Source organism: Magnolia sinica, chromosome 17 (genome assembly GCF_029962835.1).
Source record: "Magnolia sinica isolate HGM2019 chromosome 17, MsV1, whole genome shotgun sequence".
Lineage (NCBI taxonomy): Eukaryota > Viridiplantae > Streptophyta > Magnoliopsida > Magnoliales > Magnoliaceae > Magnolia > Magnolia sinica.
Genome location: NC_080589.1, coordinates 63,428,338 through 63,500,426, shown reverse-complemented (window position 1 = coordinate 63,500,426; position 72,089 = coordinate 63,428,338). Strand labels below are relative to the sequence as shown.

Genomic DNA, 72,089 nt, shown 5'->3' with positions numbered 1-72,089 from the left:
ATCTTGATCTGACCATCCATACCTTAATGAATTATAATTCTTAATGATCACATTGATTAGTCAATGCAACCCACTAGATGATTAGATCGATCATCGAATTCGGATGTCGACATCCTCTAATATCTAGATTTTGATAGTCGGTTCAGATCGAGTTAGATCTCAATCATTTAATGGTTCCACATAACAAATCAACATATGATTCATTATTTCCATTTCTTTAGATTGATGTGGCCCATCCAATGGTCTTATCGGTATGGAATTTAGGATTTTAATTAATTTTATTCTTTAAAATCTGATGAACGGTGATGATTTAATTAAATGTTTCAGATTATGTCATATAATTCTTTGTGTCAAGTTGTAACTTGCACAGAGAATTACTCTTCCAATATTAATTCAATTTTCTTAGATTAAGGAAGAACATTGGTAAATATATGATCAATACAATCCATTAAGGTGTCAAATATGTCTAATTAGAAAACCCGTAAACTGTACAGATCATATCGATTATTGTCCATCATGAAAAATCTCACATTCTGTACATCAGCCCAAAAGTCATGCGCATCAGTGTACCTTTCCACATGGATGAATTAAATATACATAATGGATATTTGACTGACCCAATCTGTCTAATGTGTAGATCAATGCCGAATTAAACTATTGCAGAAAGAAAATAAAGGAAGAATCATATATATTAACCTAAATAGATGAATTCCAAAAAACTTCTCTCCCACTTTTTGTTCTCGTTTATTTTTTTTTTACGAATTTCTTTTTTAATTTTTTATTCTTTAAGTTTTGGTAGGACTCTCGCTTTCACACGCTCCCTTTTTAATAAATAGAGTTCATTAGGAGACTACGAGATATGAGGTAAAGTTTGGTTAAAGAGAAATAAGAGGAGGGATGAGATGAGATCGGTGGATATCTCTCTCACTCAAAATTAAATTTAAAGTTTTTTTAAAAAAAAATACGGGTATTACAAACAGCATCCTCCCCCATTCTAATGTTTTGGCATTTAATGTCCCAATGCTTCCCTAAAGCCTCCGACAATATGGTTTACTGAGTCTGATTAGGCTCGAAACGGACGTGGAGCCCCCCTACACCTATACATCCTACCCAGAGAAATTTTAGACTCCTTTGGGCTCATTTGGCGCGTCCTTTCTCGATTCCGGCATTTCAACATTTAGTGTTCAAATGCTTCCTGAAGTCTCCTGTAGTAGGGTTTACTAAGTCTGATTCGGCTCTAAATGGACGTGGAGCCCCCTGCACCTGTACAACCTATCTGGAGAAATTTCGGACTCACTTAGATCATTTAACCCATCCTTTTACTGTTTCGCCATTTCGGCCTTTATAAGAGGTGAGCTATCAGTCCTAGAGGGGGGGTGAATAAGACTGTCAATTTAAAAAATTAAAGAACTGAAAGATTAAATAAATCAGAACTAATAAGAAATCTCAATTGTAATAGCATTGAGAAATTGATTCACAGTGTTCATAGGACAACCTTACACCAAAAACCAAGGTTTTAGGTAGGATAACCTGATTTCATAAACTTAGTAATGATTAAGATCACAAATTAAAACAAGAGGAAAAAGAAATAAAACTATCTATTGCAAGCACTCACCACATGTACATAAAAGCATTACAACCATTCACCATATATACATCACATACATCATTCACCATAAAACACTAGGAGTTATAGTGGTTCGGTGTGTACACCAACTATTCTCAAACAGCCACACCTACTCCACTCCCAATAATCACAACCCACGTGATATTGGTGTTCACTAATAATCAAGGTTTTCTCAGGTTCACCTTAAAACCTATTATAGACACCCCACCCAGGCTAATATCTTAAAAAGGCAAGGACAATCTAAACCATGATCACATCCAAACCCTAACCCACGTCCTAAAATCAAACCCTGACCCCAAACCCTAATCCCAAAACCAAACTCTATCCCAAAAAACCCTAATCCTAACTTGAGCCATCACCCAAACCTGAAACATACCTATTTGAGCGTAAAAGATCGAGAAGTGGACTACTGGGCGAAGCGGAATATCGGACAAAGCCCGGCCCGAGCCCGGTCAGGGTGGTAGTTTGACTACCGCCGACGGTAGTTTGACTACCACCGGTGGTACTTGGATTACCTCCGCTTGCGGGGTGCATGTGTCCTCCGAGCAATAGCTGTCTCTGCACCCGAAAGTCAACTTTTCTCTGAAATTACCCCTCCAGCCAACCCTATTTACCATTTTACTAACCCCAAGAGCCAATGGTAGTATGCCACATGGCGTTTCTTTCTCCTCAACCACTCCTAAGCGGACATGTCAGCTTTCACCCTTCACTTCCCAAAAAGGCTATAAATAACCCTCTCCTCTTCTCATTTAAAAAAAAAAAAAAAACACAAGATACCAACAACCAAGAGAGAGAGAGAGAGAGAGAGAGAGAGTGAAGGAGGGAAGGAGCTCCCAAGCCTTCAAGTTCTGATTTTTTAGTTACCCCCTAGCCCTTCCTCTTGACCTTTTCAACCCGTAATACTAGCCCAAATTGGTCATAGTTTGGTCCACGTCTTAGCCTATTCAAGTTCAAGCCAAAGATCCATTCATCTTATATACAAGTATTTATCATGATATTTATTCCCTTCTCAACCCTCTTGCTCCTCTAGATTTATAGTGAATGTATGCTCTGTGGCTTGCCGTACGTCGGACCCTATCACATCAGAAATTCCTAGTAGTCTAGTCCATTTTTCTTATCTCTTTACATAAGCATCATCACATCCGCCTTATAGACACATCGTTGAACGTATGCTCTGTGGCTTACCGAAATCTCGGATCTTGCCACATCAGAAATTCACATGTGTGCCTAGTCCTATCTCGACCACATCATCCATCTCTTGAGATTGTTTTACCACACAAAGTAGAGACCGTACGTTCGTACGGGCGGAGAGGGTGCATAACACCTTCCCTCTTTGTAACCGAGGTCCCTTACTCAGAATCCCAGATCGCAGACCGGGAGTTAATATAAGATAAGAGAGTCTTCGGATTTCTCCAACCTTACGTATTCAGTGGGTTCTAGCCGACCGTAGGATTATGAGATTAATTGGCTAGTGGCGACTCCAACATTTACAAATCAACCTAATCACCCCCCACAAATCAAACCAAAATACGCAATCAGCATGGGCGTCGATTCCCAGCGTTCACAGAATGACGACTCCGCTGGGGACTTACTAGAGCTCACTAGCCGAGACCCGACTCAAAAGTATGTGGTACTTTAATCTCAAGGGACATCATCACTGCATTCATACAAAAAAAAAAAATCAACCTTTGGTTTACACTTGCTTAGGCATCAATCCAAACCATGACCACTCGATTCGGGCAGCCATGACTTCTCAAGCTACCCATGAAGAAGAGCTGACAGCTCAGCTAGCTCCTGAAACATCAGCACCAGCATCAGGACTAGCACCAGCGCCAACACCTCCGACAGCTCCAATAAACCTACCAGTTAATGTAACCATGAGTGAGATGGCTCAAACTTTCTGAGCATTTGAAGAGATATTGCTTTATCTAGTGTCAAATGCCGCACCAAACACGCAGGCGACCCAGCCTAGTGTGCAAAACAGCTCAACCCCTCAAACTCCTTTTGCCTTCTTTCTCATTCCTTCAACAAATTCTATTTTCCCTCTCCCAGAGGAGTCAGTACAAGATCAACAACAACCAGCAAATAGGAGCAACCCTCCTACACATCATTACTCAACACATCACAACAATCAGCTTACAGTACAGGTTCCCCCTAACGGGAATCACATACAAGAATTGGCGAATGCCTATGAAGGGGGTCAGTTTCGAGTTCAACTCACTCCCCCTAATAGGAGTAACATTCCGGAATTGGTAGATACCCCAGGTGGGAGGCATTTTCGAACATCACACCCTCCTTCGAAAGGGAGCAGCGTTCAATTTCAGCTACCTCCCGCCACCGGGAATCCATCTTCTTTCCAGCAACCTCTCATTCTTGGAAATCAAAGGGTTTAAGAGATTGACCCTTACAAGGAAGAATCAGCCCAAACCTTACAACAAGGGGCAAGATATCCATGACACGGCAAGTCAGAAATCAATGAGCTGCGGGAACAGTTGCAAATGGTGCGAAATCAGCTATAAAGGCAGCAAGGAGTGGATCACTCATCCACCAAATTCAGGGATCTATGTCCCTTTCCAGATGCTCGGTGCCCCCAAACTTTGAGGTACCCAAATTTAAAAGATATGATGGTAGTGTGTGCCCCATAGCACATCTGAAAACATTTTGTAAGGAGCTCAATGCGATAGTAGGGAACGATTGAGCTTTGATACAGCTCTTTCAGAAATCTCTTAAGGGCGATGCTTTGGATTGGTACACATCGCCGGATAGCCATCAGATCAGGACCTGAATGACAATTTATAACTTCTATAGTAGATGCATAAACCCATTCTTCTACTCACAATAATATGTTAGTACAAAACTAGTTTCACGGTATAGAATTGCAATTCCTAAGAGGTAAATTCTTTGGCTTAAAAACCTTCAATTTTCAAGATAAACACCTCAAGAAACATCTTTATTATTTCAACCTGCTTTATTACATTTGGATTTGATCGCTAGTCCTAGAAATCTAGGTTCCAGATAAACTAATTCTGCATATGGAACTACGTACATATTATAACCAAAAAAAAAAAAAAAAACCACATACAATAAACACACATGCATGGCAACAATGTTCTTTCCACTACACGCCAACAACCTTGATGATTTTCACGCACACAATCATGGCTTGAGATCCATCAGTTGACGTAACGTAAGTGCATGTAATGGGTCTACAAAGAAGGCCCACCAACAGATAGCTCTTGAGCCACGTTGTGCATGGACGGCCGAGAGTCTGGATCCGGCTGAATGCATGCAACTGCAATGGACACAATAAATACGACTTCCTGTGCAACCTCAGCCATTGGATTTGAGAGACGTTGGTCCAGCATATCCTTTAGCAGTGTATCTTGGTTACTTGATGATGACAAAGAGGAAATGAACTCTCCTGGATGCTTTCCCATTATCACTTCAAGCGCCACAACACCAAAGCTATATACGTCGCATTTTTCAGTCACCCTCATTGTATATGCGAGCTCTGCAAGAAAGAAGATAGTAGAGTCATTTTCTTTTTTCTTTTTTAGTGATCAATATCTAAAACTCTTAATCAGATATCCAAAAATAATAATCTAAACTCTTAATCATATATCAAAACTCACATGGGTTTCTGTAGCTAGGTTCGTCCATATATTGTAGGGTTTTTTTGTGCTTATTAACTATGCATATGCCGACTGAGATGTGTGTGGTGCATCTGGGACATGCATAATATGGGCCAACCTTTCGGATGATCTAGCTAAAAAGTCGAGATAGTCTACTCATCAGCCACATTGATAAGGGGACCAGCTTAATCATTTTGTCTGGTCAGCTACACGGCTGAGCCTACCTTTATGTATGCCTCAAATGTCCCAAACGCATGAGAAGCTGACTATGTTACTCAGACTGTATTGATGCATATATTGGTATCCTTGGAGATGCAAGGATTGAGTGATATGGGAAATTGTTTCCTAATATTAAAATGGATTTAGCGTAAACTTGTATCAATATCCTGGACTAATAATCCAAATTTATCAACTCTCTCTCTCTCTCTCTCTCTCTCTCTCTCTCTCTCTCTCTCTCTCTCTCTCTCTCTCTCTCTCTCTCAAAAAGTATGAGAAGCAAAGGAAACAAAAAAAAAAAATGCTCCACGCAAGAGTTTCATGATATTCTGCTCATGTTTTAAGATTGTAGTACTGGTTCTAGATCCAAACCATTGAAATAATGTGTCCCAAATTAATCTTCCAACTTCTTTTGTGTATCACAGAGTTGTGAAACCCTTGTACCACAGAGAAAACCCAACCAAACTCTTGGATCTCTCGGCAAAGCACTGCAAGACTCCACATTTTTTTATGCTTCATTTTAGCATTTATTAGTATGGGCTAGAAGCAATGAGCTTTATGATCATTCTTAAATAGAAAAAATTTATCCATTTACACTTGGTATGCATCTAAAGTAGTCCAAACCATATGAAAGCATGACCCATATTGTAGATGGAGGATTATATCCATCCAATTGGCGGCAGACAGTTAAAAATAAATGCTCAACAACACATTTAATAGATGATAACACACGGTTAAGTTTTTTGGCCAAGTGTGAATTATGGGTTAGTCATATCATACAGCCAATGTAACAACGATGGACAACAAGCACGGAAATGGAAAGATCATTCTTATGATTATCTTCAATTGCATGGTTGTATTTTCTCTAAATATTCAATGATGCTTCGTAATTTTTAACCAAACAAAGTTGGAGATTGGAACAATACAATCCCTCGCATGTTTCTTTGCAAGACCTCTTACAGCCATTGGATTAAGGAATTGTAGAGGGAAAAGAGAACATTTTCAAATACAAATTTTCTCATATTTCAATCATTCTGGATTGTCACATTCGACAACACTATGGTAACTAATGCATGAACTTTATAATATGTAATTTCTAACAAAAAATATGAAAGCATAAGATAAATAAAGTATCAGTTGCTAATAAAACTATTAAAGTGTGGGGAATGTATTAGCAACTAACCTGGAGCAATATATCCATAAGTGCCTGCGAGTGTAGTCCAATTAGACGAATCAGGTATCAGCATTCGTGCAGTGCCAAAATCAGATATACAAGCCTCGAGTTCCAAATTCAACAGAACATTGCTGCTTGATAGGTCTCGATGGACAATTGGTGGGGTGCAATCATGGTGCATGTAAGATAAAGCATGAGCCACACCTTTAATAACCTTCACCCTTAGAGCCCAGCCAAACTGCATAGCTCTGTCGTCGTTGCTTAGGATGTTTGCCAAGGTTCCCCTTTCCATGTACTCGTAGACAAGAAACGAGCATCGAGCATGGGAACAAAATCCATAAAGCTTCACAATGTTGCGATGACGGATTCTAGTTAATGCTTGTATCTCATTTCTAAAACTTCTTTGATGAGATTGATCCGAACCTTCAAATGAGTGAAGTTTCTTCACAGCTACTACCTGGCCCATTGGTAGATTTGCTTTGTAAACTTTCCCATACCCTCCAGTTCCGATACAAAATTTGTCATCAAAATCCTCTGTTGCCTCCACGATGTCTTCAAAAACGGCAATCCCATCATAATTCCATATTGAAAATGGATTTCCACTGCTCCTTTCAAGAACCTGTTTCTTTATATACCTTCTTCTTTGGTAATAAATGGAAGAAATGCTGATGATTCCGAATAAAAGAAACAAGGCCACCAAGACGGGAAGAATAATGAGGATCGAAACTCTGTAGCCTTTTCTTGCATTGTTATGACTTATTGAAGAGGCATTGCAAGGTTGCAAACCTTGCACTTGTCCACATAAGCCTTTATTTTTTACAAATGCCTTTGCAGGAGCCTTCTGAAAGGCTTTGTTGTTAGGAAGAGGACCTTCCAAAGAATTATATGAAAAATCAATGGATTGCAAGCTAAACATCTCTTCAAAAGAAGACGGAATGGAGCCTGAAAACATGTTGTGGGAGAGGTTTAACTTTTCCAGCCTGATCAATTTCACAAGTTGTTGTGATATCTCTCCATTGAGGGAGTTCTGACTTAGATCTAATAAAACCTGTAGGTATTCCAGGTTACCGATCTGAAATGGAATGCTTCCATTCAAAACATTTCCACTCAATTTCAGATACCGAAGTTTGAAGCAATCTCCTAATTGAGGTGGTATTGGACCACTTAGGTGATTCATCGACAGGTCAAGAACCTCTAAATTGGATAGATTTCCAATCTCTTGGGGTACCTGACCAAAAAGTTGGTTATCATTTAAAGTCAAGTTGAACAAAGAAGTCAGCCTCCCAAATTCCTTTGGAATCTCTCCTACTAGATGGTTCGAAGAAAGACCAAGTACTCCTAGCTGCATCAATTGCCCAATCTCAGGAGGAATTCTACCAGTGATCATGTTCCCGGAGAATTGTAGCTCTGTCAAGTTTCGGCATTCTCCCCAGTTCGGCGAGAGTTCACCAAACAACATGTTGTCGCTGAAATCCATGAATTTGAGAGATGGGTATACACCAAAGGCTTCTGATACATTTGCAGTGAGTCGGTTTCCATTAAGTCGCATTCTTGTTAAGCTGGTGCAGTTTCTGAAGCTTTTTGGGATTTGACCAATGAAGTGATTATCAACTGCATTGAAGACTTCAAGTGATCCACCTTCACATAAATGAGGTAAATAGCCAGAAAAGTTGTTGCCATCCAAGTAGAATTTAGAAAGATTTGTCATGTTTGTCATTTCTTGAGGCAGGGAACCGGATAATTGACAGAAAATAAGGTTCAAGTCAGTAAGCTTGGTCAACTTTCCTAAAGTGGAAGGGATGGAACCAGAAATTTGATTTTCAGCGATTTGGAGGACCGTCAGCTTTGTCAGGTTTCCTAAAGTGGAAGGGATGGAACCAGTTAGAAGGTTAGTGGACATATCAAGATACGTGAGGTTAACCAGATTCCCTATTTCTGGAGGAATTGAACCAGAAAGTTGGTTTTCGTAGAGAAATAATTTTGTAATGTTGTTCAAATTACCTAACGCAAGAGGGATGGACCCAGTGAGATTGTTACAGTACAATGCTAGCTCAACCAGATTCTTTAGATTACCTAATTCTGCGGGAATTGAACCTGAAAGTTGGTTTTCAAAGAGGTAGAGGATCTTCAGGTTTGTCAGGTTTCTTAAAGTGGAAGGGATCGAACCATCTAGATGGTTAATGGACAAGAGTAGCTCATTCAAATTCACAAGATTCCCTATATCCAGAGGTATTGATCCACTTAATTTATTTTCAGACAGATCAAGGAACGTAAGTTTGTAAAGAGTGCCAATATGGGCTGGGATGGTTCCACTGAGATTGTTACGACAGAGATTAAGATGGAGGAGGTTTTGAAATGATGGGAAGCTCAAGTTATCGAGCTTACCTTGCAAGCCTGCACTTCCTAAACTTATCACTGTTACGCTTCCAAAAACATTGCATGAGATACCAATCCATTTGCATGGAGAGATTGTGTTGGTGGTAGAATTAGCAGCAGGAAGCGACCATGAATCGAGAGCTTGTGCTGACAAGAGGCTGGCTTTCCATTCCATGAGAGCCTCTGCTTCTGAGCGTGTAGGTGTTGTCGCTGACATTGTAAATGATGTTGTATGGGAAGCAAGAAAGGCTAGCAAAATGAGCAGAAAAGCAAGGGAGAGAGATTTTTGTATGGCCATGACTGTTGTTGCTTATGGTCTGTTACGAACCTACGGTGGATGGGTATTTATAGCTGAAGGTTGATAATACTCAGGTCAAGAAACCGGCTGCACCATAAATTACTCTCCACCTAGTTGGATATCTTCCAACATGGCACGTTTGTGCGCGGCATCCAACCTGTCTAATAGATTGATGCCACAATGACGGATAGCTTGTGCAAAAATCAGCCTGCTCCACTCATTAAGTTAACCACATTTGCGTTTTTATTTCTCAACGGTTATAAATCCTTATATGGTGTGGCCTACCTAATCAGTGAATAGGGATCAATTCAGAGAAAGTGATCCTTGTGATGCAACCCACCAATTAGACAGGTTGGATCTTACACACCCATGAAAGGTTGAAAGTTATCCGCTTGGTGGATGTAACTTTCGGTCCGATCGGTTGGACTTGAGTCGTCCTATTAATTAAGTTATAAATTATATAAAGTAAAATAAAATCCGAATCCTCTACCTGCCGGACAGAAATTTTTTATTTTCGTGCATTGTGATAGAAGGTAGACATTATTGTCTGTTATTCGGTGTCCGTTTATAAGCAGGTGAAAGGATGGCTAAGATTGCTCAATAATCGTTGACTTTCAAGTCATGAAAAGTATTGACTTCTTGTATGATTTAAACTGCTCTAATACGTGGACCCTAACTTTGACGTTCATGCCTTAATGTTTGTGTTATATGCACTCCGTCCATCTGTTTAGCCAGCTCAGTTTTTAGGAGACCCAAAGCTCACGCGGGCCGCATCATAAGAAATAGTGTAGATAGAAAAGCCAACCGTTGAAGTCGGCCACAATATAAGAAATAGTGGAGATGGAAATAGTGGGCCACATCAGTGCACCTTGATGTTTATATGCTATCTAACATGTTGGTAAGGTGATTTTCAACGATGGTATTCAATCCCTTATGTTCTTCGCTGCTCTGAATTTTGGACGCCAACGGATATGAAATATTGCCTTCTCCCCTTGCCTAGGAGATGCTCCATTAGGTGGTATCTATATGGGGCCTACCGTGTTTTTTTATTTGGGGCCTACCATTTTGTACACGTGACATCTTCAGTTTTTCCAGTTCATGTTAGGACTGTTTCTATGTTGTGGTTCACTTGAGTTTTGTATCTGCTTTATGGTTGGGCTGTTATCCTAAAGTGATCTGGCAAAATTGATGTACTGAAATTTTATTTTTTATGAAAAATGCAGTGGGCCCCACAGTGCTTCTCTTTAGGGGGATTCCCTGTATGCAGGAGGAAAGGAAAGTTGTATCGAATAAGAATTGTACATTAATCCACTCTTATGTTATGCTCTATGAGGCCCACTGTAATGTTTGTAATGTATCCACTTCTCGCACTAGCTCATTTTAGAACGTGATTTCAATACCGGGTAGATTAAAATCTCAAATTGGCCAAGGCACAAGAAACAGTAGTGATTGAACAACCCATCATTGAAACCTTCTTAAGGCCACAAAAGTTTTCGATCAGGTTGAGATTAGTATTTCCCTTCATCTATATGGGAATCATCCAATGAATAGGTTGAATGGCATATAAACATCAGGTGAGCCTTAGGAAAGTTTCAAGTAAGGTATTTTTATCTCCACTATTTAATGTGGGCTGGTACAATGAACAGAGTGGATATAACACAGGCATCACAATGACCCGTCAGAGCTTTTTTTTCCTTTTCTTTTCTTTTACTTCTTTTTTTCTTTTTTCTTTTTTCTTTTTTTCTTTTTAGGGCTGTCAACAGGCTAGGCTTGTGCCTACCAAAATTAAAAATTTGAATAGCCCTAGCTTGAAACAGTTCAAAATATTGGCCAAGGCCAACCCTAGGCCCAGCCCTTTTTAAAAATAAATAAATAAATAAATTCATCATCATATTGATAGGAGAAACTTTACACAAGAGCTTCGAGCGGATCTAACAACCAAAAAGGGGCGAGGTCCGCCTATCGTAAGGATGAAAAAGAAAAGAATAAACAATGGAAACTAGTGTTCCCTCAAGTTTCCCAAGCCCATCCTATATAGGAATATGAGGCCTTTGGTAACCCGAGGCTTAAGGTGACAAGGGATTCCTGTAACTCCTGGTTACAAACAAGGAAGCCCCAAGGGATGATTTTTTGCCCTATTCTCCATGTAAAGTCAGGCATCCACTTTTTTAAAAAAAAAAAAAACATATATTCTAAGTTTAGGGGGCGTTTGAATCGTAAGTTACTAAAGATGAGCTATTTATACCTTAAGTATCTTATCTTGATTTCCACTAATTATACTGAAGTGATTAAATAACTACAAATAAAAAAGCTACTTATAATTTATAATAAACCAAATTTACTTATCTCAAATAAGTTACCTATCTACGGTTGTAAGTAGAAGAAGTAACTTATCTGGCAGTATCCAAACACACCGAGTCAAGTCTTCTTTTTATTTGTTTTAGCATGTCAGGGAAAAGCTTAAAGTGGTGTTTTCCTTTTCTTGTTTTTTCTTTTCCTTTTTTAATGGCACTGCGCGGGCTTATATGAAGTAAGTATACTTTTATTTGCTTTAGCCGGTCAAGCAAAAATTTAAAAGTATTTTTTCAAGCACAGCCGAACTTAACATGGAGTGCTAAAATAGGGCTGGCAATGGGCCTGCAACTTTGGTCAGCCTAAGGTCAGCTGGCCAGGCCTGAAAATAAGGCTTGATAAAGTCCTGTTTCAAACCGTTTCTAGGATGCACTTAAATATATATTAACATATTCATAGAAGGTTTCAATTACTAAATCTCATTAAAAAATTACTAAAGGCCGGAGAGTAGAGTACTTAAATAAATGGGTCAAAGTAGTGGAACTCGGGCCTATCAATATATTTCCGGATGGGACCATGTGTCAGAAAGTTGGAAGAAAACACCAAAACCAGAACAGCACGCGGAAGGATGCCAGATGGCGTTAGAATTGGTTACTGAGATCGTAGACTGCGAGCGAAGGGGCTGGCCTGCTGGTGGGGCCACCGTGATGTGATTATGAAATATACATTGACCAGAAAGGGGTGCGAATTAATCCAATAAATACTCGAAAAGACATTCCAACTCAAATACGGGCTGTATTTTATTACATATCTACTCAAATATGGAAGTTGCCTGGCAATACCTATAAAATATCACACAGCTTAAAAGAAAGGGACACACAATAATCTCGACTCTAACTCCACCTACTTTGAGTTCATCAGCCTGACTTAGGCATCGGAGGGTCCCCGGCCAAAACCGAAGCCCCAGAGTTTTCTTATTCTCCATTAAAGTATAGGTACCCAACGGCTCATAGGTGGTGGGACAGGATCGACTAAGTTTAAGCGATAACAATTTGCCACTATCTGTGAGAACGACAACAAAGCCATTATAAAGCCATTAAAAATTCCCCCCTACATCAACCAGTTTATTCTCCTTTCTACTTTCCCCCCCTACATCAACCAGTTTATTCTCCTTTCTACTTCTCGCTTTGACGGCTAAAGGAAAAAATAATAATAATAATAATCTTTGGCCTCTATCGCAAAGCCGATACCAGAAAAATAGCCTGGAAACCCTTAGGCTCCACAGTCAGGCCCTCAACCTGACCCCCATTCCCCGGCAAAGATCCTAAAACCGGGAAAGTCGGCTCGCTTCTTTGGAAAACCAAATCGAGGCTATGATCGGCAACATTGATCACATTATGCAAATATTAGAAAGGCAACACCCCCTTCCGGACAATCAAGGCATGAAACTAGAAGCGGCAACAGAGCAATCTCAGCCTCTGCTCGTACCTCCCAACTCATATATAGCAAAAGATCGGCTAACTCAAAGCAGGTGTGTCCCCACGCAGACCATGGGAACAACCGAGCTTGCTGAGTCCGATCTACGACACACTCTGGAAAAGAAAAGAGGAAGAAAAGCTCATGAAGTCACAACAGAGAACAAAGTTGCATGGGAGGCAGAACTAAAGGTAATCTGATATCAGCTCGAGGACATTCAATAGGTGTGTCGGGCCAAGGCCCCTACCTTTGTCGATGCTGTACTCGAAGAAGTCGAGCTCCCGTTCACGGACGACATCATGAAATCCCACCTACCATATAGGTTTGGGATGCCCCAGATAACTCCCTACAAAGGGTTAGGGGATCCAGTCAAGCACCTAGAATCCTTCCAAGTGTGGATGGATCTTTATGGTACTTCAAGACCTATGATACGCAGAGCATTCCCCTTAACTTTGTTAGGAGCTGTATAAAAATGGTACAAATACCTAAAGCCCAAGTCCATCAGCTCGTTCACCCAGTTCAATAAAGCCTTTATTACTCAATTCATCGCTGAAAAAGACAAGAGAAAGCTTACAACTCATATTCTCACAATAACATAGAGAAGATGAGCTTCTAAGAGACTACATCATCCACTTCAATGCTGAAGCAGTTCAAGTCGACGGTTATTCTGACTAAATAGCTTTTATCGCCATGGTGGCCAACCTTAAACAGGGAAAGCTCCTCTTCTCAATTGATAAGAACCCCCCAACTACTCTCGCCGACATGCTCAACCGAGCTAAAAAAATATTCCAACGCGATGTAGTTCTTCAGTTCGTGGAGGGCTAACCGTGGCGGAAACAGCTCGGTAAGAGACAAAAAGCGAAAGGAAGAAGGGGAGCCTTCCGCTGCTAACGCTAAGAGAAAGAAGGAAGACAACCAGAGTTCACTCCCCAAGTGCGGGGTTGTGATGTAGTAATAAACTCGGTAAGACCGATGTCGAATCCATAGGGACTGAAACCTGTACGTGATCTGTATATAACCCTATCTAGATCTAGTCCAAGTTGTAATCTTTTTGTATTGTGATTTGAGGAATAATAGTGAAATATTAATCTAAACTTAAAGAATTCAGAGAAAGTGAACTAGGGATTCAGAGGATCCACTTGTAGAGATCAGAGAGATCTTATGCCTGCTTCATGGATATTATACTGAACTTACTTGATATAGTTTTCAAGAGATGAAAGGTATAAGAATTAAGTATGATTCCATCACAAATCCATGCCTAAGAGACAAGGTAAACAATTGAACTCAGACCAATCCATAACCAACTAAAAGATGTATGAGTGTTAGGAAGGATTCCATCATCCAACCATGTCTATGAGACGATGGTGAACAACAGGGTTTCCGAACATCAAAATAAAAGGAAAGGAATTATTCAAGCCATCACAGATCTACTGTAATTTAAATCACAACAAACCATTAATGACTAAAAGAATTTCTTAAATCAAAACAAAGTCAATCAGTTCAGTTCAAATCAAACCTGTAGAAGCTCCCATCACGCCACAAGCTTCACCTCTTAGCCCTAGCTAAGGGATTTAGCCTAACATAATCATAGAAAAAAGAAGAAAAATAAAGAAAAAATACATAAAAATTCCAAACACTTCTCTCTCCGCCTCTCTCTCTCTATCTGACGTCCCCTATTCAAGCATACCCCCTTCTCCACGTTTGGAACTCTTTTTATAGCTTTTGGAGTGGTGGAAATCGGATTTGGGAAGCTATCGCACGCGCAGCGAAAGCCTTTTCGCAGCCAAGTTCGGGGCTTCATAACTCTCGCGTTCCTTCCATTATTTCTGTAAAATCAACGTCTCTTGGAAGTATTTTAGCTGGCCTACATGATGGACGGTTCAGATCTGCCATATGATCAAAGATGGTGGGCCATAACTGCCTGAAAAATCCGCTTTCGCGGACGTGCGTAGCCTTTCGCACATCCGGCGCTGACGTGATCGGTGGGCCCCACAGAGGTATTTTTGGGGAAATCCACCCCGTCCATTAGATTTAGGATGAAATTTCAGTCAAGAATGTGTGGTTTTGAACATCCATTGACGCGGCCCAGAGAAGAAATCACCTCAAAAATCATTTTGAACGTCGCAGGACCGCCTGTTTGTGGCCTCTGTATCGCGCACGTGTGCTTGCATGGGTCCAAAACTTCAGCAAGGTTTTGTAGAAGTCGAGGCCCTCTACACGATGGACGGATTGGATCATCCGTACAGGCCATGGGTGGGGCCCACTAGCTTCCGTAAAAATGGACAGCGTCCGTCCGTTTTAACGTGAAACGGCAGTTGCCGTATTTGAGAAGGAGACGCTGCTGACCTGTTTTGGTGCGGCTCGCGTGCGTTGTGTACCTTATGTACACGCTATATAAACGGAGCCCATTGTGATGTTCTATCAAAATCCAAACCATCCATTTGTTTCCTCATCTTATTTAAACCGCCGAGACCAAAGTTGAGACAGTTCCAGATATCAGGTGGGCCAGAATCAATGGTTTATGGGCTGATCTGTCAGTTGGGGTACTTTCATAGTGATCCGAGGGCTGAAATTTGATATGTACGGTTAATTTATGGCCCTCGTGCCATATATGAAGTTTTGAGCCAATCGATGGTGAGAACTATGTGATCTTGTATTTTTCACCAATTTCGGGCCTCTTTAACATGAATGGCTACTGATTTTCTCGGATCCCTGGTGTGTAATTCCATCGATCTTGGTCCTATGGAGTCCGTCCCTTGCCTTGGGTGTCATCGAGCGTCAAATCCATGGTTTAAGAACCCTTTTGATTCATGCTTGTAAATACACTCGCATCACACGCACAATTAAATCAGGCTATTAAACGGTATCATGCTTGTAAATCCATGCAATAACTGGGTCTGATATGCAATATTTGACCCTCAACACAACCCCTAACCAGCATTTTGCTAGTCCAGAGCAAAATATGTGAAAAGTAAGTTGAGAATTACAGAATAATTTTTATAAACTCGAGTGATTTTTGTAGAATAATCCAGATATGAGAATTCCCAGATTCATGAATGTTAGATATTACTTTCTCCTAGACTCAAGTGCACAGTAAACTTCATAATCAAGTTCAAAGTATTATTCCATTAATTAGGAAAATTCTAATCATTGAGATCTATGAGCATACAGTGTAATCTCGACTTATCATCATTAAAATTCACTTCTCTATTTCAGGATATCATTGGTAACCATCAAGAGAATTCATGATAACCAAAACTTTCCTCACAGATCATCTTTTCGTTCTTTCAGTTTTTGAATTTTCCATTAAAAGCAACGCCCAAGAGGGGAATCAAATCCTCACCTATAGGGAGCAAACCTATGGTGAAGACTGTATACCCAACCCTTTTCACATATCAACCATGGGGAATTAAATCTACACCTATAGGGAGCAAACCTATGGTATAGCCCATTCGCCCAATCCTTTCAATTTCTCAGGCCGGTTCCTTTCATGCTTAGTGAGTACCAAGTAAATCCTTCAATATCAAACTGAAACCTCAATGTGAAAGCGAGATGTGACATGTGAGATCATAACTCAATCAATGTTTACAACTTCTAATTTTGGATTAACAATTCAAACTTAACTATGAAATCCAACAGATATTGAATCCAAGCGTCTTAAATTACCAACATCACGTATTTTGAAATTCCAAGTGCCCTAGATGGCCGTCAAAATCCCTTCGAATTCACAAGAAAGTCCAGAAAAAATTAAAAAAATTTCACAATTTTTTCTCAAGACCAAGAAAACGCTGATTAGGAAACCTAATCTCCCACCCCCAACCTAAAATCTACATTGTCTTCAATGTAAAAGAAAGAAGCATGTAATGCACATGGGACAATAAAAATATAAGAGTGATGGAAAGATAGTACCTAAACGAAAGAATCAAAAGGCTTTCCAAAGATATCTACGTAGAAGCGGGTCAGCACAAGAGAGAAACCAACAGAAGTAAAATAAAAATAACAAAAATAAAATCCTATCTACACCACTTTCGCAGGTGCTCTCGAATGCATTTAGCGTATGCAACAAACCTTTAGACCCCTAGTGGACGAGTTGTAGTCTCGTGAGGGTTTGCAGCAATGTTACCCACAAAAATTGAACTAACTAACTAGAAAAATGAAACGAAATGAAAACCTGGGTTGGCTCCCAGGAGCGCTAAGTTTATTATCTATCCTAAAGCAGGAAACCTACCTATACCTCCATCAGACTAGGAGATCAATCCTGGTAAACAGGATCAGTCAGAGGTATAAACATGTCCCCTCTTAATCAAATTTCTCGACAAATGGCTTTAAGCGATGTCCATTTACTTTAAACTCCTTGCCATTGTCGGGGTCTCTTATCTCGACGGCCCCATGAGAGTAAGCAGTGATAACAGTAAAAGGGCCGGTCCAACGAGATCGAAGCTTACCCGGAAAGAGATGTAATCGAGAGTTATACAAGAGGACTTTCTGGCCTGGCGTGAATGATTTTCGTAAAATATGTTGGTCATGAAACGCCTTCATCTTGTCCTTGTAAATTCTCGAGTTCTCATAAGCGTCGTTCCGGATTTCTTCGAGTTCATTTAACTGAAGTTTGCGTAGCGAGCCAGCGTTGTCCAAATTGAAATTCAAACTTTTGATTGCCCAGTAGGCTCTATGTTCCAACTCCACAGGCAAGTGGCAAGCTTTCCCATAGACAAGTCTAAAGGGAGACATTCCAATAGGGGTTTTAAAAGCAGTACGGTACGCCCATAAGGCATCGGTCAATCGAATTGACCAATCCTTACGGTCAGGGTTAACCGCTTTTTTCGAAATGTGTTTGATCTCCCTATTGGAAATCTCAACTTGCCCGCTTGTCTGTGGGTGGTTTGGGGTGCTCACCTTATGAGAGATACCGTATTTCTTCATTAAACTCTCAAATGGTCTATTACAAAAGTGTGAGCCCCCATCACTAATGATAGCTCGAGGCGTTCCAAATCGGAAAATGATGTTTTCTTTCAGGAATTTAATGACCGCGCGATGGTCATTAGTTCGACATGGAATCGCTTCGACCCATTTAGTGACATAGTCTACGGCAAACAAAATATATAAATTCTCAAAAGATTGGGGGAATGGCCCCATGAAATCGATGCCCTAGCAATCAAATGCCTCGATGATAAGAATGGGGTTCAAAGGTATCATATTTCGACGGGACAACGCTCCTAATTTTTTACAACGCTTACAAGCTTTGCAAAACTCATGAGTGTCCCTGAACATAGTGGGCCAGTAAAAGCCACACTGCAAAATCTTGGCCGTGGTCTTTTTAGTAGAAAAGTGACCACCACAGGCCTGTGAGTGACAAAAGGAGATGATACTTTGATGCTCATTGTCTAGCACACATCTCCTCAGGATTTGATCTGGGCAATATTTAAACAAATACGGATCATCCCATAAAAAGTTATGTACCTTGGTGAAAAATTTCTTCTTATCTTGCGCAGTCCAATGTGTCAGTATGGAACCTGTGGCAAGATAATTAGCAATATCAACGAACCAAGGTGAATGGGAGACTCTGAATAATTGTTCATTGGGGAACATGTCATTGATATGTATTGTTTCAAGAGAATCAGAGGGATTAAGGCGAGAAAGATGGTCAGCCACTACATTCTCTACTCCCTTTTTATCTTTTATCTCTAGGTTAAATTTCTGAAGTAGGAGGATCCATCGTATCAGGCGGGGCTTAGCATCATTCTTAGACAAAAGATACTTAAGCGCTGCATGATCAGTGTAAATAATGATCTTGGATCCAATCAAGTAGGACCTAAATTTGTCCAAGGCGAACACTATGGCTAAGAGTTCCTTTTCTGTAGTCGAGTAGTTCACTTGGGCAGGATTTAGAGTCTTACTCGCGTAATGAATAACGTAGGATTTCTTATCTTTTCTCTGGCTTAGAACCACCCCAAGTGCATAATCAAACGCATCGCACATAAGTTCAAAAGGAATGCTCCAGTCGGGTGGTTATATGATAAGTGCACTAGTCACCAGCCTTTAAGCTTAGTGAAAGTTTCCTAACATGGCTCAGTCTACTCGTTTGGTGCATTATTTTGAAGTATATTACATAGAGGACGAGAGATGAGACTAAAGTCCTTTATGAATCTTCTGTTAAAACCCGGCGTGTCTTAGGAAGGATCGCACGTCCCTTATGTTCTTGGGTGGAGGTAGGTTAGAGATAAGATCGATCTTTGCCTTATCCACCTCGATTCCTTTGGATGAAATAATGTGTCCAAGGACAATTTCCTTGAATCATGAAATGGCACTTCTCTCAATTAAGTACCAAGTTCTTTTCTTCACATCTCTTCAACAGCACGCATTTAAGACTTTCCAAGCACTCAAAGATGGACCGAAGACAGAAAATTGTCCATGAAGACCTCTAAATATTGCCCCACCATGTCGAAAAATATGCTCAACATCATCGCTGGAAGGTGGCGGGGGCATTACATAGTCCAAAGGCATCCTTCGGTAAGCAAAGGTGCCGTAGGGACATGTAAAGGTGGTTTTTCTTGATCTTCAAGGGCGATCTCTATCCTGGTTGTAGCCCGAATACCCGTCAAGGAAACGATAATAGGAATGACCATAGCCTTTCCAAGATTCGATCAATGAAGGGCAAAGGAAAGTGGCCCTTCTGTATTTAACTTTCTTTAGTCAATGCACATCCTCCAAACAGTAGTGACTAGTTGGCAAAAGTTCATTATTGGCATTGGCTACGATGGTGATCCCGGACTTCTTAGGAACCACCTGAGTTGGACTCACCCATTGACTATCAGATATAGGGTATATGATACCCACATCCAATAGTTTAAGAACCTCGGCCTTAACCACTTCCTTCATGTTTGGATTTAGTCTACGTTGTGGTTGCCGAGCAGTCTTCGCATTATCCTCAAGATATATGCAGTGAGTACAAATCGAGGGGTCAATTCCCTTGAGGTCCACGATTGTCCATCCAAGGGCTCCCTTATGCTCCAGGAGAGTAGATATGAGCATACTCTCTTGTTCTTTCTCAAGGTAGGCAAAAATCACCACCGGGTATGTCTCATCTTGACCTAAGTAGACATATTTAAGATCAGTGGGCAATGGTTTTAGGTCAAGCTTCAGTGCTTTGAGGCTATATGGTAGATGCACTTCATCGGTTTGGGGTAAAGTTTCAAATTGTGGCCTCCACCGGTTAACTTTAAGTACTGGTGCATTATCCAGCATGACACACGTCTCCCTAATTATGTCATCATCAAACTCATGGGAGTGGGCCAGGCACGTCTCTAGAGGATCAGAGGATAAGGTAAGGGGTGTCCTGTCATCCACGAAAGTATCGATCATGTTAATATCGTAGATATCGTCATCTTCCTCTATCCGTCTGGCCGTGTTGAAAAAGATATTCATTTCTAATGTCATATTCCCGAAAGACATACTCATGACACCATTCCTGCAATTGATAATTGCGTTTGAAGTGGCAAGGAATGGGCGACCAAGAATGACGGGAAGCTGAGTGCTTATGTTACTCATGGGTTCGGTATCCAGGATGATAAAATCTACAGGGTAGTAAAATCTATCGACCTAGACCAACACATCCTTAATTATCCCTCTTGTACATCAAGAAGTTGTAGTGTGGTTAAGGTGGGTTTTAATTCACCTAAGCCCAACTGTTTATATACCGAGTAAGGGATAAGATTAACGCTCTCCTAAGTCAAGAAGTGCGTGATCAATTCGATTGTCCCCGATTACACATGATATGGTTGGGCTACCGGGATCTTTGAATTTTTGCGGCACATCTTGCTTTAGGATGGCACTCACTTTCTCAGTCAAGAAGATTTTCTTTTGAATATTTTGCTGTCTTTTGGTCGTACATAAGTCTTTTAGAAATTTGACATATGAAGGTATTTGTTTCACGACATCAAGTAGAGGAATATTGATCTTCACTTGTTTCAACACCTCTAGAATATCCTGAGAGTTAGAGAGAGGTTTTAGTGCAACCAACCGTTGGGAAAATGGAGTAACCGGCTTCCCTTGAGGTTCCGGTTCTAACTCCAGTGGGGCATGGTTAAATCCATCTTCTTTATCCACTTCCGGGTCCTTAGACTTTTCAACCCTAAATGGAATAGTTTTGTCAATGATCTTCCTACTCCTAAGAGTGGTGATGGATTTATCTTGCTCCATCTGATTTTAAGAGCTTGGGTTGCTAACTTCATATTGGGGTTTAAGATTGGAAAGAGGTTGAGTTGGGAAGATCTTGTTCACAATCGTATTTTTAGCCTTAAGTCCTTGTATTGCTTTTGTAAGGTTTTGAAAGGCTTATAACGTACCCTGGTTGAAAAGCTCTTACTTTTGAAAATGTTTCAGAACCGAATCCTCTTGAGGTTTCTCTTGAGTTGGATTTTGATTTAGGTAACCTTGAGGTGTAGCGGTTTGTCCATTCCTCCAACTGAAGTTGGGATGATTTCTCCAGCCAGGATTGTATGTGTTAGAGGTGGGCCCACTGAAAGGTCTTTGGTAATTGCTTACAGCATTGGATTGCTCATTTAATACCTCTTGAAAGGCAGAGATAGTTGGACAGTTTTCAGTAGTATGAATGTTGCAACCACAGATGCTACAAACAATTTCCTTAGCCTTATCCTTCTTAAATTTCATGGCTTCGAGTTTCCTAGTGAGATTAGCTACCTTAGCATTAATATCATCGTCTTCTCTCAGGAGATACATTCCACCCCTTTCCTTTGAATGAGTCGGCCTAGACGTAGTACTAGGTCTAGGGGAGATGTCCCATGTTTGTGTGTTCTCAGCAAGTTTATCAAAGTAATCCCACACTTCATCGACTCCTTTATTCATAAACTCCCCATTACACATCGTCTCGACTAATTGGCGCATGGGAGATGTCAGTCCATCATAGAAAAAGTTCGTGATGCGCCACGTTTCAAAACCATGTTGTGGGCATGAACTGACAAGATCCTTGAACCGCTCCCAACATTGGAAGAATGTTTCATCTTCCCTTTGGGCGAAGTTCATGATCGACTTTCTCAAGGTGTTCGTCTTATGGTATGGGAAAAACTTCTTAATGAACTCCCTTGTTGTCATTCCATGTGCCAATGGATCAGGACGTAGTGAATGTAACCACGTCTTGGCTTTCTCTTTGAAAAGGGAAAGAGTTTCAACTACCGTGTCATCGGACACGTTAAGAAAGTATAAGGTAGCTATGATCTCTCAAATTCTTTTAAATGTAAGTAAGGATTCTCTGACTCAAGCCCATGAAATTTAGGGAGGAGTTGGATCACCCCCGGCTTGATATCCATGTGTCCTTCATTCTTAGGAAAAACCATGCATGGGGGCATACTCACCCCCACCGGTTGTAAGTAATCTCATAAGGTACGAGGCGGGGGTGCTTGATGCACCTCATTCTCATCCTGGAGATCTTCTACCCTAGGTTGGGGTATAAGAGGTTGATTTTCAGCTATATCCTCAATTAACTCAGGGGATTTCGAGCGATGTCTAGTCCTACGATGGACAGTTAACCCCTCAACTAATACTCCTTCAGTCAAGAGACGTCGAGTGTTGTCACGAGCCCACTTGGGCATGAAACACTCGCAGCTCTCAATCTAAACTTAATCCTAAGAAGGAAAAAAAAAATCTAAAAAGAGAAAGAGGGTTGGAAGGAAGTTACCAAATTGGAGTCCCTAAATTGAAACCTGCAAAATAGAACAAAACAAGTTAGTTTCTAAGAATAGCAAGCCTATAAAATTCCTAAGAAAGAAATATAGAAATAAAAAGAAACAAGGAAGAATTCCTAAATTAGAAAGTAGAAATTTAGAAAGAGCGTACCGAATTAGAAATTTCTAATAAGCCTACAAAACAGGAAAGTTAGTTTCTAAACAGAAAGTCTTAAAATAGAAAATTTCTAAAAATAAAATAGGAAACAAAATTAGATTCTAAAAGAGTTAGAATTAGAAACTTACTAAAAAGGAATCCTAATCTAGAAATAGTAAGGAAGAGAGAAATTACCAATTTAGAAACCTATCTCAGAATCCTACAAAATAAGAAAGTTGGGTTAGTTTCTAAAAAAAAGGAAAACTATCTAAAAATAGAAAGTTATTTAAATAGAAAATTTCTAAAAATTAAAGAAAAACCTGGAATTAGAAAATTCTAAAATAAATCCTAAAAATCAGAAAAGTCCTAATCTTAAACTAATCCTAAAACCAGTTAATTTCAGGAAACGTAGCCGTCAATCCCCGGCAACGGCGCCAAAAACTTGTTCACACCCCAAGTGCAGGGTTGTTAATAAACTCGGTAAGACCGAGGTCGAATCCACAGGGACTGAAACCTGTACGTTATCTGAAAATAACCAGATCTAGAACTAGGCTAAGATGAAATCTGAACCAATTGTGATTTGAGGAATAATGGTGAAATATTAATCTAAACTTAAAGAATTCAGAGAAAGGGAACTAGGGATTCAGAGGATCCACTTGTAGAGATCAGGGAGATCTTATGCCTGCTTCATGAATATTATATTGAACTTACTTGATATAGTTTTCAAGAGATGAAAGGTATAAGAATTAGGTATGATTCCATCACAAATCCATGCCTAAGAGACAAGGTAAACAACAGAACTTAGACCAATCCATAACCAACTAAAAGATGTATGAGTATTAGGAAGGATTCCATCATCCAACCATGCATAAGACGATGGCGAACAACAAGGTTTGAACATCAAAATAAAAGGAAAGGAATTATTCAAGCCATCAAAGTCTAATTTAAATCACAACAAACCATTAATGACTAAAAGAATTTCTTAAATCAAAACAAAGTCAATCAGTTCAGTTCAAATCAAACCTGTAGAAGCTCCCATCAAGCAACAAGCTTCACCTCTTAGCCCTAGCTAAGGGATTTAGCCTAACATAATCATAGGAAGAAGAAGAAAAAAAATATATATACATAAAAATTTCAAACACTTCTCTCTCCACCTCTCTCTCTCTCTATTTGACGTCCCCTATTCAAGCATCCCCTCTTCTCCATGTTTGGAACTCTTTTTATAGCTTATGGAGTGGTGGAAATCGGATTTGGGAAGCTATCGCACGCGCAGCGAAAGCCTTTTCGCAGCCGAGTTCGGGTCTTCATAACTCTCGCGTTCCTTGCATTATTTCTGTAAAATCAGCGTCTTTTGGAAGTATTTTGGCTCGCCTACCCGATGGACGGTTCAGATATGCTATATGATCAAAGATGGTGGGCCACAACTGCCTGGAAAGTCCGATTTCACGGACGTGCGTAGCCTTTCGCACGTCCGGCGCTGACGTGATCGGTGGGCCCCACAGAGGTATTTTCAGGAAAATTCACCCCATCCATTAGATTCAAGACGAAATTTCAGTCAAGAATGGGTGCTTTTGAACGTCCATTGACGCGGCACAGAGAAGAAATCACCTCAAAAATCGTTTTGAACGTCGCAGGACCGCCAGTTTGTGGCCTCTATATCACGCACGTGTGCTTGCATGTGTCCAAAAGTTCAGCAAGGTTTTGTAGTAGTCGAGGCCCTCTACACGATGGACGGATTGGATCATCTGGACAGGCTATGGGTGGGGCCCACTAACGTCCGCAAAAACGGACAGCGTCCGTTCGTTTTAAGCGTCATACGGCAGTTGCCGTTTTAGGAAGAAGGTGCGGGTCAGCGCTGCGGACCCGCGTTACTTGGTTCGGTGCGGCTCGCGGCAGTTGTGTACCTTATGTACACGCTGTATAAACGGAGCCCATTGTGATGTTCTATCAAAATCCAAACCATCCATTTGTTTCCTCATCTTATTTAAACCGCCGAGACCAAAGTTGAGACAGTTCCAGATATCAGGTGGGCCCAGAATCAATGGTTTATGGGCTGATCTGTCAGTTGGAGTACTTCCATAGTGATCCGAGGGCTGAAATTTGATATGTACGGTTAATTTATGGCCCTCAGGCCATGTATGAAGTTTTGAGCCAATCAGATGGCGAGAACTATGTGATCTTGCATTTTTCACCCATTTCGGGCCTCTTTAACGTGAATGGCCTGCTTTCCTCGGATCCTTGATGTAATTCCATCAATCTTGGTCCCCTGGAGTCCGTCCCTTGCCTTGGGTGTCATCAAAGTGTTAAATTCATGGTTTAAACACCCTTTTTCAGTTCATGCTTGTAAATACACTCTGCATCACAAACACGATTAAATCGGAGCCTTCCGCTGCTAACGCTAAGAGAAAGAAGGAAGACAACTAGAGCAGAGGCAAGCGACCCAACCGACGTCTGGAAAGCCACTTCCACACATACAATCCTTTGAACACTACACCGGAGTAGGTGCTTATGGAAGTACAAGACAAAAGAATCCTGAAATGGCCGAGCAAGATGAAGGCTAATACTAAGAAGAGAGACAAAAGGGACATCTACGATAATTCGAAAGGGACATCTACGATAATTCGTCGATAAAAAAAAAAAGGGACGAATCCCTGATTCGAAAGGGGCATCTACGATAATTCATCGATAAAAAAAGGGACGACCGACCGACCAAGTAAGCAGAGCAACACAACGCGCAAAATAACAGTGAAGCGACAAATGAGATACGCACCGTATTTGGGGGAACAACCAGTGGTGGAGACTTGAACCTTGCAAGCTGGCACATGCCCGAAGCGTAACCAATAGTGAGACAAAGTACTATATCAACCTCACTAATAGATCTATGAATGAACCAAGGTTGAATTCATGCAGCCTGACATTCATAAAAGAATATGCCTGAGGGCTCCACCACCCACATGACGATGCCCTAGTGGTCACCTTGACCGTGGACAACCACAAAGTGCACCGGATACTAGTCGACACCGGCAGCTCGTCTGACATTATATTCGTTAACGCATTCGACAAAATAGGGGTCGAAAGGTCCAAATTATGACTTGTCTAAACAGCCTTGCCTGACTTCGCAAGGGAAAAGGTGACCTCCAAAGGGAGCATTCTACTACCTGTTACTGCCGGCGAAAGTGTTAACCAGACTACCACTATGGTCGATTTTCTCGTGGTAAACTGTCCATCAGTTTACAATATGATTTTTGGTAGACCATCCTTAAACACCATGAGGGTTGTGGTATCCACTTACCACCTCACCATGAAATTTCCAGCCAAGCATGGGCCTGGCTAGGTCAGATGCAATCAACATGAGATTCGACAATGCTACTCGATAGTGCCCTAGGCGAAAGCGCAACGACAGCAGGTAATGCACATTACCTTCCTAGACCCCACGGGAGGAATCTATTGAAAGGGGACTGCCAATGGAAGACATTGTATCAATACCATTCTCCGAGACCGACCTGACCCGCACTATCCAGGTTGGATCTTTGCTCGAGCCAAGATGCTAGGCGAAAATTGTCAACCTATTGAGATAACACACTGACGTCTTTGCTTGGTCCCACCTGGATATACCTTGCATAGACCCGGAAGTGATGGTCATCCACTGAATGTGGAGCCCGACCACAATCCAGTGAGGCAAAAGTGACGAGCATTCGACCCCGAAAGGTATGCAGCCATTGGTGAAGAAGTTGACTAACTCCTTGAGGGTGGGTTTATTAAGGAGATCCACTATCCCGACTAGCTGGCGAACATTGTATTAGTGAAAAAGGTTAGCGAGAAATGGCAAGTGTGTGTTGACTATACCAACCTGAATAAGGCATGTCCAAAAGACAGTTTTTCCCTCTCGAAGATCGACCAGTTGGTCCTTAGCCTTATAGATGCCTACTCAAGATATAATCAAATCACCATACACAAGTACGACAAGCAAAAAAACAGCTTTCATCACCGACAAAGGACTCTATTGTTACAGAGTAATGCATTTTGAACTAAAGAACGCTTGGATCGACCTACTTATATCTTATCAACAAGATGTTTGTTAAAAAAATAAATAGCATGATGGAAGTCTACATTGACGATATGCTTGTCAAAAGCGCTGAAGCGACAGACTACGTGGCAACCTAAGGAAACTGTTCGCGATCTTAAAAAAGTACAGAATGAAATTGGACCTGAACAAGTGTGCCTTTAGTGTCAGCTTGGGAAAATTCCCCGGCTTCTTGCTTAATCAAAGAGGGCTAGAGGCCAACCTCGACAAGATCCAAGCCCTTCTAAAGATGAGCTCCCCAAGAACCACAAAAGAGATCCAATGCCTCACGGGTAGAATAGCAACCCTAAACAGGTTCGTCTCTAAGGCTACGGACAAATGCCTACCATTGTTCAAGCAACTGAAAGGGAACATAAAACCGACTTGGACAAGCAAGTGCGAACAAGCATGCCAACAACTAAAGGAGTATCTCGGATCGCCCCTGTTACTATCCAAGCCTGAGCCAGGAGAGCCAGTATTGTTGTACCTGGCAGTGTCGACTACAGCTGTCAGCTCGACCTTAAGTCAGGAGTAAACAGCTCCCGGTTTATTATGTTAGCAAAGCTATGATCCAAGCCGAGATGCGATGCCCTAACATAGAAAAACTGGTGTTAGCCCTAATTATATCATCTCAGCGCCTCCGACCATATTTTCAGGCTCACATCATTATTGTTCCAATTGATTGACCGCTCTTCCAAGTGCCACAAAAGCCCGAGGCATCGAGGTGACTGGCGAAGTGGGCAATCGAGATCGGTGAGTTCGACGTCATATACCGACCCAGAGCCGCGATTAAGGGCCAAGTTGTTGCTGACTTCATCGTTGAATTCACCTACCCCTTTCTCCCGTGAGAAACAGAGAATGAACAGGAAGTTTGCCCACAATAATGGACCCTCTACGTAGATAGGTTATCAAACTCAAAGGAAAGTGGGGCAAATTGATCCTCGTCACATCTGACCAGACCAATGTGGAGTACGCCTTAAGGTTTGGGTTCCCAACCTCTAATAATGAGGCGGAATATGAAGCATTCCTCGCCAGGCTTCGGTTGGCCAAGGTGATCGGAGTCTGAGCCTTGAAAATCCACAGTGACTCTCAGCTCATAGTTAATCAGGTCACCATAAAATACCAAGCTAAGGGAGAAAGAATGATCGTTTATCTACAAAAATCATGGGACTTGTTCAAAGATTTCGACAAGTACGAGGTAATCCTGGTTCCTAGGTGAGAAAATTTCAAGGCAAACACCCTAACCAAGTTAGTTGCAGCAATCGATGACGACCTCACCAAAACCATACCAATTGACTTCTTGTCTGACCCCGGCATCAGCAAGCTCGACCAGAAGGAGATCCTCCCAATAAATGAATCACTAAGCTGGATTGACCTAATCATATGCTACTTATGGCAAGGTAAGCTGCTCGACGATAAGCTAGAAGGCCGTAAAATTCAATGGTCAGCCCTTAATGGGGCCCACATGATGGATGGTCCATATCAAAGATGGGTTCCATATGATGAGAGATGGATATTGAACGTGGGTCTCACATGATAGACAATAGCATTGATGGTGGGCCCCATATAATAGATGGCCTATATCAAGGTGGGACCCACATGAGGACAATTCACATCAATGGTCAGCCCATAATGCAAATGACCCACATCCTAAGTAGGCACCACATAATGGACAACCCATTTCGAAGTTGGCCTTGCATGATAGATGGTCCACATTAAAGGTGGGCCTCGCATGATGTACGACCCACATCCAAGGTGGGCCCTGTATGATGGATAGCCCACATCGAAGATGGGCCTTACAAGATGGATGGTCCACAGTTAAGGTAGGCCCCGCATGATGGATAAGTCACATTGAAAACATGGCGAAGGTAGACCTAACATGATGAACGTTATATATCTAAAGTTGACCCCACATGATGGATGGTGGATATTAAGGGTGGACCAAACAAACTTGAGGGGTAAGTACTTATGTGATATTGGAAACCAAACATACTTTTCTACTTTTCGGCTGATAATTAAGTGTCTTATTTACCAAACATACTTATAAACAAATATACTTATTTGTTGAAGAAGTGAAATCAATATTATAAGTAACTTATGCAAAATAATGATGTAGAGAGGGTCGCAGATAGTTACATGGCCAAGATGGATCAGAAAGGCCTGGTCGACCATAGAAGTGATCCAGACCGTCGGACCTTAAATCAGGCATATCTCATAATCCAGAATGAGTTATTAGACATAAAATATATGATTTTGGGGTAGAACGAGCTACTTTAGCCAGCCAACCCTGCTATGCCGAGTTGCGCAAGCCGAATTTGTGAAATACCGCCAGATCGACCGTCATTTCCCTATTTTAATTCCATTTTTACTATAAATCGTAAGTTTTAGTTTGATTAAGTATAACTCTTCATCCATTGGGCTTTAGGAGTTGCGCCCAACGCGAAAAGAGCTTAGAAAAATTAGGAGAACAACTTGGACAAGCCAAATAGGACACTTACTATTTTTGGCCGAAAACCTTGAGCACTAGTAGACATCATGACCGTCTATAAATAGTAATTTTACTATTTATAGTAAGTTGCGAATTCTAAGAGTTTTAGTCGTAGTTTGATTCTGATTTCTCTCCCATTACTTGGTATCCCTATTTAAAGGGTTGTGAACTCGTTTTTATTTATTCATCAATCAATTTCGAATTTATTAGAATTTATTTCTATTTTCTTGCTTTCTTTCCTCGTGGATTCGAGAAGTCTCAGTGAGGAGTCTAGGGAAGTTCCATCAATTCAGAATAGTTATCCTCTCGAGGAATACGGTGCCTGACCTCACGTCCTTCCATGCGTCAGTTTACGTCTGATAACTCAAAATAATATATTTTACGTCCGATAACTCATTCCGGATTGCGAGATACACCTGATTTAAGGTCCGACGGTTCGGATCACTTCTGTTGTCGACCGGGCCTTTTCTGATCCATATTGGCCATGTAATTGTCCACAACCCTCTCTACATCAAATAACTTACAATATAAACGAGCCCTTGATGACTTTCTATTTACCTATACGTCTCGTAAATATTTTCATATGACTTTAACTCTATAGACCTTTTGTGCACCCTCTTGAAACTTTTAGCTTAATCTTTGTTGAAACTTTTAGCTTTATCTTTGTTTGTACATTTTCACGTAGTGTGAATTTGTTCTTCTTCTTTTTTCCTAATTCTCCACTTTTATCTTCCAAGTAAACAAGTCGTAATTTATAGCTTATCTTGTAGATAAATAAACCAATTCTTCTTGTTTTGATAATGCATTAGTATGAAGTTAGTATCATAGAAAAGGATTGCAATTCTTAAAAGGTAAATTCTTTCGCTTAAAAATCTTCAATTAGATGATCATTTGATGTAGAGTCAGTCGCGAACACTTTCATGTCCAAGATGGACCAAAGAAGGCTCGATCGAAGGCGGAAGTGATCAGGACCATTAAAACACTAAAACATGCATATCTCACAAACTGGAATGAGTTATTCGACGTACCATATATGATTTTGGGGTATGAGAAGCTACTTTAGCTTGCCCATGCCGAATTTGCGATATTCCATCAGATCGACGGTCAAAAATTCATTTTATTTTCCTTTTTACTATTTATAGTAAGTTTTAGTTTGATCATAACTCTTCATCCTTTGAGCTTTAGGACTCGTGTCCAACATAAAAAAGGCTTAGAAAATTTAGGAGAACACCGTGTTATGCTAAATAGGACACTTACTATTTTTGGCCGAAAACTATGAAGTATAGTAGAAATCATGACCGTTTATAAATAGTAAGTTTATTATTTATAGTAAGTCACGAATTTTAGGGAGTTTGAGTTAGATTTCGATTCTTGAATTTCTTCTTAGGTTTGGTATCACTATTTAAAGGATTATAAATTAGTTTTTATCATCAATCAATTTATTTATGATTTTATTAAAATTTATTTCTATTTTCTATATCTCCTCGTGGATTCAAGGAACCTTTGTGAGGAGTCCAAAGAAGCTCCATGGATTCGAAGTAATTATCCCTTGAGGAAGATGGTGCTTCACCTCATCACGCCCATCCCTGTGTCATAATCATCACACAAGAAGACATGTTTATTCCTTCAATCTACTATTATTAATTTTGGATTTTGATCACCAATCTTAGAAATCTAAATTCTAGATAAACATTGATTCCTCGCACTGAACTTGTACAAATTATAACTGGAAAAACACCTTCTCTATGCTCGATGATCTTTATACAATAAACATCAGGGTGAAAGAAATAAGGGCCCAACATTTATCCTGATCCAAAACTTTATTAGGGAATGGTAAAAGAAAATATAGAGTTTCCTCCCTTGATTGGCATCTCTCATTGCTATGACCCACTAGAGTTTTGGATCGGGGTGAAAATTGGTCCTCGGGGGTTTCATGGGCTGCCGCATCACATGGATCATTTAGATTTTAGGCGTATGGCACGTGTGCAAAATTGTGCAGGTGCACAAGTGAGCATGCCTCTCTCTATATATACAAACACACATACACACCTTATATATGTTTTTTTGGCCAGACTCGAGCTAACTGCTTTGGCCCGGGGCCGGATTTGGGCATGCCTTTAAAAGTATGGGTGGGGCTTGGACAGAGCTTGCCCAACCTTAGTGTGCCCATTGACACTCCTAATTTAGTTCTTCTTAAGCAACATCATTAATTGATGGGCATTTAGGATAAATCATACTTTAAAGTTAGGGAATCTTTTAAAAATAATAATAATAATAATAATAAATTAATTTAAAAAAATTTAAAAAAAAAAAAAAAAAAAAAAAAAAACCTAACGTAAGGTACCCGTTTGACAACTTGATTAATGAGGAACTTAATGAAAACTTAATTAAAAAGGTACCAAGATGTAAATATTATATTAATAAGATACAATTTTGTAAAATTTCCACTATTAAATATTCTAGTCATGGAAATGAAGGAATTTTTTTGGCATCGTTCGTTCAAGATACGGATCAACCTGCTATTTCAACAATTCTAACTGCTACTTTGAGAATTCAATGTGGATCACTGGTCAGCTTTTCCGAAGCATTCATTGTTTCCTCCTATTCAATGGTTATTATTGTTTGCAGTTTGCATAACTAATCTATACAGTTCTCCCATGTGGTGAATGGTCAAATGGGACTGGACCCACACCCCACTGATCCAATTTTCCTGAGAGCAAATGACAATGCACCCAAAAGAGTACTTATAGGCTATAGTAGGCGTGTAGATAGTCTTACTGATGTAGTGGCTCGAGCATGGGCCGGGTCAAGGTCACCCAAAAAATTCCTACATAAACAAGTTTCGAGCCCAAACTCCCGAGATGATAGACTGTAAGTGCACGTCTGGATGCAACTTTCATGAAAGGGAGTACCCACAGAAGCAGGTATATAATGCTGACCTGCCAAATTTTAATTTGATTGGTTTTCAGCCAGTGAGCTTTTTACTGCCTATTTTATTGAATCGAAGATTAAAGGGGGTTGCATGCAAAAGTTCATTCAAACACATATCTAGAAAAAGGATTTGACCCAAAATAACATCTAAGCCTCAAAACCCTTTTTTGACTAGAAGTGGATTGACCAGTATCACACACCACCAACATAGCTGGTGTGGGTACATGTTATGCGAAAAAGACAAGTGCTAACGCTCCTCGAGCTCCGGAGTTGTATGAATGGTTCAAAGTAGATCAAAGTTACATAGGCCCCACAATGTTGTATTTATCATATCTACTAAGTTCATCCATTTAGCGAGATCATTTTAGATCTTGATCTAAAAAAATGAGTAATTTCCAAGGCTCAAGTGGACCGCATCATAAATAGCAGTGGGGGCAATGATTCTCACCATTAAAACATTCGTAGGGCCCACCATAATATTTACTTTCCATCCAATCTCTTCATAAGGTCGCACAGACCTAGATGAAGAGGAAAAACAAATATCATATTGATCCAAAATTTTTGTGACCCCAAAAGGGTTTCAATGGCAGGCGTTCAATCCCCACTACTTTTTACAGTGTGGTCCACTTTTATTTTTAGATATATATCTTATGTTTCGGCTCGACGGGCTCATCAAGTGGACAGACAGTTTGGATATAACTCATACCTCACGATGGGACTCGTAGAACCTGGTGACATCAACACACCAGCCACACCGGTGGTGTGTGGTACACCAGCCAATCTGCTACCTTTTTGACGGTGCATCCAAATGGTCCCTAAGAAATTTTTATATGAATATTAACTATATATAATACGGACATGAGGTTAAAAGCTAGAATATATCCTGATGTATTGCAACAGATTGTTGGCGCCTTATATCTAATATCATGGCACACATATAGAGTGGACCACCTTTTTCCCTTGGTAGTGACATTTGTATAGTGAGGTCCGCATGATGGATTGCTTGGACACGACGCTTGTGAACATATGTGGTGGCATGTGCGTTAGCCCACTTCTAAACACGTGTGGCCGGGCTTAGTAGAGCTCTTCAAATATAATTCTATAAACTTCCTCGGAATATGCTTTTGGTAGCCCATTCGGCAATTTGTTTATCTGCCCCTTGTGGGGACTTTGCATGAAAGGAGTGTTGTAATTGACTTTGATTATGCCTTTAATCATTACAACACAGTGGTATGATGAATATTTTCATCCCGACAGTCTCTCCATAATTTTGAAGCTTGAATGCAAGAATGGGCTTTCAAATTTTGATTGATTTTGATTGAGCATGGGTGCACTTTTGGAAATGGATCTTGACCATCCAATCACGGGACCACCTCTTAGCTAAGGAAGGTAATGGCTAGGTAGCCTGCCCGACCTAACTTTGAGCCAGGCTTGAACCTACTGGCTTGGTGGCTGAGCTTGGGACTTGCAGGCATGTACCAATCAATTTCAAATTGGGCTTAGGTTCAAGTCATTTTCGCCGGACTGAGCCCAGCTGGACCCGATTTACATGTGCGTGTTATTTCCAACAATTTCATTCTAATCATTGATTAGACTACTCATCCATATTGAATATCTTTTCTTGGTTTCATTCCTTTAAAATCCTATTTCTCCGTACTTGTGTTGTCCCACCTAATTAGTTGATAGATTAGGAACACTAAAGTGGGAAATAGGGGTTTTTATCAATATTTTTCATGAGGCTCATGTTCAATCAATTTTTTTAGGATTCAGGCCTAGGCTTGCGCTAGGACCGTGCTGTATCAAGGGTCAGGATGGGCCTGGGCCTAGCCTAACCTAGCCCAAACCTCGTCCCTTGCCATCCCTAGTCTTAGCTAAGTCCCTTTAGGAATGGACTCATCCAGAAGGGTGTTACTAAAAAAATTCTAAAGCTTTAGTGCTCTTAGAGCATTATAAGTTACAGTGCTCTACATATTTTCATAAGGTACCATAAAGATCATCCATTCCTACTTCGAATTGCCTTATTTTCCATAGCCATCCGAGTTCCCTAGCCATTGCTAAAATAGTTGGGGTTGTGTAGCAAAGGCAGTCCTTTAGAAGCATAAGCAATCCATAATGATCCCTCTTATATAATGAATTAAATTGTTGCTTGAACTTTTTTTAAATGATCTCGAGTGTCCATATCTAAGGCCATTAAGCAAATATTTGTCAGATTACTATGATATTTTCATGATACCCATCAAATGGGCATTGGAGCTAATAGACAGTGCAGTTCAACCTATCAGACTTTCAAAGTGTACACTATAACTAGGAGCACTACAAGTTACAATGTTATGAGACATTGAAGCATTTCCCACACACATATTAATTATTCTAAGAAGGTATCAATTCGAGCTTTTAGAGCAAGTGATTAATTGTCCTGCATCGAAGTGGTATCAGAGCAGGAGGTCTCGTGTTCGAGAATCCTCACCGAGTGTGATTAATACATGAGCATTTTCTCATCGGTTCGAATGGGGTCCATACTTTATCAGTTTGAGCTTTTAGAGCAAGTGGTTAATTGTCCTGATATCAAAGCAAGGTCACAAAAAAGAGGATATGGTCCACCGTGAAGAAAAGGAAGCCCTATCTCAGGAAGAAGGCTATGCCGGCCGTCATCGTCAAGCACAGCAAGCCACATGGTGCTGAAAGGATTTTTGCTTTGTTGTTTGAGCCTTTATTTGTTATGTTTTGTTAGTAGATTGGTAAGAAGTCTGCATGTTTTTTAGAGAATTTAGAAGCTACAGTGAATATGGATTTACTTTATGTTCGAGTTCTTGATTTTAAATTTTAAAAATTAAATTTAAAATTAAAAAAAAAAAAAAAAAAAAAAAAAAAAAAAACCAGTTGGTTCTTAGAGTGGTGGAACCCATGTACAATAGAGAAAACCAAACCACCCACTTGGATCTCTTGGCAGAGCATTGCAGGATATTACATTTCTTTATGCATCATTTTCACATTTAATTGTAAGGGCTCGAAGCAATGAGCTTTTCAATCATTCTTAAATAACGAAAATCCATCTATCTGCACTTAGTATGCATGTAAATTAATCCAGATCATCTAAAAGTATGGCCCATATTATAGATGGAGCAAATCCCAAAAAATACACAGGATTCTATGTATTCAATTGGTGGTAACAAATGGACAATTAGAAATAAATATCAGCACCAAAAATTTAAAATCTGATAACATGTGGTTAAGTTAGTTGGGTAAATGTGAATCACGGGTTAGTCTCATATAGCCACAATCTCTCCACCGTGCATGATGTAACAATAATGGACTGAAAACTGGTATTAAGGAAAAGGATTTGAATTTGTAAAGGGTAAAATTTTTCCTTTGGCTTGAAAACATTTAATTAGAAGATATATAACCATCACACAAGAAAACATCTTTATTCTTTCAACCTACTTTTATTACATATGGATTTTGATCACCAAAACTAGAAGACTACATTTTAGATAAACATCAATTCCACTCGCTGAACGATGTACATATCTTAACAAGAAAAACACATTCTCTATACTCAATGATTTTCATACAATAAACACACAATAATAATGTTCTTTCCACTACACGCCCAAAACCTGGGTGATTTTCATCCACCCCAATTATAGCTTAAGATCCATCAGTTGACGTAATGTAAGTACATTGAATGGCTCTAGAGAGATAGATGGCCTACCAACAGTTAGCTCCTGAGCCACGTGGTGCATAGTCGGCCGAGAGTCTGGATCCGGATGAATGCAAGATAGTGCCATGGACACCACAAATACAACTTCCTGTGCAACATCAGACATCGGAACTGAGAGACGTTGGTCCAACATATCCTTTAGTGGTGTATCTTGTCTAGTTGATGATGACAAAGAGGAGATGAGCTCCCCAGGATGCCTTCCCATCATCACTTCAAGTGCCACAACACCAAAGCTATATACATCGCATTTTTCAGTCACCCTCATTGTATATGCAAGCTCTACAATAAAGAAGATAGTGAGTCATGTTCTTTTCTCTTTGCTATATATATACATCATCGCATTTTTCAATCACCCTCATTGCATATGCATGCTCTACAAGAATAAGATAGTCATCTTCTTTTCTCTTTGCTTAGCTAATGCTTACCAGATATCAAAACTCACCTAGGTTTCATATGTTTTTTCTAGCTAACCGCAAGGCATATCTACAAACTTAGCATGTGCCAAAAGATGTGTTTGATACATATTGAAAAATCTTACTAGAAAGTATGGATGATCCACACATCAGGCATGCCACATATACATTGAGTGCATATTGTTGGCTTTATAATTAAAAAAATTAAAATAAATTAAAATAAATAAATAAACCCCTGTCTATTGTTTTCACGTTGCGGTGGCATGCCCGATAAGGGGACCAGCTTAATCATTGTGTCGAGTCATCTACAAGAATGGCCTACATTTAGGGATGCCTCGTATGTCCTCAACAGATGACAAGTTGGCAAGTGTGAACTAGAGTGTAATGGTAAGTATATTGGTATAATTTTAGCTACACATTTCATCAGCAAGGATTGGGTGATATCGGCAATGTTTCCTAATATTAAAATGGACTTGGTGTAATTGCTTATATCAGTATTCTGGACCAACAAACCAAATCTCTCTCTCTCAGCAAAGGAAACAACCAACAAACATATGCTCCACCGAAGATTTTCTATGACATTCTACTAAGGTTTTAAATCTGTACTACTACTGGGATGGCAGGAGGTGGCTTTCTCTTGGCTTTGTGGCCCTGGGTTTTCCCCCTTTTTTGTCTTGTTTGCGTGTGGCTTATATGATAGGTGAGGCTCATTTTTTGTGGTACCCACCCGAAACACTGTACATTGGCTTTATCAAATCAACACAGTTTCAGGTGGAATGATCCCACCTTTAAATAAGAAAATAAAATAAAATATGTACTACTAACGTCCATAGTTCCAAGATCCAAACCACTGATAAGCCCCGATTTGGATGGCTCATGCATTAGTAATTCTCCCAATTGGAAATCCTAACCATTTTTGTGGACGGTGGGTAGACTATCGAGCAAAAAGAAAAGAAAATAAGCAATTGTGCATATTCAACGAAAAAAGATCATAGATTCAATGGCTAGGATTTTCCAATCTTGGAACTTCTTTTGTCGTGTGGAGCACTCACTGTGTCGGACATCAAATCGATGGTTTGGATCACAGAGGTGTGGAACCTTGTACAATGGAGAAAATCCAACTATCCTGTTGAATCTTGGCAGAGCATTGCATAACACCACATTTCCTGATGCATGATCATTTTCACATTTACTTGTAAGGACCAGAAGCAACACCACATTTCCTGATCCATGATCATTTTCACATTTACCTGTAAGGGCCAGAAGCAATGAGCTTATTCAATCATTTCTTAAATAGAGATAGTTCATCCTTCTACACTTGGTATGCATGTAAATTAATCCAGATCATCTGAAAACAAAACCCATATTGTAGATGGAGAAGATCCCAAAAACTACACTTATTAGAAGATTCTAGCCATCCAATTGGCGGCCAAAAATTGGATATCCACAAAAAAGTTAGCGCCACAAATTTAATAGAGTGATAAAAAGATTTAAAGTTTGTTCGGTAAATGTGAATCACGAGTTAGTCTTACCATGCAGCTATATGATCTCCACCATGCATAATGTAACAATGGTGGACCTCCACCATGGAAAAGGAAAATCATTCTTACGGTTATCTTTATTTGTACAGTTGTATTTGTTCTAAATATTCACAGATGCTTCATAATTTTTAGCCAATAAATTTGAGGATTGGAGTAATAAAATCCCTTATCTTTATTTAAGAGGCCCGAGAGAAAAGGGGAAATTTTCAAATTCTAATTTTCTCATATTCCAGTCACCCTAGATTGTCACATTCGACAACAATACATAACTAATGCACAAACTTTAGAGTATATAATTGCCAATTAAAAATTAAAAAAAAACTCTTAAGAAAATAAAAACCAATCACTAATAGAACTATTAAAGCATGGAGAATGAACTAGCAACTAACCGGGAGCGATGTAACCACAAGTGCCTGCGAGCATGGTCCAATTAGATGAATCGGGTATCAGCAATCGTGCAGTGCCAAAGTCAGAGACACTAGCCTCAAGCTCTAAATTCAACAGAACGTTGTTGCTTGATAGGTCTCGGTGGACAATCGGCAAGGTACAATCATGATGCATATAAGATAAAGCATGAGCCACACCTTTAATAACCTTCACTCTTAGAGTCCAGTCCAACTCTGCAGCTCTTTCATCATTGCTTAGGATGCTGGCCAAGCTTCCCCTTTCCATATACTCGTAGACTAGAAATGAGCATCGAGCATGGGAACAGAAGCCAAAAAGCTTCACAATATTACGATGGCGGATTTCTGTTAATGCTTGTATCTCATTTCTAAAACTTCTTTGATCAGATGGATCCCCGCCTTCAAGTGGGTGAAGTTTCTTCACAGCCACAACGTGACCCATTGGTAGATTTGCCTTGTAAACTTTTCCATACCCTCCAATTCCAATGCAATATTTATCATCAAAACCCTCTGTCACTTCTATAATGTCTTCAAACACAGCAATTCCATCATAATTCCATATTGAAAATGGATTTTTGCTGCTCCTTTCGAGAACCTCTTTCTTTATATTTCTTCTTTTTTGATAATAAATGAAAGAAATGCCAGCGATTAAAGATGAAAGAAGCAAAGCCCCCAGGACAGGAAGAATAATGATGATCACGACTCTGTGACCTTTCTTTGCATCGCCATCACTTGTTAAAGAGGCATTACAAGGCCGCAAACCTTTCACTTCGCCACATAAGCCTTTATTTTTTATAAATGCCTCTTCTGGAGCTTTCTGAAAGGCTTTGTTGTTGGGAAGACGACCTTCCAAAGCATTGTATGAAAAATCAATGGATTGCAAGCTCAACATCTCTTCAAAAGAAGGTGGAATGGAACCTGACAGCATGTTGTGGGAGAGGTTTAACTTTTCGAGCCGAATCAACTTCCCAAGTTGTGGGGATATCTCTCCATTCAGGGAGTTATGACTTAGATCTAGTAAGACCTGTAGGTATACTAGATTGCCGATCTGAAAAGGAATGCTTCCATTGAAAACATTTTTGCTCAAATTCAAAGCCTGGAGTTTGGAGCAATCCCCTAATTGAGGTGGTATTGGCCCACTTAAATGATTCATTGACAAGTCAAGAACCTCCAAATTGGATAGGTTTCCAATCTCATGTGGTACCTGACCAGAGAGCTGGTTATCATTTAAAGTCAATTGGAACAAAGAAGTCAGCCTCCCAAATTCCTTTGGAATCTCTCCTACTAGATGGTTCGAAGAAAGACCAAGCACTCCTAGCTGCACCAGCTGCCCAATCTCGTGAGGAATTCTACCGGTGATCATGTTCCCGGAGAATTGTAGCTTTGTTAAGTTTTGGCATTCTCCCCAGTTCGGTGAGAGTTCACCAAACAACAAGTTGTCACTGATATCCATGAACGTGAGATGCGGGTATACACCAAAGGCTTCTGATACATTCGCCGTGAGTCGGTTCCCATTGAGTCGCACTTTTGTTAAGCTAGTGCAGTTTCTGAAGCTTGTCGGAATCACGCCAGTGAAATGGTTGCTTGGTGCAGAGAATACTTCAAGAGATCCACCATGGCATAACTGAGGTAAATTGCCAAAGATGTTGTTGCCATCCAAATAGAGTCTGGAAAGATTTGTCATGTTTGCCATTTCTTGAGGCAAGGAACCAGATAATTGACAATCAAAAAGGGCCAAAAAAGTAAGCTTGGTCAAGTTTCCTAAACTAGAAGGGATAGAACCTGTTAGAAGGTTACTGTACAACGATATCTCCTCCAAATTCTCAAGATTCCCTAACTCTGCAGGAATTGTGCCTGATATCTGATTTTCGTATAAATACAATTTTGTGAGCATGGACAAGTTCCCAAACGTGGAAGGGATAGAACCTGTTAGAAGATTACTGGACATGGAAAGCTCCTCTAGATTAACCAAATTCCCTATTTCTAGGGGAATTGAACCAGAAATTTGGTTGTCACGGAGATACAAAAGTGCAAGGCTGCTCAAATTACCGAAAACAGGGGGGATTGGACCAGTCAGATTGTTTTCATACAATTCTAGCTCAACCAGATTCTTTAGATTCCCTATTTCTGGAGGTATTGAATTAGATAATTGATTTCCGAACAGGTGAAAAACAGTGAGCATGGACAAGTTCCCTAAAGTGGAAGGGATAGAACCTGTTAGAAGGTTACTGGACATGGAAAGCTCCTCCAGATTAACCAAATTCCCTATTTCTGGTGGAATTGAACCAGAAACTTGGTTGTCATGTAAATTCAAAACTGTAAGGTTCCTCAAACTACCTAAAGCAGGAGGGATTGGACCAGTCAGATTGTTTTGGAACAACGTCAACTGAACCAGATCCTGTAGATTCCCAATCTGTGGAGGAATTGAGCCAGAGATTTCATTCTCAAAGAGCTGAAGGATTGTCAGATTTGTCAAATTCCCTAAACTGGAAGGGATAGAACCTGTTAGAATGTTACTGGACAAGTCAACTTCTTTTAGATTAATCAGTTTCCCTATTTCTGGTGGAATTGAACCAGAAACCTGGTTTTCGTATAAATACAAAATTGAAAGGTTGCTCAAATCACCTAAAGAAGGAGGGATCAGACCAGTTAGATTGTTTTGGGAAAAAGATATCTCAACCAAATTCTTGAAATTCCCTAATTCTGATGGAATTGTGCCTGAAATCTGATTTTGTACTATATACAAAATTTGGAGCATGGTCAATTTCCCTAATGTGAAAGGGATAGAACCTGTTAGAAGGTTACGCGACAGAATAAGACTCTTGAGATTAACCAGATTCCCTAATTCTTGAGGAATAGAGCCAGAAATTTGATTGTCAGGGAGGTGGAGGATAGTCAGCTTTGTCAAGTTCCCAAAAGCGGAGGGTATCGAACCTGTTAGAAAGTTACTATACAAATCAAGCCCCTTGAGATTAATCAAATTCCCTATTTCAGGCGGAATTGAACCAGAAAATTGATTGTCGTAGACATACAAAAATTCAAGGTTTCTCAAATTACCCAAAAGAGGAGGAATTCGACCAGTCAGATTGTTTTGGTACAATGCTAGTTCATTGAGATTCATTAAATTCCCTATTTCTAGTGGAATTGACCCATGAATCTGATTGTCAAACAAATACAAAATTGTAAGGCTACTTAAATTACTTAGAGCAGGAGGGATTGTACCAGTCAGATTGTTTTGGTTCAACTTCAACTGAACAAGATCTTGCAGATTTCTGATCTGTGGAGGAATAGAGCCAGAGATTTGATTTTGGTCCAGAAGCAAAATGGCAAGCTTTGTCAAATTACCTAAGGTGGAAGGGATGGAACCATGTAGATGATTAATGGATAAGACTAGCTTATTCAAATTCACAAGATTCCCCATTTCAAGAGGTATTGATCCAGTTATTTCATTTGCTGACAGATCGAGGGAGTTGAGTTTTTGAAGAGTGCCAATATGGGCTGGGATGGTTCCAGTGAGGGTATTGCCACTGAGATTGAGATGAACTAGGTTTGGAAATGATGGGAAGCTTAAGGTATGGAGCTTACCTTGCAAGCCTGCATTAGGTAAACTTATCTTTGTTACGGTTCTAAGGCCATTGCATGAGATCCCAATCCATTTGCATGGAGAGATTGTGTTGGTGCTGGCATTAGTAGCAGGAAGGGACCATGAATGGAGAGCTGGTGCTGGCAAGAGACTGGCTTTCCATTTCATGAGAGCCTTGGCTTCTCTGAGCGTCGATGCTGCTGCTGTTGCATGGGAAGAAAGAAAAGCCGGCAAAATGAGTAGAAAAGCAAGCGAGAGAGATTTACGTATAACCATAGCTGTTGTTGCTGCTTATGGTCTGTTAAGGACTTACAATGGATGGGTATTTATAGTACAAGGTTGATTGTAATCTGGTCAAGCACGGCTCTTCTCTTTCACTATGAATAATAGCCAAGATCAGAGCCATTGGACTAATCTCACTACTAATTATGGGCATTTGTCAGTTGAATAGAGATCCTCGACTAATTAGAATTTTCGCCATCCATGTTTTAAACGTCGATGCGATGGGTCAGAATAATTTATTCAGTGGCATAGTAGATTTAGGGCCTATTTGGGAGCTTGGATGTGGAACCCCGGATTTGATACCCCTGGATTTGCAATCCCCCCGATTGTGTTTGACATTGTATATGTAGGGGGTTTGAATTTAATTACTAAATCAACTTTAATATATTTAATTAGTGATATATATAATTTTTGACACAATGGTTGTGATAAGCCCGCTAAAATGTATGCTTTACCTGAAAACGATGAAAATCTAAGTCAGCGACAAGCATGGGATCATGTTTGAGTGATTAACCAATGATTTTTAATGGTTAATAAACACGGACAATGTTTGAACAGTGTTGGACAAAGTTTGGACAATGTTTGGATAGTGTTAGACAATGTTTAGATGGTGTTGATCATCATTAGTTGGTCATGTGTCTAATAGAATGATAATATAGTAACACATGTTACACTGCAACTATTGAAATAATTTAAGGTATAATTCAAGCTCTCACCATGGATTGCAAATCCCTTGGATATTACTTTATGCTGCCAAACAATGGGGGATTTGAAACCCCCTCATATACCCTCCCATCTCCTTCCATCCACGGTGCTAGACGACCCCTTAGGGCCTGTTTGGCTAGACCGATCTTACAGTACTAGGAGGGATAGGCTCGCAATATCCCGGTATATGCATGACGAGCCAAATAGACCTGGTGGACTTGTCCTGGGATACAAGCAATCTCATGGATCTTAAAACAGTCCACTGACATCACCATCAGTACCTTAAAATGATCCTATTCCTTAGCTGGACGGATTGGAAGTAAAATCCTGAGATATGTTGGGCGGACCAAACAAACCCAATGAACTTATCCCGAGATATAAGCAATCCCATGCATCTTAAACCAATCCATTGGCACCACTATCATTACCTTAAAATCCATCCCATCCCTCCTAATCGCCTGCCAAACAGGCCCTTAGAGATCATCCATGGTTTCTAACATCATTTTAATTGTTTGGATGGGCTTGCATGTATGCCACATGTACGACGACCATGTGCACTACTACGAGGATTAACGTCTAACAGGGTATTTTAGATTTTTGATATCTTCGCTGATGTCACATCACTACTAATCACTGATATCACGGGTGCGGAATGACGACACTCCACTGCAGATGCCAGTTGCCTTAACCCACGTGACACGTATTGCACTACTGGCATTCCCAGTCGCCACGTTATTACTCAACGGTACTCTATGGGGCCCACCATATGTTTTGTGTTTTATCCATGCCGTTCATTCATTTTGGTCCATTATTTTAAGTCATTATCCTGAAAAATAAAGCAGATTCAAATCTCAGATGTACCACACCATTGGAAATTTTGATACTCGAAATGTCCACCGTTAAAAACTTCCTAGGCGCATTGCAATGTTTATTTGCCATCCAATCTTTTGATAAGGTCAGGTGCAGTGCACCTGGTCGAAAGAAAACACAAATATCTGCCTGATCCAAAACTCCTGTGGACAAGTGGAAATTTCTGGTGATAAGTATTCAATCACCATTGTTCATTGTGGTGTGGCTCACTATAGAGTTGGATATACCATCAGTTTTGGGCTTATGCTTTAAACTGAGGGGGCTAAATGGATGAACAGAGTGGATAAAACACAGGTATTATGCTCAGGTCTGTTCAGCAATGAATGGTTACCAACAATATCAGTATGCAACCCGCATCTTAACTTAGAATATCCTGTGAGCCCCAAAGATATGGACGCGGATTGCGTCCTACCCCCGCCCGCCTCTAGCCCCGAACGGGAGGTTCTGTAGGTGAGGCCACCGTGATGTATCAGTTTATCCAAGCCGTTCATCCCTTTTCTCGTATCATTTTAAGGCATTAATACAAAAATGAGCCAGATAGAATGCTCAAATAGAACACACTACATATGACTCACGCATTTAATGCAACTGGCATTTAACGCTCAGTTCAATTAATGCAACCAAGCTTACTATTTGGTGTGGGAGCGTTGGATCTGTGTCATTTTTTACTTTATGCCTTAAAATAATCTTAGAAAAGGGTTGAACGACCTTGATAAAAAGATACATCACGGTAGGCCTGCCCCCCGTTCGGAGCTAGAGACGTGCCGGGTTCGCTCGCAATCCGCGTCCCAAAGCTACGCGGGGCTACTATGATACGTTTTCTTTTTCGTTTTTAAAAATAAGTCAGTGGACAGGACGCGGATTTCCTGCGAAAACCTCTCGCAGGAAGATCCTACGTTGAAAACTTAGGTGGGATCCACAGTATTTTTTTGAGAAATCTACACCGTCTATCCGTTTTGTGAGCTCATTTTAGACTTGAAGCAAAAATAGATCAGTATCCACGACTCAAGTGGGCCGCCCTGAAGGAAAAGGTGATAGGGAATTTCCTACAGTTGAAACCTCCCTAGGTTCGACTGTGATGTTTAAATACCATCCATACCGTTCATTACGTCGTTCCTACTGGGATGAGCTGAGAATACAAATATTACCCAGATTCAAATTTTCCGTGGCTCCATGAATATTTCAACTCTGTACGTTCAATCCTCACGTTTTCGGCCCACTTGAGTATTGGATCCGGCCTATTTTTGTTTTCATCTACTAAAATGAGCTCAAAAAACGGATGGACCGGGTGGATTTATCACAAACATCATGGTGGACCCCACCTAGGTTTTCAGCTCAGGAAATTTCTGCGAAAGGCTTTCGCAGGAAATCCGCGTCCGGTGGACATGGATGGAGCGTCGAAAAAGATTAAAAAAGTATTCCAATAGTCATTTTTCAACGAACCAGTCCGTCAATCTACAGTAGAATTGTTTAAAGAATCTCTTTTTGAACTCTCAGTTATTTAATACTCTGGAAGGACATGACCCTTGATATGCAAGCACCTGAGATTTGGATATGCTTCAGTTTTGAGCTCGTGCCAAAAGATAAACAGTCAAAATGAATTCACATCAGGGAGAAAATACATACATTATGGTCAAGTCTGTCCAGTATTTAGCAGTTACCTGCTATGTCGGCAGTATATATGCACTCCCCATCCTAATTTAAGTTATCTTGTGATCCCTAAGCTAGGTGTGGCGCAATGTGATAATTTTTTTTCCCACTGAAAAGTAGGTGGACACTGGTGGAATGTTGAAAAAGGATCGGAAAAGCCTATCCAATGGTACTTTTTCAACAAATCATCTTCCCCATTCAGACACTTGAATTGTTTAAAATCTTGTTTGAGGATTCTCAATTATTTGATACACTACTAGGGCATTACGCTTGATATGCAGGCAGCTGATATCTGGATATGCTTCAGTTTTGAGATCATGCCCTAACATAAGGGGGCAAAACGAATGAACAACATGAATAAAACTCATAAATTATGATCAACTCCATCCAGTGGCACGTGGCTAACGGCAGTGCCTATATGCAATATGCGTCCTAACTTAGGAACAAACCATTTTCCCCAATCAGATAATAGAATTGCTTAAATGATTTGATTTTGGGACTCAATTATTTGATACATGGGCAGTGGGGTGGACACTGATATTTTCTTCGTTTTTTTCCATCAAAAAGTAGGTGTACATTGCTAAATTTTGGAGAAAAGATTGAAAAAGCATATCCATTAATGGTCCTTTTTGACCGGCCATTATTCACTGATCATGCAGTGGAATTCTTTAAATAATTTGTATTTTATCTAGATTCAGAACGCCTTGAGTCATTATTAATTATGAAGGATCTTACTTTGACAATAGGTCATTTGAAACATTAATAATAATAATAATGCAGTATTTGACATCAAGTGAGCATCCATTATCACCCATAGATGAGCGACCAAGCTGAAATATCAGATATGAAGATCAAACAAATTTTGAAGAAAACAGTGAATTCATATCATAAAGATTGATCACTTCAACTAACTAACACGTTGTGGAGCTTATCATACAGCCTATAAAACTCTTATTAGTACGTCACCCTATAGGCTTGTATATGGGAAGGCTGCCACTTATCCGTGGAATTGGAACATAAGGCGTATTAGGCTATAAAGAATTTCACAGCCACTAGACAACCCACCCACCCACCCACCCGCCCCCGAGTTAACGGGACTGAGTATCAGAGTAGTGTTTAAATTCAATGATTCAAGAAATGAGTGTTAGAGTAGTGTTTAAATTCAATGAACCGGCATATCTTCGGTCAATGCCCCCATCCATTTTTCCAACTCAATTTATGGCATGAGCTAAAAAATGAGCTAGATCCAAATCTTAGGTAGACCACACCATAAGAAAATAATGGATTGAACTCCCACCATTAAAAACTTCCTAAGGCCCGGTGTAATGTTTATTTTCTCTCCTACCTATTGGTTAGGTCATGCAGGCCGGGATTAAGCAAAAACAACATCATCATCTTGATCCAAAACTTTTGTGACCCCAAAGAAAGTTTTAATGGTGGGGCGTTCCTACATTGTTTCGTGTGGCATGGTCCACCTGAGATTTGAATTTGGCTCATTCATGCGTTCATGCTATGCAATGAGCTTATAAAATGGATGGATGGCTTGGATTAAATAAATACATCATTGTTGGGCCAGGAGCACTAACCAACAAGTAGGTGGCTATTGGGAGTCTCAACATGTAAGGACAACATCCCAATCAATATATAATCAGCTAGAGGTGGCCATACCTCGATGTGTATGTAAAATTTACTCCGATCATAAGGGTCATGATGATAATTTTGGCACATGAATCCAACATTAGACACATCCATAATAATTATGGTGGGCCACATGAGTAGAAATGGTGCCAGGATGCCCACCATTCAAACTGTTTCACTTGGTTTGGCCGACATACACATGTGGGCCTAGTGATTGGTCTCCATGAATTAATTTCCACAAGACAACCAATAGTTGGAGTGGATTTTACATAAACATCGTAGTGGGCATGTAAAAATTCAAAGATAAGCATCTTCCTCTCCTACTATTTCCTTTTTTATAACGCACCTAACTCATAAATCTATCGGAATTTTGTACCTTGTGGCTTAATTGTTATGAGAAACTTGATAAATTGAGTAGATTTTAAGGATGCATCATGGTGAGGCCCACTTCAATCACACTTATATAAATTGCATGATGAGGGATAAGGTGTGTAAAAAGTCTCCTGCATTACAGTGTGGACCGACGGCTGAAATGTCCTAATTTATTATCCTAAGTCACGGGGCCATTTATTTTAAAATTCAAATTTTTGGCCAATACTTGGGAGAGTTGCATTTTACGAGTACCGACTGGACGGCGCAAATCATCTGTTTCAAGGCGTCTTTTGAGTCCATCATCCGCAATGGTCCACAATCCCAGTGAGATAGACATTACTCTAAAATTTCGGAACTAGTGGCCCACTAACGAGCAGTATAGACCTTGTTCGAGTAATCGGGGCATTTCTATAATAAATTGGGTAGGGAGATTTCTTGGGCGTAGTTGTTAAGGTCTGGATTAAATAAGTTCACAGTATAACCTATTTGAAATTAGCGGAAATGGTGATTCGGTCATGATCACTCTAAATCGTCGGTTTTAGGCTAAAAGAGTAACTGAGTTGATTTGGTTTATCAATTAAGGTTTGGGGCATAGTTGACTCAGCTTTGAGTAGATATTTAACTTAGTTATTATTGTCTTAATTAGTTAGCTATTAGTCGGTTAGCTTTGGGCCCTATGTAAACAAATCATAGGGCTAAACTCGATGTTTGAGTGATCGATTGGATTCATTGGTTTTCTACGATTGATCAATCTTATTTGTACGGTTCTTTATTGATACCAGCCGCATATAAGCTCACCTCGAGCGTCAAGGGTTGGTAAGTGATGATGTGGCTAGTTGTAAAAAAAATTTATAAATTTTTGAAAATTTAAAATAGTAAAAATTCAGGGTATATATATACTGTTCTATAAGGTCGACCTCATAGGAACTCCCCGTGAGGTCGAGCTGTTTGGGCCCCACTGTGATGTGTGTCAAACATCTACCTCATCAGTCAGATGCAACATTCCATGGTGGGATGCGAGCTTAAAAATCAAGTCAATCCATGACTTGGGTGGGCCACACCACATACAACAGTTGATAGGGGTTACCCTGACATTAAAACTTTCATTATCATTTATTGGGCTCACCAAGACGTGATTTACAAATCCAGCCCATCCATTGTGTGTGTCCTACTTGGATGAGGGGTTAGACCAAGTTTCAGCCACATCCAAAACTCAAGTGAGCCCCACCAAGTGCTTTTATATGTTTTGGGCATGTCTTCACATGTTTTTAGATGGTATGGCCCACCCAAGTTCCATATACAGCTGATTTTTGGGATATCCCATAACCTAAAGGAAACCCATCAAATGCATGGTTTTGATGTTCAACACACATCATGGTGGGGCCCACACAACTAGACTTGATGGGAAGTTCTTATGAGGTCGACCTCATGGTACCATTTCCATTATATATATATATATATATATATATATATATATATATATATCCAAATGCTCAGCTGTGCACTAGTTCACACAGAACTCGTATGAAAGTTTTTGAGAATTCATCATACATGATGTGATTTGCATAATTTGAACGGTTCACGTGATGCGACACCTCGTGAAACCCCCAAGACCCAACTTTTACTTTGATCCAAAACTTTGGTAGACCATGAAAAAGAAAATGATTTTCTCCCTTGATTTGCATCTCTCTTTGCTATGACCCACCAGAGTTTTAGATCAGGATGAAAATTGGTACCTTAGGGTTTCATGGGATGCCGCATCACATGGACCGTTCGGATTAGATGCCCATGACACGTGTGCAAAGGTGCACACGTGCATAGGCGAGCATGCCTCTATGCTCACCTGCGCACATGCACACCTTTGCACACGTGTCATGAGCGTTTAATCCAAACAGTTCATGTGATGCGGCATCCCATGAAACCGCATGGAATCAATTTTTACCCTGATCTAAAACTCTGGTGGGCCATAGCAAAGAGATGTAAATCAAGGGAGGAAACTATTTTCTTTTTTCATTGCCCACCAAGTTTTGGATTAAGTAGAAATTGGGCCCTAGGGGTTTCTTGAGGTGTTACTTCACATGCATCGTTCAAATTTTGGACGCTCATCAAGTATGATGAGTTCAATTTCTTTTATATATATATATATATATATATATATATATAGCAATGGTCTCCTACGAATAGTACTGCACGAGATTTCGTGCGCACTAAGGCATTCACATAAGCAGTAAGAGACTTCATGCACATCGAGGCTAGCTTACTAGCTCCTAGGCTAGGGGTGGGCCCAACACAATAATTTTGTGAAATCCACTATGACCACATGGTCTGTGATGAAAATTTAGCCACGTAATTCAAAACCCAGTTAGACTCATAATTTAGGTGGGCCACAATAAAGGAAAAAGTGGGAGAAGGGAATACTTACCGTTAAATTTTTAAAGGGCCCCACGGTGATGCACTCCAACCATTACCTGTCTCATGAATATTCATGCATGGTTATAAAAAATTAGGCACAAATATAATTTATGTGGGCTACAACAAGTGAATTAATTTGGATGGTAAGCATCCTCCCATACTATTTTAACTTACGGATCATGCTGATGTTTGATCGCTACTGATAATTTTTTATCACCCACCTCATGGCTGGAGTGGATTTCACATACACATCGAGGTGGGCATCCCCAACACATCCTATTGGCATAGGATGGCAAGACTAGCAGGACGTGGATTCTATTATGCATGTGAACGTCTACCATTAAAAATTGTAAAGGGCCACGTAAGTTTTGGATCAAGCTTATAATTGTTTTCTTCATCCATGTCTTTAAGATCTTACTATCAGGTTGGATGAAAAATAAACATCACCATGGGATCTAGAAAGGTTTCAATAGTGGAAATCATTATCCCCATCATTTCTTGTGGTATGATCCACCTGATCTTTGGATATGCTTCAATTTTGGGCTTAACCCCTTAAATTAGATGAAAAAATGGATGAACGGCATGGATAGACCACATATGTTCAAGGTGGTCCCAAATGAGTTTACTCAGTAAAATAAGAGTGTACTGTAACTCAGTACGCAATCCAATTTCGCCAACACGGACCATGTTATTGGTTGTGCTAGCTCATGGCCCGCACAATGATCCATGTGTTTTATGTAAGTCTATCCACTTTGGAAGCTCATTTTATGACATGAGCTCAAAAAATGACTTAGATCCAATTTAAGGTGGACCACACCACAGAAAACAATGGTGATTAAACGTCGACCATTAAAAACTTCCTAGGGTCCACTATAACGTTTATTTGATATCTAACTTGTTGATTATGTCATGCAGACTTGGATGAAGGGAAACACAAATATCAGCTTATTCTAAAACTTTTGTAGCCCTTAAAATTCTTTTACTAGTGGGCGTTCAATAACTACATTTTCATGTGGTGTGGTCACATAAATAGTATATACGTATAAATTTTTCATTACCGTGCATGAATTTTAACAAGGCGGATAATGGTTGAAATGGATGTCACAAAGGAATCACAGTGGGGTCCACCCTCAACCTACTGTCTAAGTAAGCCAGCCTTAGTGCGCACGAAGTCTCATGCGGTACGGTTTGTAGGAGACCCACTGCTCTCTCTCTCTCTCTCTCTCTCTCTCTATATATATATATATATATATATATATATATATATATATACATACATACATACATACTTAAAAATGAAAACAGTTTAATTTTTCTTAATAGGTGCCAAAATATACCATTTTTAAATGCGTGCATGTTAAGCGTCATACCCAGGCTGTCACGCCCCAGACTCGGTAACTAGATTCACAAGGAACCCGATGGCCGGTTCTGGCCGCGACAGCCTCCGTAGTACCCCATCTCGGCTCCTGAAGCAAGTTCCGATCCTGGGATCCTACAAAGAGGATTTCCATAACAATATAACCATTTCCAATACGAGCATACCCAAGATCATAACAAGTAAATTTAAAAATAAAAAAAGGCACATATCACAAAATCCACTATGAATTTGAACTTTTACAAGTTTACATAAGGTCCAAAAGGACATACATAAGATAATAGAAGAAAGGAAGGAAGGATGCAATACTGGGTCCTCAAGCTCAGCTCTAATCCAAACTCTGCCACTGCGATACCTGCCTAGGATCTCCTACACGCATCAATCGTGCATAAGCTTATAGAAGCTTAGAGGGTGGTGTAAGTGAGTGATAATAATGCACAGAAGAAAAATTGGAAATACATGAAGAAGACATGCTCAATGAGAATATCACTAGCCTTACCAAGGCTTATCATGAATATGATGCAATGAGTACTGGACAACATACCAAGGCAATACGTGAAGGGGCTTACATAACCAATACTAATGCAATGCAAGTAATGCTAGTGCTCATAACCAAACCGTATGTCAAGTATATTTTCAATCATAAGGAAATCACCGGGGTCCATTACACTGCTGGATGACTGCCGCTCTATAGACCCCGCACAGTCAAACGAGTGTAAGAGACCTCACTACCTGCCTGTGGATAACCAATCACCAGCAAGGCCTGACGGTAGCGGACCCATTCACGAGCTGGTCAGACTCAGCCTAGCAATGCCCTCTTACATCAGGCGAGTAAGGCCACACCCCTATCCAACCAACTACACGACAGTGGGAGTCACGGCTTAATGGTATAAGGCCCTCGTGCGCTCATATATTCCACCCGGTCACAGCGTTGGAGCATATCCTTGGTACCATGAAAGTTTTGAGAATTTCACCCATGGGCATCCTATGCACCCGGTATGCTCAAGTAACATTTCCGGTGTCCAAACATGGCCATCCACGATGTATCTGTGGAGGCTACAACCCTGATGAAGCAAGGGTGATAATGCTCATATATTATGCAATGCCAGATGCATGAATCACACAATCAACTATGCATCAATTCCAAGCATCCAACATGCTCAAGAGGGAATATTACGTCCCTCGGGAAGACAGCATGCAATGCCCAATGGCACAATCATAACCACACACACAGTGTCATCCAAGCATACAATGATGCACATGGGCCATGAAGATGGGTCTAGGCGCATCATGCGGTGATATACAAAGTAAATTACATTCCTCCTATCCAAGAAGGAACCAAGACTAGGTACTTAGACAATATCCATAAGGAATCCCACCTCTAGTGGGGGCCCATTTACCTGGGGTAGCCCACGAGACTAAGCATACAACTATGGGTCTAAGTAATATAGAAATGAGCCTAGCAACTGTCTAAGATAAGTATCCAATCACTCTTAAATACAACCGGACCTAGAGGGGTCCATAATGGGGACATTTAACCACCATTCCCCAAAAAGGCATATCAACCATGAACTATATGGATAAAAGGCCCAAGGCCTACATTTAAGATAAAAATAAAAGTAACCATATACATATATTCCTCATAATAGGTCATAAAAAGATATAATACTACTTTTAACAACATGGGCTCTAAGAGGGGAATTAAGGCCCAAGGCCCAATTCCCAATGGCCATAGAATCCATGCATTAAGTTGGACTTGGTGGGCAGCCGGCATACACAATATACGGCCCAAAAAAATAAGTTCAAGTTTGGATGAGATGGGCCCCACTACATCAGCCCAATAACTAGCAATTTAAGTATCTAACCAAGGGCCCAATACTATCTTTATCTCAGCCCACAAGTCCATCAAAATGGTGGAAGTCGGCCCAATGTATGGTTGGGCCAAGCTGGGATGTCCCTGCCCAATCTGGGCTCATTGGATGTCCCAAAATTCTGATCTTAAGATGGGGTCCTCATGATATCACTAAAAGTGACCCAAAAGAATGCACTGATTAAGCCCAAGGATTATAAGAAAGCATAAGCATGTAACACATACACAAGTTTTCAATATGGTGAGCCCCACAACCAAATAAAGTTGTAACCATAAAATTGTACATCGAAGGCCCTTTGATAAACTTTTGGCCCGTTTGACTTCCTAGGTCTGCTAAGGTCCAGAAATTAGTTGAGTATGTGGAAATAATCTCATGAAGGCCAACTATACTCACTAGAGGACCCCACCAGATGGAGAGTGTGTATATATCATGAAAAGATCAAGTGGGCCTGCTACTGGATTGTTAGTCCAGCAGTAACCTAAGGCAGAGAGTACTTCCACAATCGGGCGATCCAAGGCTTGGACGGCCTGGACCAAACATGCATTAAGGTAGGTTCCACATACATGCACATTGAGCCTTAAATAAATGGCCTAAGGTCTATGGTGGGCCTTTAACCACCCATAGAGAAACCTATGAGCTTACCTTAGGATCACCCAGGAGGACATCCAACCTCAACTGGTTTCCAAGAGGTAGCTCGCCACTACCCATATAATGAAAGATCTAAGGCCTAAGCAATGTGTGGACTAGTAGGCCATACACCAAGCCCAACTCATAGGCCATATAGTGGGCCCTTAAGTAAGGTTTGGGCCCAACCACAAAGGTCATAATTCCACATATTGTGGTGGGCTTCATGGGCAGCACAGTAATTCATTTACATGGGCAAGTTGCACATTTAACACAAGTGAATTGGGCCTCACTTTTGGCCTAAGTACAGGGTTAATTTAGTGGGCAGCCAAGGGCCCGACTTCTTGTGTATCATTGCCCCTAAGCCCATCACAATAGATAGGAGAGTATAGGCCCAAGATCAATGGGCCTATCCAAAAGAACTGAGTCCACAAGGCCTACTTGCTAACACAAATATGCATATACTATATCACATAATGGGCCCTAAAGAAATGGCCTAAAACAAAAGTCATCCAATTCATACATTATGGTGGGCTTGAGGGCAGCCCATAAACCCAAGAATACACATAGGTAAGGCCTATACTAACAGTGTGGGCCTTACCACATCAGCCCAAAGACTTAGCAAGGCCCTCCACACTATATATTTATGTGGGCCTTGCAAGTCAGCCCATAATTAAGCATTTCATGAGGGCATCACGGCTAATAAATACACACAGTCAGCCTGTAGATGGCTCGCTGGGCCCGTGAAACAATAAGGTCAGGCCCTACACGATCTTGGGTTCAAGAAATAGGTTTCCAGCCCATTGGGCCTATAAACTACCAAAAATCTGGTTAAGGCTAACCCCCAACATCACCACAAAGGTGGGCTTTAAGAGGAACTAATTATGCCCAAAAATGTCTAAGGAAATAAGGCAAGGAGTGTGTGCAATACTCCTTTAAATCTGGTGGGCCACAACAGCTCCAAAACAATCAACTATGGAGCAATTTTAGGCCCCTTACTGGAATTCCAACCCACCCACTTCCTGGGCCTGCTGGAATCCAGAAATTTATGTAATTCAGATGGGTTACTAGCCCATGGTGACCCACACATATCACAGTGGGTCCCACCGGATGAGAGGGGAATACACAACACACATTAGAAGTGGGCCATGCCGCTGGAATACAGGCCCAACAACAGCCCAAGATAGGGGCGTCCCGTGGTGGGTAGTCCTACGGGCCTGAGTATCTGGCCCAAAACTGACCCAAGTTTGCAGGCCACACCACGGTCAGTATAGGGGCCCGATGGCCATGAAAATTTACAAGATGGTCCTCCCATAGGTGGACCACGAATCCTCAAAATTTTGTAATTTTTGGACGGTCAGAAGTATTTTAATTAATTTAAATAAAATAGACCATCAAGAAAATCTGGTGAATCGGGACACCTGAACGTGGTGAGCCAGTCCAGCACTTGCCACGGTGTGCACGGGGCTCCATTGGCCCAAAAATTTTTAGATGAGTCCCACCATGGGTGGACCACCTCCCTGTAAATTTTCATGATTTTAGGATACTCAGAAGTATTTTAATTAATTTAAAGAATACAATCTATCCAGGGTGAAATATTGCTGGAATATAACTGTCTTGAATTTGGGCCATCCAATGGGTGGGTTCTGGGCCTCCAAAATTTCTGAAATTTGGACCCAAGGTCCCTCAGCAAGCCTAAAACAAGGTGGGATCCAGAAATATGGCCCACCTTCTTAGAAATTATTTTTTTAATATTATTTTTATGGGACTATACTACTGGACTGCACAGCAGAAATTTCTGGCAGTCCAGTATGTTGGCCCACCCTTTTGGATGCCCAAATAGGATTCCTTAGCCCTGAAATTGTGTGGATAGGTCCTACCATGGGTGGGACACCTCCCTACAAAAATTTAGGATTTTTGGGATAGTAAAAATATGTTATTTAACTCATGCAATTTATGGACAGCAAGGTCCAGATTTTTATTTTTCCTGCTGCAGTAATGCTTTTGTCCCTGACTTTAGCACCCCATTTGAGTGAGCCTAGGTCTATGTAAATTTGGAAAAATGCAAGGCCAACCTTCCTATACAAGTATACAGTAAGGTGGGGTCCACAAAGGTGGCCCACCATTTCCAAATCAGGCTGATATTTATGATTTTCCAGCAAACAGTGTGGCTGGACAGTCCAGAAAAATCTGGACCGTCCACCCTCCTTGGCCCACCCTTTTGGGTGATCAAATAGGGACATTTGAAAGTGAGGTTTAACATACTTTTAGGTGGGGTCCACACCTCAAAGAGAAGTCTAAGAAATCAGGAAAAAGGAGATCACAAACAAGGCCTACAACCCATACATTACAGCATAAAAAAAATTCCAGCAATCTGGACAGCAACATGTTGTTGTCTAGATCAGCCCAAAAAAATTAATAAATGAGAAATAAATCATAGATTCCACAAGGTGGGGTCCACCCTGATGTGTCACACAACTCCCAAGCCCAGCTCCTCCCCAAGAAAATCCATAAAATCAGGCCCAAAGGTTTTCCAAATCAAGCAGCAAAACTAGGCAGCACAGTTGGGCCTGGATGTCCCAAAAATTTAAAAATTCTAGTTGCATGGCATATCAGGTGGGCCACATAATCATTACATCCAAACCACAAAAAGGGGAGAAGAGAAGAAAAAATGAAATCTCACCAAGATGGGGTCCATGGAGAATGGCCCCATCAAGATCACATGCATGCAAGTGATGGCTAAAAAAAAAACCTTATCCAAGGAGTGGTGGACCTTCACCATTGATGTGGTGAGTCCTACACTCTCCATATGATGTAACAAAAGATCTATGAAAATAAGAACCATGCAATCTATCCTACATGCTCACCCACCTATTGGATCTTCAAGATTCTTCAACCACCATGCTCCTTAAGCTTCAAGGAAGGAGGTTCAATGGTGATGATGGATCTTTGATGGTTAGATTTAGGGGGAAAGAAGAGGAAAGAGGGCTGAAAAAGTTCAGCAATGGAGGACATTGGAGGGCATTTGCAAAGAGAAGAAGAGAGAAATGAAGAAAGAGAGAGGGAGATGAGAGAGTTTCTAAAGTTGAAATGATTACTTTCTTAGAAAAAGATGAGTTTTGAAAAGAGAAAATAATCATTGCTCATGGGATAGGATGACTCATCATTGCCTAGAGAAGCTAATCTCATCATGGTTTTCTTGAGAAAAGAAGCCATCATTGCTAGGCTAAAGGTGGCTTACATGGGGAATAGTACACATGGGGAAATGTGCAATTAGGTGGGTCCCACCAAAAATGCAATCAACGGTCCAAATAATACGCGGCCCATAACTTTTGATAGACACGCCGGGTTTATGCATGAGACGCGGCACTGGAACTGCGGCGATAATGCGGTCGCAATGGCATAGGTCTTGGGTCAATCCGAGTCGGGTCTACGTGACCAAACTCAAGGGTGACCGCAATCACTATTCGAAGGTCGCGGGTCGCCGAAATTTGACCGGTAGGACCGTGGGACCAAAATACACGAGATGCATACTCACACACACACATGTACACATGCGAACTCGGGTCAGGTTTCACACAGGCAGAGTATCAAATGCCTTCCCAAGACATATGCAGATTTCCAGCCAAAGTTAGGAAATTCCTGCGCGAGGATGATGAGTGTGGCGACTACAATTTTTGTAAGAAATCTACCCCGTTCATCCATTTTCCGAGATTATTTTAGGACATTATACCAAAATTGAGGTGGATATAAAACTTGGCCACACAAGAGGAAATAGTAGGGATTTAGTACGGACCATTGAAACATTCTCATGGCCATAAATGTGACACCCTAGAATTTAGGTACCTGAGTAGGGCTAGTCAATACCCAAATTCCAAGCACATGAGCTAAAATTTATGTATTATCATTAATGCACAAGTAAATACTTAATCCCACAAGACTATATACATACAAAATAAAGGAGAAAACTATTAATTCCAAACCTAATTAAACAACGTTGTACCATACCATATACAACTTAAGCAACTAATTAAATTAAATAACTTAACTTATTACATTAACATTCGAAATATCAAAATAAGCCTAATAACAATGCAATTAATAATAAAGACCCTTCTACTCAAAATATTTCAACTCGATACCTGTATGGTTTAAATTAATGTGAGTACAACGACTCAGTAGGATCGTCTCATATAGAAATCTGAAGTTCTAGATTTCTTATGCCTTTAAGTAATTTATTTGAAATAAACATAACAACAGAACTTATGATAATATCGAGTAAAAAGAATGTAAAAATGATATGTATGCCATACTATTCATGATTCCACATAAATAATTAAATAAACATCCATTATTAATTATAACATCGTACTCTGTGTATGATCACGTTGCATTAATGTCCACGCATCGATAGCTCGTGGTGAGGGACTCATTTATACGTTAACTGGTCAGACTATTGCTCTAGTTGTACTTCTAACGTATGTCTGTGCACACGATTGTACTCATATGTCATACACAAAGGAACTCCGAAGGATCCAACGAGTTATAGGGACTTTAACTTAAGGGACACGATTTCCCTACTTGTTGCTGGCTTTAGGGTCTGTCATCCAAGGGACATGATTACCCCTATTTGCTAGCTTTAGAGTCTTTCACCCAAGGCACACGATCGCCCTACTTGTTAAAAAAAAAAATCAATAATCAATAGAGAAGCGTGAATGACATGAACAATTTTAAAATTAGTAATAAAATATTTTAATAAATTAAATTTCTACGTTATAATGTAGGTTCTATATAAGGTGCATAAATTCAATGCTGATAAAAATTTAGTCCCTAAAATTTACTGAATATCAAGCTATTTTTTGTAACAGTGCTGGAATTTCACTTAGATACCCCATAAGAATGTTGAAATACTGTTTATATCTCAAAAATTGAATTTTTTTATTTAATTATGTGCTGATATAAACTGATTATTTCATTCTAGATTCAAATTTCTATAATTTATAGAAAAGATTTATCTAGACCTTATGTTTAGAATTTTTTTTATTAAAGTTTTAAATTAGTACAAATTAAAAGTTTAATTTAATATCGGGTTGAAATTTTGATTTAAATAATTTAAATAATAATTTAAAACAAGTCATATTAATCCCAAAATACTTAAAATTTAGACTTATAGTGATTTAATTTAATCTTGATAAGAGGAATTCTAAAACTTCTAAATTAGAATACAATTTATTAAAATTATATTTTTTAATTGAAATTTGGAAATAAATTCAATTAATATTTATTCTAAACCAACTGATTTAAATAAAATATTCTAACTCAGATTTAAGGTCTAAATTTTGAAATTTTAATTTAATTAACTTAACATCTAATTCAGAAATAAGAACCAGATTATAATCTAACTATACAAGTTAACTAGACAATTTAATTCAGTTAATGGTAAAATTCGAAAAAATGAATATCTGAGTGTAAATGAATTTGACAATAATAATCTAAAGTCGTTAATATATATATATATATATATATATATATATATATATATATATATATATATATATATATATATAATTAGGATGGGATATCAAGTGCTGGGTACTACGTACGAACTTTTTTGAGAACCCATCATCCGTGAGGTGGATCCAAAATCTGAACCGTTCATGTGAAGCAGAACCTCGTGAAACCCCCCGGGCCCAAGTTTTACTTTGATCTGACACTTTGATGGGCCATGAAAAATTAAAACAGTTTACTCCCTTGATTTGCATTTCTCTTTGCTATGGCCCACCAGAATTTTAGATCGGGGTGAAAATTTGTCAGATGGGATTTCATGGGATTCCGCATCACATGGACTGTTCAGATTAAACACCCATGGCACGTGTGCAAAGGTGCGCACGTGCGTAGGTGCGCAGGGGAGCATGACTCTATATATATATATATATATATATATATATATATATATATATATATATATATATATATATATATATATATATAGGGAAAAGGTACTAAGCACTCGACCTCACAAGACCGTCCCATGAGGTCGAGATGTGTGGGCCCCACCGTGATGCATTTCGAACATCTACCCCATTAGTCAGATACACCATTCCATCGTGGGTTTAGGTCTCAAAAATCAAGTCAATCCGTGACTTTTGTGGGCCGCACCACATACAGAAGTGGGGAGGGGCCGTGCACCATTAAAACATTTATAATCATTTTTTGGGCCCACCGAGATGTGGTTTGCAAATTCAGCCCATCCATTATGTGTGTCCCACTTGGATGAGGGTTCAGACCAAGTTTCAGCAGCATTCAAAACTCAGGTGGGCCCCACCAAGTGCTTTTATATGTTTTTGGCATGTCTTCACATGATTTTAGATGGTATGGCCCACGTGAGTTCCGTATACGGCTGATTTTTGGGATATCCCATTATTTAGAGGGGACCCATCAAATGCACGGTGTTGATGGTCGACACGCATCACGGTGGGGCCCACACAGCTCGACCTCATGGGAGCTTATCGTGAGGTCGAGCGCATAGTACCTTATATATATATATATATATATATATATAATAATAATAATAATAATAATAATAATAAGAAAGTGAGGAGAATCACCCACAACATTTTTCTTTCTCCATTATTATTATTATTATTATTATACATTTATTTATTTAAATTCTAAATATAAATTCGTCTTAATGAATTTAAATAAATTCTAACATTTTATCTAAAATTAATAATTACTACGAGTCATTTATTTTACACATACAATCATATTTAAAATTCATGAAATTTAATACTATTTTATTAAATCATTAAAGTTTATTATTCTTAATTTAAAATAGCTTAATCGACTTAATAAAATTTGTATCAATAGTACATATATACTCACTATCATATTCCAATTAATAAAAAAATTTATTAACCATTTTATTTTCTCCAGAAATTTGTGCATTAATTTGAAGCTAAATATAAATAAATTTCAATTAATTAACACATCCAAAATTTAAGGTTTGATAGTATTCAAAAGAGTATATAATTCTTGGTAACTTGAAATCATAAATTCACGTAAGAAATTTCAACAATAATTTAAAATCAACAATTTTAAGGAATTTGTTAGTTTAAATTAATTATTAAATTTTCACTACAAAAATTTAAATACACGAAAGCATATAAAAAATTTCAGGTATGAGCTGGAATCACCCCAATCAAACAAAATAATTTATTTAAATTCAAATGATTAACTAAACTATTATATGAATTTTAATTAATTAACTATAATAACAAATTCGAATTTAAAAGCATAAAAATCTAAAATTTCAAATTGGTATAAGATTACGTCCCTTTTAAAAAATGGCCGGGATTCAATATCGATCTCTCTCTCTCTTGATCTTCAGAAATCTCCTGATATTCTCTCTCTATCTCTTTTTATTTGATTGTTCATTTGTTTGTTTGTATTATTATTATTATTATTTTAAAGGAAGAGAAACGGAATGCAAGGGTGGGGTGGATATTGGGCTGTTTAGATTGGTGGGGTTTATACTCATTACCGTGGAAGAAGAAGGGATAGAGAGTCGAGGATGGTATAAATCCACTCCATCCATCATCTTGGGTTGACCAAGAGAGGATATGAGGCAAACAATGGGACCAATCCAAAACTCAGGTGCCCATATGAAAGACGACGGTGGGATTGATTTCCATCGTTAAAAAGACAAGTCGTTACAAAACCAACAGTTTAAATTGCCTATGTTTTTACTTCATCCAGGTGGGAATGACCTTGTAGAATGATTGGATGGCATATAAAAGGTGGAGCCGAAGAAGGTTTCAACGGTAGGAATTTCTTTCCCCAATTTTCACTCACGTGTGACCCATTTGCATTTTGGATACATGTCATTTTGGTTGGATGTCCTAAAATGATCTTTAAAGACGGATGGACGCGGTGGATTTCTCACAAAACATCACAGGGCCCACCGGCATAGTTGGGCAGGAACTTTCTTTCCCAGGAGATCCTCGTCCTCCCCCGATCCACCCATGTGGATGGGACCCTTGACAGTGAGGCTGACATTTATGTATGTCCCTTAAATCCACACCGTCCAATCATTTCGAAGGATTATTTTAGAGTATGATCCCAAAACGAAGCTGACTCAAATCTTGGGTGGACCACACCATAGGAAACAATCGTCATTGAATCCCACCATTAAAAACTTCATGGATTCCTGCGGAATGTTTATTTGCCATTCTACCTGTTGATAAAGTCACAAACGCCTGCACGAAGAGACCACACAAATATTATCTTGCTACAAAGCTTTTGTGGCGCACAAGGAATTTTTAATGATCAAGAACTACTGTCCCTCTACTACGGGCCATCTGGTATTTGGATCTACTTCATTTTTCGGATCATGCCCTAAAATGAGCTTTCAATACGGATGGACGGCGTGGATGTAGCCAGATTTATCACAGTAGACCCCACAGTCAACTGTCCCACCCACCTCGGTGGATCCGGGTCTCACTTAATCCGTTCCCGCCGCATTCGGAAGCTATGTGGGGCCGCATAGATGCTCGTGAGAAATCCACCCCGTCCATTAGTTTATCAACCTCCAGTAAAGCCGGATTCCAAAATTCAGGGCGATTCAAAAGCTCGTATTGGCCACACGATACGGAAAAGAGAATGGAAATGTCAACCGTTGAAAACTTTTTGGAGCCCACCAGGATGCTTATATGCCATCTAAACCGTTCATTATATTATTAAAAGTGGAATAAACTGTAAATATAAGTATCATCCTGATTTAAAACTTCTGCGGTCCCTAAAAAGTTTCCAATGGCAGGCGTTCAATCTTCGCTGTTTCCTGTTGTGTGGCCCACATGGGTTTTGAATCTACTTGAAGTTTGGGGTTATATCCTATTGTGAGTTCGAGAAACTAATTGACGGAGTGGATTTCCCACAGACATCTCTTTGGGCCCAAATAGTTTCTGACCACAGGAATTTGATGTATCCGGGGCACAGGCGACCCGCGTCCCCCAAAACCCTAACCCTAGATTCACCTTCTCCTATAAATACTCTTCTCTAAAACCCTATTTGTTCTCCTTCTCCAAACCTCCCAACAGGTACGAAGTTTCCTTTCTCTGCTCTCATTTTTTCTTCCTTGTTCTTTGATTCCGTGTATTGTATGGAGAATCAGGCCGCTGATGGCCACAAGTGTACGGTTGAATTGGACCGTTAGATATGGCATCTGTACGGTGGGATATGCCCTGATATCAGGCTTGGACCCTGTTCAGGTGGGCCATATAAGACCTTGTGCACATGGCAGGGCGACTTGCTAAATCGCGACCGTTCATCTTGCGGGCTCTATTCATATATATTGGGTGATCCAAGCTATCTGTTTGCTATGATCGTCTTATCAGTGTCCTTTAAGGAACATAGTCCATCCATAATGAGGACCACATTATGGACGGTCCTGATTGACCCATCACCCTGTCGAAGGTGGTGGGAATCCCAAGACTTGCATTCGGTGAAATGTGATTTGTCAAAACCCGATCTTGAAATGTGGGATTCCCGTTAGGCAATGGAAAGAAAAGCACACATCGAAGGCTTTCAGGCGTTTATTTCATATTTCTAAGCCTGTTGAGCTCAAAAGCTGTGCAAGAACTGAAATCGTCTCTTCTGTTACTATCCTCATATACATCTCTGAATTTTTGTTTTGAGGATTTTTAAGGAAAGGCGGATATTTTTTTTAGTATTACTCAATGTTATTATCTCTCTGCTACTATTAGGGTCTCGAGTCAGGGCCATACACGGGTCAAAACAGGGCATTTTTAATCTTGGGCCCACCCAATGGCAACATCATCTATAAGGTTGGACCCATCTGATGGATGGATTGGATCACAAACATGTCTTGGACTGGTCCATTGGGTCCAAAAGAAAAATCTTTCTCACCCCTTTAAAAGTGGTTTAGGTCCATTGCTTATACCCTGTCTTGGACTGGTTTTTTCTGTTAGTTTGGTCCATACAGGTCTGAAACTGGTCACATGCTCAACCCATCACATGTAAATAGAAATTCTGCATGTTTAAATTGGATTGCTCTTAATCAACAAGCTAAAGTCCACAGATTGGATGGTTAGATTGGTGTGCTTTTTTCATCATATTTCATTCACCTTTACGAAAGCTCAATCACGTAGTGTATACTTAGTTCATTCAGCTTCACGAAAGCTCAATCACTTAGTGTGGGATGAGTCTATGGTTGGTTAGATGTTGTAAGGATTACAACTTAGTTGCATGATCCTTCTAACTGGGTGCTGCTATGTCTTCGACCCTTGTGTCTTAGTTGTTTGTTAGGTTTTTTTACCAAAATGTCCCCAAGGTATGCTGTTTACACATGTTTGGCCTCCTTTTACAAATGCCCTTGCTAGGAGCCCATCACCTGTACTGACATTGAGTGAGGGAGAAGCTTCGTAGCTTTGATTTGGAGGCATGTTGTGGCCACCACGAGGTGATTGAGCCCATTAAAAGGTAGATCTAATCCGTTCATTTTCTTCTTGGCCCACCATTTCTCTACAAAGATGCAACCCCACGCTGATAAAGCTCTGTGGCCCACAAAACCCAACAACTGATAACAGTGGCTGGTTCACTTCCAGCTTTTTCCTTGTATGGTCCACTTGGTTGGTGGATGTGGCTCATTCTTCAGAGTATAGCTTTCCATGAAACTTTGACAAAAATGGACGGAGTGGATTCGGCACATACCACATGTTGGGCCCCCATGGACAGTGTTTGGACACCCTCTGTGACGCCTACCATGGGGTGTCCATCAGAGTCAGAATTTCATGAAAGGTCGTGGGCCGAAGAATGATCCACATCTGTAAATCAGGTGAACCACACCACATAAAAGCAATTGTCAGTGAATGACCACTGTTATCAGTTGTTAGTTGTAGTGAACCACAAAGACCTCGTATCTGCCTAAATTTAGTGTCTTCCCAAAGAAATGGTGGGCTGTGCACAAAATGAACAGATTGGGTCTGCCTTCCGATGGGCTCAACCACCATGTGATGCCACCTCATGCATCATACTGATGCTAGGAAGCTTCTTCCTCGCTCAACTAAGTACAGGCGCACAGCTTGAAACAAGAGCATTTTCATCGCTTCAAATTCCAAAAACCTGTAAGAAGGCTAAAAGAAGCTAAGTAAAAGGGGGCTAAACACATGAAAAACCATACATTGGGGCCATTTTAGTGAAGATCCCTTGTTTATTTGTTATTTCATTTCTGAAGTAAGGTTCTGGTATATGGATTTCCATCAAGTGTCCTAAAAGGAAGTGATCCTCAGAAAAAAAAATCACAACAAAATGGCTTTTGCCATTTCTACTTGTAGGGCTCATGATTCGGTGAATTGAATCGTTTATCTAATGGGGTCCACCGTCGTTGGGGCATTCCCCCTAATCCTCCTGGTGGAACAATCTTTCAAATCTTGTTGATCGACAGTGGCCAGTAAGTTTGCCTGGAGAAGGTATGCAATGGTCCACCTTCAATGGAAATAAGATCAAAGATGGATTATGGATCTTTGATATTTGAGGAGCTTTTAACACATTCCATCCATGGTGGATCCTGTCTTTGGAAGGCAGAATGTCCAAAACATGCACCCCACTGCAAATTCAGCCACAGGTGGAGGGTCATGTAATTCCTTTCTGAAGAAAGTTTGATTCTAGTATTGTTCTCTTTCATTGGATGTTTCTATTTCTTCAATTCAATTTTTCAGATCATAATCTTTCTGTTGATTTTCTATCAGAAGACTGACAATGGCAAATCCGAAGGTTTTCTTTGACGTTTTGATTGGAAAGGCAAAAGCTGGCCGAATTGTAATGGAACTATTTGCAGATGTCACCCCAAAAACAGCTGAGAACTTCCGTGCCCTCTGCACGGGTGAGAAAGGGATTGGAAGGTTGGGCAAGCCTCTACACTACAAGGGCTCGATTTTCCACCGCATAATCCCGAACTTCATGTGTCAGGGTGGGGATTTCACTAGGGGTAATGGAACAGGAGGTGAATCAATATACGGGATGAAATTTGAGGATGAGAATTTCAAGAAGAAGCACACGGGTCCTGGCATACTATCAATGGCCAATTCAGGCCCAAACACAAATGGATCACAGTTCTTTATATGCACTGAGAAGACAGCTTGGCTGGATGGGAAGCATGTCGTCTTTGGGCAAGTTGTGGATGGTTATAGTGTCGTCAAGGCAATGGAGAAGGTGGGTTCAGATAGCGGGTCGACAACATCTACGGTTGTGATTGAAGATTGCGGTCAGGTAACGGAAGGCTGATTTTGAGATGGGTAGGGATGGTGTGATCATAAACCTGAATGTGACTTTCAGGGATGGAGTTTTGTTCTTTTCAGCATAATCTCCTGAATTTTGCATCTTTAGAGGCATCACTGATTTTATTTTATTTTATTATTATTTTTTTAAAATGTGTACTATGTACTTCTATTTTAGTAATTGTGTTATACAAGTTTAACAAGTCATGTTAGATAGTCCCTTTTCTTCCAGGAAAGATCAAATGGAGTATATTGGAGATTACATAGCAACTACAGTGATCCTTAATCGGCAGTGACATTCCTGCACTCGATTGACAGTTGTAACACATGCCTCTGTAGCGAAATTCATTCTTGTGCATTTCTGGCCTGACATGTTACTGCCTGGACTCGGGCTCGTGCTTAGAGTCCTACATCTTCGATTCCTCTGAGTTCTGTAAGTGGAAAGTATCTTACAGGTATGTCCTCTTAACAGCCGTGTTTTGGGAGGAAATTCTGTCACCGCAAAACTGCCAGTGAGGAGACGCTTCCCTGTAACTGACTCAGGTGAAAGTCACAACTTGAAAACTTGCTTGTATCCAAATGACCCCTCTGGAAAAATTATCCCTACAGCATCATAACTTATATTACTTCTAGTTGCATTGTGACACTTGGATTGTCCAATTGATGAGTGTAGAACTCCGTAATGTCTACTTCGTTCAGCATACATTTCATGGGCTACATTATGAAAATTGTACTGATTGAGCGATCTGCTAAACATGCAGAGAACTATTTTTCCCTGAATGGACTTGACTGTTCCCTTTATAGGCATTTGAGTGTATAATTAGCCTAATCGGTGTGTTTTTTATTTTATTTTTTTACAATATGGTCAAGGCAAGCATATACCAAAATTTGATTTTAATTCTTTTATGTGTCGAGGCTGGTTATTTGGAGTTAAATCATTTCAACGTGTTTTTTTTTTTTTTTTTTTAAAAAATTTTTAATATTTTTTTTACATGGTATTAGAGCAATAGATCCTTGGCTCAGAGAAATCCTATCGCTAGCGTGTAGATTGTGGAGCATATGCATCACACACAAGATCTGCCTTGCAGTTTTTTTCCCCCTCTTAGCTTTTATTATTAATATTAATAATATTATTATTATTTTAATTTATTTTAATGCCCCAAAACTTCCTCCAAATCTCAATTTGTTACTCTTTACTTGGGTCATTTTCTGTTGGCTCTCTATTTGACATTATTTCCTTGTTTTTTAATCTCAAAAATTGACTTCTGGGCGACCTCCACAACTGTTTTTTACTTCAGTTAAGCTCTGCCTCCTTTTAACATTGACATTGTAAAGCGTACCATAATGTCTACATTTTCAAGCTTGTATATCTATATGGAAAGAAGACGACATATCTTTTTCTAGATTTAACAACTAAGAAAAGAGTGTGATTCTAAGTATTTGACAAAGTTTTTTTTTTTTGTTAGCTTGTTAGTACACCCCACTGTCAGTTCACACTTCACTTTTAGCCACCTGCACTAGGGAATCGATACCAAGACCTCAAACGAGGTATCTTTCACTCAATCTATCACTTGAGGTATCGATCTCAGGGTGTGTATTCGACAAAGTTACTCTAATGTTTTAACATTTTCTAAATATTATACTGCTCTTTCAAAATGGAGAAAAAATATTTTTTATTATATATGGAAACCATTTACTCATTTTCAACCATTTAGTAATAGGTTAATAATAATAATACAACACATTTTTAACATCAGTTATGGTTTTTCAAGTTTTCCTTGAGTCTTAAGCATAAACATTGTGGTCACTATTTTGTACTTTTGATTATTTTCTCCAGACGTGTAGAGCTTAATAATGCTATCTAATAGGCTATTCTCATCTAGTACAGCTAGTGCTAGTTTGGCATCTCTACTCTAAATCAATAAGAGCTTTTCAAATAAAAGCTACTCTAATAAGTTCCTTATAACTTCTTGACAAAGTTTCCTTCCAAAAAATCTGAAGTCTTTTTAGCAAACTTGCCTTCCAAAATGGTTGCATCCATGTGGGTGTACTAAACGATTAACAAAGTAAGATTTATTTATTTATTATTATTGGCTAATGGTTTATCTAAACCAAAATTCAATATTAATTATTTATTTCTTTATCTGCAAGCCTATCACAACATATATTATTTATTCTTTGTGATTGACTTTATAGACATTATCAAGTGCCCCATAATATATCCACTGTAAAGTATGATTATGTGACTGTTAGATAATAATTTAAATTGCTACTTCAACATATATTTTCTCAATATTCTTAGGATTTAAATAATCTTTCTTTATATATATATATATATATTAAAAATCGTAAAATCTAAGTTCTGAGGCTCGGACTCAAACTCTGCTCGAGCTGGCCCAGCTATTGACCGAGCTGAACTATCCAGTCAAGCTGGAGGACTGAGCCGAGTTTGAGCTGGGTAGCCTGTTGGCTGAACCGACCCGAACTAGGCCAACCTCGACTTGGTTCGGCTTGTGTACAACTCTACCTGTAACACTCACTAAGGTGTTTACCCGGATAACGTCTAATCTGCGCCCCCAGAGGCGTGATTTGATTGGTTTGGATCGCTGGGAAGCCTGTAATGCCAATTGAAATCGGATTGCATACTGAGTTACCCACCCTGTAGTATGCTTTTATCATACTAAGTAAACTCAGTTGGGCCCACCCTGAATGTATGTGGTTTATCCATGCCGGACATCTGTTTTTCCAACTCATTTTAGGGCTTGAGTCCAAAATTTAAGCATATCCAAAGCTCAAGTGGACCATACCACAAGAAGCAGTGGGATTATTCCTACTATTGAAACCGTCCTAGGCCAACAGTCATGTTTATTTGTCACCCAACTTCTTCATAAGATCACAAAAACATTGATGAAGTGAAAATACAAATCAACTTGATTTCCACTTTAGCTTTATATACTTCAGTTTTGGCTCATGCAATAAAATTATCTGTTAAAATGGATGAACGGAGTGGATAAAATAAATAAATCATGGTGGGCCTACAGGTTTCACACGGTAAGTGTACTCAGTGCGCAATTCGCCTCCATGCATGTAGTGTCCCAATTTCATGTAACCAATGATACGCCCACTTAGACATATATATCTATATTCTGAGTAATACATTTAAAATTTAAGATTCAACAGGATTATAAATTGATACCAGTAAATCCTCTGTACTGCGCAGGCAAAGGATTTGTGTATTGGGCTCAAACCCACTACAACCATCTATTCATATTACCCCGAACATAGGTAGTAGGGAATCCTTAGAGGCATAACAAATGGCTTGTATAATGCAAGTACTAAATTTCTGGAGTGAAATTATGTTTAAGGGGGTAGATTGTAACGCCTTGAATATTTCAATACTCGAGTATTGAAAGTTCTCGAGCGTTACCAAGAAGTTAACTTAATATATACACCTTACGTCTATTCCTTGACATGAATATAACCCTTGAGAATAGGCTCCATCCATAAATCAAGTCATCCGACTATTGATCACGGTGTTTGACAAATGTACATTCCCCTAACTAAATCAACGAATAACCCTTCCTCCGTAATGATTTGGACATAAGATCTTTTATAAGAATTACTTATAAACGTTCCTATAACCATCTATAACCATTAGATTTTCCAAAACCCCCATAATTGCAACAATTACGAAAATACTATTAACCTAGGCCCATGAATTCCAGATTGCATGGTTTCCATGATCCATTTGGCATAAAACGTTATAACAGGCCCAATTATCACGAAAGAACCATACTTGCGAAAGCTCGGCCGTTGGATCAACAAGATCGACGGTCAAACAGGCGTTTGCCCAGGATGGTCCACTTAGGACCAGCGCTCGCTCTTTACTTCAGACACGGACCCTATTATCAGCCAGCCAAGACTAATAGACGGAGCCCATGGGCCCCACATAGGAACAGTGCGTGTGCACAGATTACACCTGTCTGCACCACACCATAGTATGGAGTCGGTCAAAGAGACCTTGACACGACGAATCCGAAAATTCAAGGCCCGATTGCGAACGATTGTCCGCTAGGCTGAGTCTTGGCCCATTGTCATCATCCATATGGATGATCTGAACCCTTCATTACGACCAGAAGGCCAAATCGACCGGACCCTAGGTCTCCGCTCGGGTTTCTAGGTAAGCACATGTAGAGGATGTGGGACGCAATAAGCCGGGCTGCAGACGCTTGACCGGTGATCAAACCAAGCTGGGCCACACGGCCATTTGGACAGGGATCTGAACCGTCCATTAGGCTTGTCACGACATGAGGAACAAAGTGTTAAGACCGTAAGGACCCATGCAAGCCGTTGCGTGCGCAACAGCAGGCACAAAGGAAACTTTTTTCTGTTTGAAGCCGACAAAACCAATCGCACTAGGATCAGCAGCACATCCTATGGCGCGATCAAGGCCGTTTAACCCATCCCAGGGATCCTGACCCCCTCCAAGGAGGCTGTTGGAAAAGATTCCACGGGGATCGTTGGCCAGTCCGTCTGCAAGTCGCTGCCAACTTCCTTACGTAGAAACAGGGGCTGCGTAAGCCCAGCCAACTCCACTGCGGCGTGCGTAAGGTTTACACACGCGACTCCGGGGGTTTGGACACCCTATAAAAGCATCCCACCCTGGAGTCTTGAGGATACAAAGGAAGGGAGAAAGAAACGTGAGGAAGCAGGGGAAATTCCAGCTGAACAGCAACAACAAGGGAGAGAGAGAAAGAAAGAAGGAAAGAGAAAGAGAAAGAGAAGAAGAAAGAAAGGGAAAGAAAAGAAAAGAAAGAAAGAAAGTGGAAGAGAAAGAGAAAGAGAAAGGAAAGAGAGAGAAAAAAAAAAGAAAGAGAGAAAGGAAAAAAAGAAAGAAAGAAAGAAAGGAGACTCCTAGCTACAGACACGAGGAGACGATCAGAGACAAGCACCACACTCGCCTGGTCCCTGAATCACACCCAAGCCAAGGTAGGCCATCACCTGCTCTTTTCTAGAAGTCCTCTTTCTTCTCTATCCGACGACATGATTTCAACCAACCAAAACCGAGTCAAGGTAAGGTTAAACTTCTTAAACTCACACTGGTGAGACACATCCTAAACCAAGACAAATTATAAAGAGCATTATATAAAGATCTAACCGTTCAGATTGTAAAAACTTTAGGTCAAAATGTCAACCCACAACAACAATTCACACTTAAAGAAACATCTAAGGTGAGGGTTTTATTCATAAGCTTGCAGTAATTTAAGTTGATATGAATTATCCTGCCTTTTACCTGTTCTCATGCTACTATGATTTTCTCTCTATTTCTGTTTAATTTATAATCAACAATTTTTTGCCCTTTTTTTTTTTTGAATTATGGCATGATGTTAATTACAAGTGATCTTTCTGAATTTATTTGGGGCGATAGATACAAGCCTTGCCCTTGCCTCTATCAATTTATTGAGTTGGCCCCTGTCACTCTCCTCTTTATTGAGTTGGTCATTACCACTCTCCTTATTATTGAGTTGGCCATTGCCACTTGTCTATTTATTGAGTTAGTCATTGCTACTCTTCTTTTATTGAGTTAACAATTGTCACTCTTATCTATATTATGTTGGCCATTACCACTTTTATCTTTGCTGAGTTGGCCATTACCACTCTTTTCTTTATGTTATCGGCCTTTTGCAGGTGACTTGTTAATCTAAAACTTCCATAATTTAGTTTACGTTCTTTATAAGTGTAAGCGATGTGTTAAGATGTATTACAACTAGTGATTCGAATATTTTTATCATGGACATAATGCGCTCTAGGTAGAGACCCTCTTGGTCGTCACGTAATTCCATAGGTTTTGGGTAGTTGTGCACAAATCGATGTGTGTAATTTACAAATGCAATATTACATCACTTCTGGGATTGGATGTCG

The 72,089-nt window shown here is 40.0% G+C and overlaps 4 protein-coding genes across 7 annotated transcripts; 1 reads left to right on the top strand and 3 right to left on the bottom strand.

The window, feature by feature from the left end:
* Window positions 1–4,833: 4,833 nt before the first annotated feature.
* On the bottom strand, window positions 4,834–7,328 carry LOC131230572 (MDIS1-interacting receptor like kinase 2-like). The gene is made up of 2 exons (XM_058226477.1): window positions 6,659–7,328; window positions 4,834–5,138 (listed from the first exon to the last, which is right to left on the bottom strand). The coding sequence occupies exons 1-2, from the start codon at window positions 7,113–7,115 to the stop codon at window positions 4,834–4,836; spliced, it is 762 nt and encodes a 253-aa protein (XP_058082460.1). The 5' UTR covers window positions 7,116–7,328.
* Window positions 7,329–7,465: 137 nt separating this feature from the next.
* On the bottom strand, window positions 7,466–9,242 carry LOC131230571 (MDIS1-interacting receptor like kinase 2-like). The gene is made up of 2 exons (XM_058226476.1): window positions 7,698–9,242; window positions 7,466–7,519 (listed from the first exon to the last, which is right to left on the bottom strand). The coding sequence occupies exons 1-2, from the start codon at window positions 9,240–9,242 to the stop codon at window positions 7,466–7,468; spliced, it is 1,599 nt and encodes a 532-aa protein (XP_058082459.1).
* A 26,574-nt stretch (window positions 9,243–35,816) lies between these two features.
* On the bottom strand, window positions 35,817–42,385 carry LOC131230822 (MDIS1-interacting receptor like kinase 2-like). Of its 4 annotated transcripts, XM_058226826.1 has the most exons (5): window positions 41,869–42,385; window positions 38,670–41,796; window positions 38,475–38,576; window positions 37,597–37,710; window positions 35,817–36,410 (listed from the first exon to the last, which is right to left on the bottom strand). In XM_058226826.1, the coding sequence occupies exons 1-5, from the start codon at window positions 42,346–42,348 to the stop codon at window positions 36,052–36,054; spliced, it is 4,182 nt and encodes a 1,393-aa protein (XP_058082809.1). In that variant the 5' UTR covers window positions 42,349–42,385; the 3' UTR covers window positions 35,817–36,051. The 4 variants fall into 4 exon arrangements, with proteins under 4 accessions (XP_058082809.1, XP_058082808.1, XP_058082811.1 ...); XM_058226825.1 differs by having other exon boundaries at window positions 38,475–41,796; XM_058226828.1 differs by lacking the exon at window positions 37,597–37,710.
* Window positions 42,386–65,611: 23,226 nt separating this feature from the next.
* LOC131231209 (peptidyl-prolyl cis-trans isomerase CYP19-3) lies at window positions 65,612–66,288 on the top strand. The gene has a single exon (XM_058227327.1). The coding sequence runs from the start codon at window positions 65,650–65,652 to the stop codon at window positions 66,172–66,174; it is 525 nt and encodes a 174-aa protein (XP_058083310.1). The 5' UTR covers window positions 65,612–65,649; the 3' UTR covers window positions 66,175–66,288.
* The last annotated feature ends 5,801 nt before the right edge of the window (window positions 66,289–72,089 follow it).

What these genes read in the sequence shown, in the direction of transcription:
- LOC131230572 (XM_058226477.1), bottom strand. Translation starts at nt 7,115, where the DNA reads ATGGGCCAGGTAGTAGCTGTGAAGAAACTTCACTCATTTGAAGGTTCG. An exon ending in TTATGGATATATTGCTCCAG is followed by an intron (nt 5,139 to 6,658) that starts GTTAGTTGCTAA and finishes TCTTTCTTGCAG; the next exon opens with AGCTCGCATATACAATGAGG.
- LOC131230571 (XM_058226476.1), bottom strand. Translation starts at nt 9,242, where the DNA reads ATGTCAGCGACAACACCTACACGCTCAGAAGCAGAGGCTCTCATGGAA. An exon ending in GTAACCTGGAATACCTACAG is followed by an intron (nt 7,520 to 7,697) that starts GTTTTATTAGAT and finishes ATTCTTTGGAAG; the next exon opens with GTCCTCTTCCTAACAACAAA.
- LOC131230822 (XM_058226825.1), bottom strand. Translation starts at nt 42,348, where the DNA reads ATGGTTATACGTAAATCTCTCTCGCTTGCTTTTCTACTCATTTTGCCG. An exon ending in TTGTGGTTACATCGCTCCCG is followed by an intron (nt 37,711 to 38,474) that starts GTTAGTTGCTAG and finishes ATCATGCATCAG; the next exon opens with GAAATGTGGTGTTATGCAAT. An exon ending in TCGATTTGATGTCCGACACA is followed by an intron (nt 36,411 to 37,596) that starts GTGAGTGCTCCA and finishes TCTTTATTGTAG; the next exon opens with AGCTTGCATATACAATGAGG.
- LOC131231209 (XM_058227327.1), top strand. Translation starts at nt 65,650, where the DNA reads ATGGCAAATCCGAAGGTTTTCTTTGACGTTTTGATTGGAAAGGCAAAA.